This window comes from Sphaeramia orbicularis, chromosome 11 (assembly GCF_902148855.1).
Source record: "Sphaeramia orbicularis chromosome 11, fSphaOr1.1, whole genome shotgun sequence".
In the NCBI taxonomy this organism is placed as follows: domain Eukaryota; kingdom Metazoa; phylum Chordata; class Actinopteri; order Kurtiformes; family Apogonidae; genus Sphaeramia; species Sphaeramia orbicularis.
In genome coordinates, this window is record NC_043967.1 from 26,217,326 (window position 1) to 26,289,414 (window position 72,089).

Below are 72,089 nucleotides of genomic sequence, written 5' to 3' on the forward strand. Positions count from 1 at the left end.
CAGGTTGTCTCCATGATGAGACAAAGCGTAAACATCTCCTGGGTGTGAATTCAAGTCAATGCGTTCAAAAAGTCTTTAAAGACTGTGAAATACAAGACAAAATCGATGCCTGTCTCTCGCTCAGATGCCACACGGCTGAATCCCCCTCCCCCCTCCTCCCTACTTCAACACAACTCTTCAACTCAGAGGAATCACTCTCCTCGACGATGGGGCTGCATCGGATATGAGGACGCCTGAGGAGCATCGCGTTGTAATGGATTCACCTACGTCATGCTTTTGTCATCCAGACGTCAACACTACGCTGGCTGCCTGCTTGTCCCTGTACGTCCACCCACGCCTCAGGTTCATGTCACGACTGGCAGACACGTCCTGAATTTAACTTTTTAGTCTCTTACTCTGTTGTTTGAGGGTTTTTTTTTAATTACACTGATTTCTATATACCCCATTTCAGATTTATTCATTGACCTCAAAGAAATAAATAATAGTTCTTTATTATTTTTTATATAAAATAGCTACTCTTTATTTTGCTGTTATGCTTTTGCCCCTCAGCCTAAAAAGACTTAAAAACATTCAAAACTGTATCTTTTTTTTTATCAATAGTATAAAAAAGTGTCTAGTTTTGCTCAATTAAAACTGTTTTTTTTTTTTTTTTTTTTTTTTTACAACAGATAATTATGTGATGAGAAACCACATGACTGGAAAAAATAAGAATCGGTGCAAATAAGTCAAAATACACTGTTTCCCATTCCTCTTTTTAGTCCTATTTATACACATCAGTAATCAGCTAGTGCATTGATTACATGCTGATTCGCAGTTACACTTTATCTATCAAGAATAAATCACATTGTCACAATCACTTCATGAGAAGAGGAAAAAATGCCTTATTCTAACTTCATGGCTAACAGTGTATGACACATATTTGCATACCAAGCAAAATATAAACCAAGAATAACTTGAAAAATTCAACTTTATATTGCAAAGGTTGTTATTGTGTTATTATTTAATGTTGAACCTAAAACTGTCATAAGATAGGGTTTATATTGTGACAGTTTAGAAGAAATATTCAGTTTGTTAAAAGTGGAAAAACAGTCTGAGATAATGTGAAAAAGCATGTAAAGAAGCTTGGTTGGAAAGGTATTTCCTGACTTTTTTTGGGAGGGAATAAAGACTGTGAGATAATCCTTTGGAGTCTTTTTTTTTCCAGTTAAACTATAATGTAATGCAGCTCTTTGGTGACTGAAGGTGACTGATGCCCTCCGTGGATCCTGGCAGAGCAGCTGAGTTTTTGCTGCCGCCAAATCGAAACAATCTGGATCTCAGTGCTCTGTGGTGCCTTTTCAGTCTGCTACAGTTAATTGGCTCCTCTGAGAGTCACTCATACACATACAGTAGACCGATACACCCACACAAACACACACCAGCCAAGGACCACCCAGCCATCTGGTGGGGGCTCACACATACAGGTGCTCCTCTGCTCCAGCTCTCCCACCTCTGTGCTCAGGAGATCCCACCAGCCGGCTGTTGTGTTTGATCAGTCGTGTCTTGTCATTGTAATTTTTGCAAACCTGGAACTTCACAACTCATCTCAGTCCAAACACCCACAGCTCCCACGTCTTAATACCCACCCTGATACTTCTCCGTTCTCCTTTGAACCATTTCACAACAACACGTCTCATTCACGTCAAAGTCTCATAAGAAGCTTCCAGCAGCTCATACTTTTTACCATCCCTCCTCTTGACTGGATTAAGATCATGTTTAGCTGTGACAGGATATTGTAGCAGACATTTACAATAACATAATTAGCCCAAAGTGTTGCTCTGAAATGTGAAATGTGGCACTGCTGACATCAAGCTGTGGAAGAATAGAACTACAACCGATCCACTTCATGGTCCCTGCCAAAAAAAAAAAAAAAAAAAAAAGTTACCACTGGGATTTAATTCTGCTAATAGTTCAGATCCTTCCATTGGATAAATACTGCAGTGATTAATATGTTGTATCTGCAAGAAGTGATTTATTTATTAACCCTTTAACCCCTGATGTGTCTGTGGTGAGCATTCTGAATATATGATTGATTTTAAAATATTCATAAAATTTCAACCATTCGGTCAATGAGAAAGATTTCAAAACATGCTGATAGAATAGACCTTATTACTTCCATAGACATCTGAGCATGCTCAGTGCACCCCCCACCCCACCCCCCACCACCTGTGTAATGGGGGTCAAAACACAGAACGGTGAGTGAGACCGACTTTCTATAAAAATAGATGGTTTGGGCTTTTTTTTTTTTCCTGTTGTTTTCAGTGTTGTGGTGATTTTCCTTTATTTTTTTAACTGTGTTTTTACTGAGTTTTGACCGCATAACTTCTTTTTGGAGTTCAACCAGGTGTCAAAAAGCAACTGGACTGATTTAGAAAAAAAAAAAAAGTCCCCAAAACAAAAGCCACAGGGCCAAAATTCAAACACTTGTTGTTCAGTGTGTTCCAGTTCACAGTTCATGTTGAACATCCTAAATCTCTTATTGATGTACATTCTGAGTGCACAGGAAAAATTACTGAGCATTTTTTCCAGAGTAAAAAGTATTTTCCTCAAAAAGAATAAATGTAACTCTATATTGAGTAAATTTAGCTCTGTAGTGAGTTTGGAGAGCTCTACCCAAAGAGTAACTTTTACTCTTTTTAAAGAGGGACCAAATGTTATCTGAGCAGAGTAAAAAAAATTTCAGCTTGAGTAAATTTTACTCAGGCAAATTTCCTGTGTGCCTTATTTAGTAAAAACCTGTCAAACTTCTATTCCTCTCTGTCTTTTTGTGTTATTCCACCCTGTTTTGACCCTAAAACACACAGTAAAGCAAAACCACTAAAGAAAAGGAACACAAGTACATACCCACAGCAGCTTTTATTACACTGAAACAGATGAAAATTTACAGCAGCATGTTTACCTGGAATAATGTCTCAGGGGTTATGGGGTTAACCTTTATTTAACCAGGAAAAAACTAGTTGAGGTTAAAAATCTCTTTTGCAAGAGTGTCCTGAAGTTACAGACACAATCATCCACACTAAAAATGTACATAAAACACATAATAAAACTCAGTTCTAAAACCTTAGATAAAACAGTAAACTAAAAACATACATTTAAAACACCATCAATAATTTAAAAGGTACTAAAACTAAACTACAATGTACAATGTCATAGAAAAACACCCACATCCAGATTTATCTCCTTTTCCCTCTCATTTAAAATGGCTTTGAATGTATTTACAGAGAACATTTCTTTCAGTTTTATCGCATTCTGTCAGCTGTTCCAGGCAGTGGGAGCAGAAAATTTAAAAGCTGTCTTTTCCAGTTCTGTCCTGACTTTTGGAACACATCAGTTTTAACCCTAACTGATGCAGTGAGTAGCTTTTATATCATAATCAACCAAGACATAAGATAGAAAAAAAAAAAAAAAGAAAGAAAGAAAAAATGAAACTCTCTTTCAGAAGGGTCAAACTGACCTTCATCAAACAAAGAAAAGAACTAAGGAGATGCTGAAACTAATAAATCTGGGTTAAAAACTCTCCAGTGCAGTATACTGGTTTACAAGTAAAATACCTCCAGAATAAAACAAGTTTGATTCACTAATTTTAAGAAAAATTAAGTCACAATGCTGTTGATTGTAGTTTGTATAATACAGGTTAAGGTCAAAATGTGAAAATCGGAGAATTAATGAGAAAAGGATTTTAGTTTTTTAAAAAATGAATGTTTGTTTCAGAGCCACCGGATCTACTTCAAAACACTGCACATTACAAAACATTCACTTTACCGGTTCTTTCAAGTGAAAGATTTATAAATCTTTTGCATAAATGTAATAACACTTCATAATATATGCTGAAAACATCAAATTAGCCAGCACTTTTTTTCATTTGTTTTCCAATTCATCTTATTAAAGTATGTAAGATTTAGACCTTTTAATCTCCAAGGCAGATCATTTATTAAAAAAAAAAAAAAAAAAAAGCAAAACAAAAACAAATAAATAAAATTGTAGACAAGTGTTATTAAATCCTGGACAGACAGTGGTGACTGATTTTTTTTGTGGTGGGAAAAAAAAAAACATTAAACAATCATATTCAGAGATGTCTTAAATATTTGGTGGAATCAAATCATTAAAAAAAACAACACAAGAGCACAACTATGTTTAATGGTGAAAGACAGAGTATTTCTACACCTTCAACTGAAGGCATTGGGACTAAACCACTGTGTAGCTTTAAGAAAACCACTTAGAAATGAAGACAAGTTCAAAAAACAGGATTTGTTTTCTAAGGAGCGTAAAGATTGGACTGTGTTTCAGTGTGGACAGGTTTTCCACCAACACAAGAGATGTAACAATGAACAGAAAGTCCACCACTTGTGCAACGCTGATAAGAGGTTAAAACACAATACCCTCCTGTAGATCTCATTCCCCTCTGACTTTAGTAAAAGACAAACCATGTTTACTTTGAATCAATTATTTCCACTAGGGGGGGACATTCCTCTGTGTTTTCTGCACGTGTAGATTAAACTAAACTGAAATAGAGCTCAGATCTAAAGGTTTTGGGTCATTCCACACCAAGTCACCCAGACTTCTGAGCATCCGAACATGCATTTTTAACCCATAAAGACCCAGTGCTATGTTTGTGGAAGCTCCAAAATATTTTTTTTTTCTTTATATTTAACATTTCTTAAGTGATTTATCACCATTTATTATGACATTATCCTCTGTATTTTGCATCTTTTTCAGTTAACATCAGGTATTTTCCCATATTTAATTCACTGGTCATGTGGATGTTCATTAAAGGTTATTATATCAAAATATGCAAAACTGAAAAAACGTGACTTTCAGGAAAGCTATGAATAACTGAATGTAAAACTAAGTGTCTCCATCCACTCGGCCTGATCACTATCAAGGGTAACAGGAAGGGTGCAAAGATAGATAAAAAATAATACTGCTCTATTAAAAAATCAGACAGGCCATTTTAATTGTCTGATATTTCTCTTTTAAAGTCCAAAATATTTTGTATTATGGTGTCTACTAAAAATTTCACAGGTTTGCCCCTGTCAAATCAGAAATTATTGGGTGTACGGACACTACAGCCTAATAGCCTCCATATTTAATGTCTACAAAGATATACAGATGTTTCCGCACTCAGGATAATCATGCATTGTCTATTGCATAGAAGTCGTGTCCAAAGCATGCGTGCTGAAAATTTCCATATATTCACAGAAACTATAAAGTTAGACCCACATATTTTGAATATGGTGTACGGACACTACTTGGTGTACGGACTCTACAAGATTGGAATGGAAATCTGGCTTACCACATGGTCGCATCTCTGTTAGATCTGTAACTAGGTCTTCCTGGTACAGGAGGAAATAAACATTTGTGAACAAGTTATAACAGTATATCTATAAGGCATATACGCCATATCATTTCCAAAATTGTCGAAAAAATAGTCGCCGCTCAACTCCATACACACTTAATCACCAATAGTCTCTACGAGCCCTTCCAGTCCGGTTTCCGCCCACACCACAGTACAGAAACCGCCCTTCTAAAAATCACTAATGATCTCCTCCTTGCAGCTGACTCCGGTTCACTATCCATCCTGATTCTTCTCGATCTGAGTGCAGCCTTCGACACCATCTCACACCCCATCCTCCTCAGTAGACTCTCATCTATTGGCATCACCCATACCCCCCTCCGCTGGTTTCATTCTTATCTGTCAGGCCGCACTCAGTTCGTTCAGCTCAAATCTTTCAGGTCAGATCCCACCCCAGTTACCTCAGGTGTGCCCCAGGGCTCAGTCCTGGGGCCCCTTCTTTTCATCATTTACCTTCTCCCCCTTGGCAATATTTTCAGAAAATTTAATATCCATTTTCACTGTTTCGCGGATGACACCCAGCTCTACCTCACCACCAAACCTTGCTCCACACTCCCACCCTCCTCCCTCACCTCCTGCCTCTCTGAAATTAAACTCTGGTTCACCTCCAACTTCTTGAAACTCAATAGTGATAAAACAGAAATGCTCCTCATTGGCACAAAATCCACTCTCTCCAAAACCAACACCTTTTCCCTCATTATCGACAGCTCCTCAGTCTCCCCCTCACCTCAGGTTAAGAGTCTGGGTGTCATCCTCGATGGCCTACTGTCTTTCAAATCCCACATCAATAACGTCACCCGGTCTGCATATTTCCACCTGCGCAACATCAACCGTCTTCGCCCCTCCCTCACCCCCCATACCACCTCTATTCTTGTGCACAGTCTCGTAACCTCCCGCCTTGACTACTGTAACTCCCTCCTATTCGGTCTCCCCCAAAAGTCCCTCCATAAGCTCCAACTGGTCCACAACTCTGCCGCCCGCATTATCACCAAAACCCCCTCCTACCACCACATCACCCCCATCCTCCAGGAACTACACTGGCTCCCAATCAGAGAACTGAATTAAAACTCCTCCTGTACACATTTAAATCCATCCACAATCTCGCCCCTCAGTACCTGTCAGACCTCCTCCATGTCGCCACTCCAGTCCGTTCCCTCAGGTCCTCCTCCTCTATCCACCTCACCCTGCCCCCTGTCCGTCTCAGCACCATGGGACGCCGAGCCTTCAGCCACTCTGCTCCTCAGCTCTGGAACTCCCTGCCACCATCCAACCGTAACTGTGACTCTCTCCCCACATTCAAATCCAGACTCAAAACTCACCTTTTCAGAATAGCCTACCCCCCATAAGCTCTAATCTCCATTCTACTACTTCATTTCTATATATAGTAATTATTTGTTTTAATCTGTTTATTTCTTTGTATTTTATGGATTATTTGTTTTATCTTGTTGTACAGTGTCCTTGGGTGTCTTGAAAGGCACTTATAAATAAAATGTATTATTATTATTATTATTATTATTATTGATGGAAGTATATTGGTGTACGGACATCATGAATTTTGGCAAACAACGCACCATTGAAAACATGCGGTTCGACGTAAACATCCGTTTGACACATTGTTCCCAAATTTTCTGCAGCCAGGGAGCATACAAAAATCTGTCTAGTTGAGCATATTCAGTCCTAATAATACTTAAATAACAGGTTCCCATTCTATTATTCCAATTAAAGGGCTGGAAAAGAAGGGTATTGATAACAAAATGGTTGATTGTCTTAATACTGAAAATAAGAATCGATAATCAAACAGCTGTTCAACTAAAATGATCAATAAATGAAAAGCAATGTGATGTATTTTGTAATAAAAAAGACACAGGAGTTGAGTAGTAATTATTTATTGTGTTACAAAACATTATGTACAATAATTTTGCTCTCTTATAACAATAAAATTGTGCACGTTTTCACGCTCATTGGGTCGCCATTTTATCAGTTTTTATCTGATTTTCTTCAAATTTGGAGGATTGCAAGATCCTAGTAATAAGATGGCCAAAGAAACATTTGGGGAATGATTTTGGGGGTATCTTTTTCCAATACTGATTAATAACTGATGCAAATATACTTGTACACCTTGACTGTGATCAGGCTGACTGTCATTGATCAAATTCCATAGGATTCATTGAGTTTCCACATTAACTATGGAGCCTCTGAATGTCCAAATGGGTCCTATCTGATGACCATGAAAACACAACAAACTGCATTTTACACCAATTATTTACATGGATTGATAGGATCAGTGGATAAACTGGTTTAAAAACAATTTAGATCAGTGGATGGTTTTGGTTGACAGTGGCTTTTTGGGTGTTATTGGTTACTATGAAAACCTTTATTGAGCTCATGAGACCCTGCAAACTCCTACATCTCAACCCAGACACTATTTTTAATAGAAGTTTGTTCTTCCTAATAGTATGAGTAGTTAAGACTCACCAGCTGCTTTTTTTCTCACTAGTTTGGGATAAATTTGACTTAAATGTCCAAGAAACTTTAGGAACATTCTGCAACATGGATTCATATAAAGAGTTTTTACCAAAAATGATTAAACAGTAAGACAGGATGCTCAGGTAACTCAAAGACCTAAAGAGCAGCCGGTGACTCAAAGCATCTACTGATCTAAAATGTTTGATAACTATTGAATCATTAATGCAATCAATACATGTAAATAATTCAGGTAAAATGCAGTTTCTCTGCTTTTCATCATCATCGTCATCATCACATAGGACCGATTTGGACGTTCAGAGGCTCCGTAGTGAACATGGAAACACTGTCATCTTGTGTAACATAAATTCACCAGTAAAACCCATGGAGTTTGCTAAACAACTGTCAAATGCGTGTTTTTATGTTCAGTTAATGATATATTTAGCTAAAAAGAAAAAAGTAACTTTTTCTTCAGTTTTCCCTGTTTTGATGAAATAACCTTTGAATTTCCTCTGAGTTTTATGAACATCAACATGATCAGTGAATTAAATATAAGGAAATACCTGATTTTCACTGAAAAATGCAAAATGCAGAGGATAACATTATAATCAATGGTTTTGAATTGCATAAAAAGGTTCAATATAGAGAAAAGTTCATTTGGAAGCTGACACAAAACTAGTTCAGGGTCCTTAGGGTTAATGCCTCCGTTATTGTTCTCTCTTTCTCCTGAATTATTAAATATAAAGTACTAGAATAGTAGTAAAAGAACATGAACACTTTCCCATCTTGACTTTTTTCTCTTGGTTTTCTTAAGCTACAAAATTATATTTATCACCTTCTGGTTCTGGGAAACCAACCACATCACTGCTGCAGACAGAAATCCACAACACAGTACAACAAATTCTGGAAATCCTGCTGCTTTTCTGGTTTTTGCTACTTGATATCCTGTACTGCATACTGCATATTTTCAATATTTTAAGTTCAAATTTTATTTTTGTAGGTTTGCATTACTATTTTGTTTGCAAAATTTTTCATTCATAACAGACATGAGAGGTAAGATTTCATCTCATTTTCAGCTTCAGTTTTACTTGACTAACACTAATGACTTGAAGTAGACGTACGGTCTGTTCACCTGAATCAACTGGACTTGTACTGGTCATGTAACAGGTCATCCTGCTCAGAGAAGATGTTGGGGGGGGGGGGGCTGTTCTTTTTTCCATTTATATATATGTGTGTGTTCTTGAAGATGTACTGAGGCCTCTAGATGAAGTGTTCATTTGTACAATGTGTTTATTTCTTTCATTAAATCTTAGTTATCCGACCTTGTTTTGTGAACACCACAGCCAGGTGCAACATACGGAGGAGAAAAGAATGGAACAAAATATTGAACAGTGTGAAAACATAAAATTTAAGATGTATAAAAAAACTTATTTTCTAGAGATATAGAAACAATGAACAGTATAACAGTGATAGTTATTGATGTATGTTACAATTTGTTCTCTTTTTCTATAATTTAATAACTGACTTATTCTTTTTTTGATGGACTATATACATTAGCTAATTAGCCAAGTCATGTAAAATTGGGGTAGGATAATATATAAAGTGTTGTTGAAGAGCTGCAATGAAATAGTTGTACATTGTATGACTTTGTTTTTTGTTTACTGCCTTCAATATTTTGGAGTATTCCATTTGGGTTTGTAATACTTTTATATTTTACCTTTATATTTTATTCCTACTTATGTTCGAAATAAAGTTTATCATTATCATTAGAAAAGTGATGACAATTCTATGGGGCCCTAGAAAACAGTAATAGTTTTGTTTTGGCAAAAAAATAAAATAAAATCCAGCCATCCTCTGCTTCCCTCCTTATTTCTTCACATGGTTTGGTCCAGGTGCCAGAGCTCCTGGCTGATACCAGTAAATATACTTCCATCCAAAGAGTAAAACTATATTTGACACTGGCCAAAAAAAGACATGCACATGCAATATTTGACCGCACCACCTTTGGTTTTGACTACAGGAGACATTTACTGTGTGACATCTTTTTTTTTTCACATAATGCTTACGTGGTGTCACAATAAGGTTCTTAATATTTTTTCCATCCATAGTTGCATTAATTTTTGATTATTGATGATGGGGAATCGGATCACTGCTGCAAGTCTTCATCACATCCCAAATTAGAGTAATGATGTCTCATTCTCCCTGAACCATTCTGTCACAAGTCTGATGACCCTGATCAATCCTGGCATTGTCCAATCCTTTTGATGTTAAAGACATGAGAGGCTACTTACTGCATAAGTTAAGAGTTAAATAAACAGCCTGGACAAAAAAAAAGTCACTACCTGGACTTAACTAAGCAAATAGTTCAGATCCTTCCATGAATAAGTACTGCAGTGGCTAATAATGTTTCAGCTTTAACAGGTTATTTAACTAACTGATGCAGTAAGTAAACTCATGTCTCTATCGTCAAAAAGATTGGACAATGGAACAAAATAAAAACACGAGGCATACAGTGTGGAGTCAAAGAAATACAACTTTATTTAAGTGTAAACAAAAACAAACGAAAAACTGCATAGGAAATGTTTAAAGTCCAAAGAGTACAGTGAGAGCAGTCACTGGCCAATATATTATCGTCTCCAATGCCTTATTTAGACAGAAGACCTGACATCTGTGCTTTCCATTCAGCACCGTGTGTGCATGCACATCAAGGGAGGGAACATGTGCTTGCAAACACACTCTGTTTGACTGATAAACACACAAACACACACAAGGCAGCCTGGATGAAGAAGCACCAGCAGCACCCATCTAAACTCAGCCGGCCAGGCCGCTTCGCCACTGCCTCTTGGACTGTGAGGAGGATACATTCAGTGGATTTCTGCTTTCAACAACACAGATGCAGCACAAACGCGAACGCCTACTCGGCGCACAACCAGCTGCTGTTCAGACAGACACGACAGGAACAAGATGGACGCCAGGGGCCGACTTATCCTCCGAGGTTCCACTGTGATTCCACCTTTACTGCTGCTGTGGAACATTCAGGAAGGATGTTACACGGTTTCTGTCATGTTTTGGTCTTAGAGCAACAGCTGGTTGTGGAGAGTGTGCATCAACAAGACCCCATTCAACCCTTTTCTTCACAAAATACATTCTAAAAGGGCAAATGAGCGTCAAGTGGTGTTAAGTATTTGTACTTTTGTTAGAGAAAAAATTGGCAAAAAAAAAAAAAAAAGATTAATCAGGGGAAACTAATCAAAAGTATTTTTCAGATTGAGAAATAATTTTTTTATAATATGTAAATGGGCACACAAAGAATCAGACTAGTACTGAGACATGGGGGGAAAAAATACACTACATATATCACTATGGGACACGTTTCAATTCATGAGACACCTGCAGTGCAGGGCTGCTGAGATCTACCTGAGTTATATTTTTTTTCTTTCAAAATTTTCCAAACTTTTTTTTCTTTCTTTAGAGTATACAATCAACAGGAGGTCTACAACCTTGCACACATCACCTGGAGCGGCTTTTGCTTTTTCTCTTAAAAGCCGTGATAGGCCAGAAATAATGCGGTGGAAAAAAAGGAACAAAAGAAAACAAAAACACAGGGGCCTGATTTAAAAACAAAACAAAACAAAACAAAAAAAAAAAAACCCTGCCGAACAGGAGTGCAGTCAATCAATCACATGCTCAGCAGCTATCACCGCCATTGGAGAGCTGAAGTCAGGCTGAGTGATAGTTTGTGCTGGAGAAACCTAACTGCTTCTCACATGACAATGAGCTGGCTCCCATTATTAGACCTAAGACGTAAACGGTCATCATGTGGCTTCTTTAATGTTGGAAAAAGTAAATAATGCTCAGTAGGAAAACTTCCTAAAGTTCCAGCGAGTGAGTGTGACAGGTCAGTGATGTTAATAGATCTATCCATAGTATGTATATTAGAGAAACTTAGAGGAAATTAAGCACAAATGGTCGAGAGGCACACCAGCCTTCTGCGTCTATTTGAAAACTGTCTAAATAGTGTCCGGAGGAATCTAGGCGTGTGCTCTGCAAAGTCTCAAGAGAATAGGAAATACAATCGCAAAGGTCAAAAGTTAATTCCATCCAAATCTAACACACATACACATCTTTGGGTATATATTTTGGTAAAACAATCCCCCCCCCCCAAAAAAAAAAAAAAAAAAAAAAAAAAAATCAGCTTCCCACATCATCTGAGTTTTCAACACCTATCTGAGAGAGGTCTGTATAATAAAAGGACTTTTTAAAGCATGCAACAAAATGAAAAAACAAAAAAACTTTAAAAACACATTTTTTGCTCTTTAAGAGTGAAGACCTAAAGATCTTAAAGATAGAGTTCTGCAATCTTAATTTAAAAAAACTGATGCAAACATGAGCGTACATTTCACAGAGTAATACTGAAAAGCAAACGTAATCTTATGGATGAAAGTAGGTGTTGGGTTCAAAGCAGTAGGGTCTATAGACTCTAGGCTGGTTTATTGTGCTAAAAGCTCCACTTTAATTATAAACCAGCCTGTTGTCATGCATTAGGCATAATCCTCTTTTTTGAAACCACATAATGCTTGACTCATCTGGAGGTCTTCCTACATCAAGCATCCTAAAATCCACATGGAAATATCAGTAAAATTGTGCTGAAATCTGAGCTAAGTCTTGTGCCTTCGAAGGCAGACTGGTGAAGTTAACTCTTTATAAGAGGCAGTGTCCTCTTCTTCTAACCTCCTGTGTACAGTAACAAAGTACAAGTGGAATCTGTGAGGTTATCATGGTTATGAGGTAAAGTTAAAAAAGGGCCCAGCCCTTTTAAGTGCATCCAATCAGAGAGGAGGAACTCATCCCCACATACTCTGATTTCACATATGATATAATGGTCCAGTGACACAGTGTGGTCCAAATGCCAACCCTGTTTGGCACAGAACTCTCACAGATCATTTTGGCACAATGCTTTCATCTGCAATATTTGGTTTCTTAATGACAAAAAGCATAGTTTACCAGGCAATTGACAGTAGATCAAACAAACGAAAAGCTAATCACTGTTATAAGATGGAGGGATGACCATTAATACATCTTTTAATTCGACTTGAAACAGTACCATGATCTTTGGTCCTAGAGCTATGGGACATGTACTGTACTGTAAGAGTCAAAGAATGAGGCATATTTGTAAAGTATAAATATCTGATGAGGTATGCATAAATAAAAAAGTAAAAACTGAGGTATTCAGAAAGAGGTACATGAAAGTATTAAGTTTTGAATGCTTAAACAGCAGCTCTGTGTGACACACTTGAGGTATTCAGGAATAGAGGTACAAGAGAGAAGGGTGTAAATCGATGAGGTACAGGAAATCTGTGATATGAGGATGCAAAATCCTGATCATGTGCAGACGGACTCCCCTCTCAAAGGTGAGGGCCCGTCTGTGAATCTTTTCATAGGTCCCAAGATGCTTTGCTGGAGTTAAGGAAGTGGATATCTAATTGTCACATGCTTCTGGCGGGACACAGACTGCAACAAGAGCAAGGGGATTTAAAACTTCCCAGTCCTTTCACTATAAAACTGGACATGATGTTAACATCTGGTTATTTCACTGGAATACGAATGCTAATTGTAAATGCTACTCTGAGCCTGTGGGTCATCTAATAGAGTGCTGCCGAAATGAGTCGTAAAATCCTGCAATGAGTTAGCATTTTTATCTTGAACCCGATCGTTTTTTTTAGGATGCTGAAATACGGTTCACTATGTACGATCTGTTTGTGATTGCGTGAAATTTATGTTTACTACTTAGTTCTTGAGGTGAGCTAACTCCATTTATAAGCTAACAGTTGTCTCAGATTTTTTAAATTTAGTCTGTGTATGGATTCCAGTCTCAGGAATGGGGGTAAGGGTTTTAATGGAAAAGCCGGCATAAGTCCAAAGGTTTTCAATGCCCCTACTCTACTGTTCTACCTTAGGACTGGAGTTAGCGAAGAAACAACCAGCTCCATGCACAACACAGATCTTACCTACTGAACCTTTATGAGCTTAAGTGATTTTTTGACACAAATTTCTATCTTTATGCATCTTAACAAGCGGTTAAATGAAATTATAGAGGATATCATTATGCTGATCATGGAAATCCACTCAATATGTTTTTGTAGAAGAGGTAAGCACATGATATCAAATCACAAAAGCTCATTGGTGGTGATATTAAGTCATGTGAGCATTAGCACTAGCCTTCTACTTTAGGCAGTTACATTTAAGTGGCCATTTGTGAAGACTGTATTCCTGAACAAAATGTGTCAATTATAAGTAGCAAACATAAACCTCATTGGCCTTTTGTCAAGGGATTCAAGTCGATGTCATGTCATTCCTGCAACACTCTATATTGATAAGCACAGGGTCTTAGATAGGGGCATCAGCTGACTGGAGGGAACAAAAAGAAAAAAAGAAAAAAACAACAAGGGGGCTAAGGGGTTCTCTTTGGTGCAGGTATCCTCCGTTCTCTACACAAACATCTCTACAGATCGACAAAAACCTGCCTCAGACTGCTGGGGCCTCGGTCTTAGCAGGATGCACAATAAACTCCTATGAACTCAACTCCAAGAGTTTTGTGAACTTCAGACTTCCCAGCAACAATGATTAGTTAACAAAAAAATTTTAAAGGGAATTTTATTTCCATTAATTGCCAAATCATTAGTTGGCCATTGTGCAGTAATTCTAACTTTAGTTGACTCCTGCAGCTGGTCTAAAGACCTCCATCTTAGAGGATAGGTCTACTAGCACTCCATCTGGAAATGTCTCCTCCACTCTGAGCATCAATAAATAGGAATGGGCGTTGTGGTCACACCCTCTCATTGGACTGGACAAAGTCCTAGGCCACAGGAGCCAAAGTGAGCGGCATTCTTAGCACAATCTAAATCCAAAGGATTAAGTTAGGTCTTTATTTTGATGTCATTAATGTCCTCTGGACAGCCAAATTATAGGTGCCTACTTCTGAGGCGTTTGTCACACAGCGTGACTCATTAAAAAAGGTGTCATTCTATTTATTATATGATTAAATCTCTACGTTAAGATCACTAATAGATCAAGATCCTGGAGAGTTCATCTGCAGAATCCTTTGGTAGGTTCTCCCTTTGGAGGAAACACAGCTCTCCTTGCATAATAATCTTATGATCTTAGTTATTTAAGTGACTGACTGGACCATAATTACACAGGTTTCCTTATTTCACCAGTCTTATGAGACACAGTTGAGGGGTGTCGGGAAAATATATGATCAAACACTTTGGATAGCTTTAGTACAGGGCTTTTTTGTGGGTACGTTCAGGACTCATTAGGGGGATCATTTGGAGATGATTTCCTGAACAAAACATTTTTGCTCACGGATAAATTCATCAAATTTAGCATCCACTATCATCATTAGCCAGTAAAGCTAGAGGGAGAGCCTGTAAAGGACTGAGCATTTTAATCAGTCCTACCATGACCTGAGCTAATTTAGATTCTATCAAGTTTGGCATCGCTTCGTGCACTCTTCTGTCATGACACTAAACTCCATACAGCCACAAGGAGGCAAGAGTCGATGCACATATTGTCTGGCCTAAAAACTTGAAAGTACACTACTGTACCCTAGTTTCCTCTCCCAGCAGAGCCTTCTAATGAGAGCAAATCATGCAGCCTCTACAGCGGTCTGAGTATTGTCTCAGCAACAACATTCAGGAGGTTCACTTAACTCATTTCAATGCACAGCAAGAATTCCATTAATCCTGTGCAAATATCAACTGAAGAGTCTATTTTGTCTCTCTTAAATAGTATAGAGGTAGACTTTTCTTCTTTGTAAAACTTCACGGACTAAACCTCTGCTCAGTGACTATGAGTACATTCATAAAGAGCTAAATGAGGTAGGTATGGAGCAGAGGGTACAAGATTTCAAGAAAAGTGAGAAATTCCCTGAGATGAAAACCTAAGGAGAGTTTACAGAGAGGATTCAGAGCAGCTGAGTGCAGAGAAGGGAGAATGGCTCTTTTGAGACTGATTATCAATGTGTAGAGTTGTCTTTGTCATACACACCACTGATTTGGAGAATGTCAGTGTAAAAGTACAAATAATGACATTTATTTTTTAAATTCCCTTCACTGTGTTGTGCTCTGAAACCTCTGTGGGCTCTCCCCCTGTTGTGTCTGTTGATTCATTCTCTTTCCTCCATTTCCTTCATCAAAAAAATGCAAAAGGGCAAACGGAGGAAGAGAATGCAAAAATAAAACTTCTTAGAACTTGAGGATACGATTATTTCCAAAGTCCACGACCACAATGACCCCATCAGGCGTCACAGCCACACCAGAGGGGCGGTCCATCTGTCCAAAGCCACTCCCCTGTGTGCCAAATTTGCATAAGAAGTTTCCATTTGGTTCAAACACTTGGACTCTGTGGTTACGGGAGTCAGCCACTATGATGCGGTTCTCCTGGTCCACAGCGACACCCTGGGGCCTCAAAAACTGCCCGTTCCCTGTACCCTCAGAGCCTAGGAAGCGAGCTGACTGGCAGTCAGGCCGAATGACCAGGAGCCGGTGGTTGTTGAAGTCGGTCACCACCAGGTGGTCTTCGTGGTTAAAGGCCACTCCTCTGGGAGAGTCAAAGTGTTTCCACAAAGCCCCTTCAAAGCCGTACTTGTTAAGGAAAGAGCCGTCTGGGGCGAAGAGCTGCACGCGGTGGTTTCTGGTGTCGGAGACAAGGATCTTACCCTCAGAGTTGACAGCCACATCCCATGGATAGTTGAACTGCCCATTCTTGGTACCCTTTTCCCCAAACTTCAGCAGGAACTGGCCCTCAAAAGTAAACACCTGTCACACAAAGCAAATATCTTAAAGTCCAACATGTTTACATATGCAGTGCAGAGTGGAAACATGTGGAGCTACGTGTTTACCCATGTCTATATGAGTTTACATGTTCTCAGAAGCTAGTATGCTGTTAGAACTCATGCTCATTTCTCACACATTTTCATATCCTTTGAAGAAATTGTATACAGTGGCTGTTAAACTCAACCAAGGACCCACTTTTGTGAAACTTGTCTTACTACTGCACGGGCCAGTGGTGATGATTGCATTCTGGAGCAGACCCAGAAAAGGCAGATCCTCTAAACCAGATACATGATTTTTTTCATTTCTCCCAACACTGTGAGATTAAGCTTTAGCAGAGGTATGTTCTCTGTTGAGTCACTTTGTTTGTATGACTATACAAAACGGGTGACAAGTTACAGGTCAAATATCAACACAGATGTCTTCGTAAGGTGCTGGGCCACCACAGCTGCCAAAATCCTCCAGGCAGTATTCAGCCGGGTTTGACTTCTGGTGTTCATGAAGGTCGTAGGGTATGATTCACACTCAAACCATTCAGGGAGCCTCTATGCAATCTATCTTTATGCATGCACATTTTTTTGCACTTTATTCTGTTGCTGCCTTGACCAGTAAATTTTTGTTGTCAGATTACTGTACTGTGTGAAAGTCTTGGGCCACCTTTAGTTTTTTTTTTTTTTTGCAGGGTTGAAATAAGCACAAATATTTATTTCTCATTCTCTTTTCTTCAGATGCAATAAAAAAAAAAACTGAGCTAAATGGGTTCTAAAGGTTAGAGTCAATGAATGAATCTCATATTGTCTGAACAAAAAGGTCAGACATGTTAAGTGCAAAGGGAGGTCACACTAAATACTACCTCTTTGATTTATAGAAGCAATTTTTTTTTCTGAAACTTTTGTTTTTACTGTTGCACATATTTCACATATATTCAGATTTATGTTAATATAGAGACTGAAAGATGAATATCTGTGGACATTTGTAAATATGTGTGATGTTTTTAGTCATGTGACGCTCTAGTTTGGACTTGCTTTTCATTTAAAATAATATTATTTAATTTGATGAACTTGAAAACCAATGACCCATACATTAAGAGTAAGACCATGTCTTTAATTAAAGGGTGTTTTTTTTAATGTTATATCCTATACCTATACATTCAGTTTGCAAAGTTTACAAAGACCTGCAAAGACTTTATTTGTGCTACTTAAATTTGGTGGATCATAGTGTTTGTGTTTTCTTCTTTTATCGCCGATTCTATGCAGGCAGTTTCATGGCCATTCAAAACACATTTGTCATTGTTGTTCTATATGGTCATAGTATTAATGGCCATAAAATGGAGTAAACTTTGCTCGCCCCTATAGATGGATGTGTTGTCAGCCTGAGGAGACCACTCCCATCAGGTTTTCCATCTAATTTGTCACCCGTCTGTATCTACCAATGGGATCCCAGCATTTATTTATAAAAAGAGAAATAAAGAGGAACATTGTGATTGTATCTATGTGGGTTTTCGTACCTGTACACGGTGATTGTCCTTATCAGCCACAATGATTCGTCTTTGACTGTCACATGCAACCCCAGCTGGACGATCAAACTGACCAGGCCGAGAACCCAGAGAGCCAAACTTATGGTGGAAGGCACCGCAAGGCTTGAATATCTGAGGAGGTATTGAACCAGAAGAACACTGTTTATTGATCTCCCTTTAATGGCAGAGCCCTTACAGTAAAAGCTCTCGTAGAGCTTCAACACTGACCTGCTTGAAAAAAAAATGCAGCAAGATTCAACTTAAATTTTTAACAACTCCCTGAAATGGGGACTACACTTTCCTTTCAGCAAATGTTTTAAATACATACAGAACTTATATCTTCATTAAGCAAAGGAAAAAACATTTACAGCAGTTGTAACAATGTCCTGGCTTGTTTTTTTTCATGACAGATCAGCAGTCGCAAGTCTCTTTTAATGAGTGTTACTTAGAATTATTTATGTTAGGAGTTTATAGATAAAGACAACATGTGTGATTTAACCTTTTTATAATTTTTTTTAAAATTACATTCATAAACTTACATTTGCCATCTGTTTATGAAATAGTCTACCAAAAATAAAACTGAGGATCAGTAAGTAATTAACTTTTGTTCCTTGTTTTATTTCAAAAAAGTGAAATAAATTAGAAGTAATTAAAAAAAAATTGATGAAAAAAAATGAATGCGGCTCTATACTTAGCAGGAGATTTGTGTTAAATACAGAGCAAGTTTTGGTTTAATCTGGTTTAAAGCATTTTTGTTGGTTATTTGTCAGATTAAGTCTTCCCAGACTGAAACTGAAAGAAAATTAACATAAAACAAACTAATCTTGTTTACCCAATAGTTGCTATTCCTCAACTACACTGCCTGTTTCAGCCAACAGCACATTTGTAATGGATAATGAAGGTGATGCTCTACCTGTATGCGGTTGTTGCTGCGATCAGCTACCACCACGTATCCCTCCTTGTCCACGCTGATGCCCCAGGGACGACAAAGCTGACCATCTCCCTCACCCTCACACCCAAACGATGACACCTGGGAGCCCAGGGACCCATAGCTCCGCCTCGACTTCACCATCACCTTGAAGGGGCTGCCCTGGACGTGCTGGTTACAGACCAGCACCGACACGAGATGTTCCCCTTCATATTTAGGCAGGTAGCTAACGGTGTAGGAGCCATTTTGGTGGTCTGTCACCTCTGCTGCAGACAGGTTTCCATCGGCAACACACATGATTATCGCAGACACTGCGTCCCCGCCAGAGAGACGTGGCTCGCCATCGTGGTCATATCCAATCACAGTGAACGAGGCAGGCTTGCCACGAAGCGCACTTTTTAGACCCTCCCCGTGGGCTTTGGTGACAGGGGCAAAGGCTCCACTGCTGATCAGGCCCATGGACTGGATGGCTATGTACAGAGCCTGAGGTGGTGGCATAGAGAAGAGTCGATAGATTGTTTCTGATTTGTAAAACAAGTCTGGGTTGCACTGCCAAAGATGAATTTAAGTTCTAATCAGTTTTTAATTAAAACAAAAGTTGAAGTTCAATAAAGAAAAAAATCTCTTTTTGAAACAATGGCGTCTCCAAGTTTACTGAAGTAATCTGAAATTAAATGTTTTCATCAATATGTAGATGGTTGGTCAAGCAAATAAACTTAATTTTTTTTTTTTTTTAAATTACATACATTTATGTGTTGTCAGTACCTTGTTAGTACAAAAGAGGGGGGGGGAACCGCCACTTTGGGCATTTTATGTTCCTTAAATGGCTAAATTATTGGCTTAAAAATAATACTAGACTGTATAATGAATTGGAGTTTAAAGTTTTGGTCCAATAAAATTACACTCAATTTAGGTTCAAAATAAAAAAACTAAACCAGGAAGCCTAAATGAAATCTTTTTAACTTTGCAATATCATTTAAAGTAAAAACATGACTTAATCAATTTTCCACATTTTAAATCAACTTATAACACAATATCAGACTGTTAACAGTTTAATTCTTTAACTGAGTGAAAAAAACATTAAGTGGTGTAATGTACCTGGTCTGGAGGAGTGAACATAAAGCGGTCATCCTCCTGGGGCTGCAGGAGGCCTCTTAGGGCCTTCAGTTCATGGATCTGGGTAAGCATTCGCTCCCTGGCCAGCAGCACATCTAGGTGGCGTCCCTCATCCAGCACCTGGCTTACGGCAGCGATGGTGCTGTCCAGTTTGGTCAGACTCTGATGCAGTTTTTCCACCTGCAGGTACAAAGACTTGGCCTTCACCTGACGGATCTTCTCAACCTGAAGGGAGGCAGAAGGTAGAACACAAAAACATTTTGAGTAGGTAAACAAGAGTAGGAAGAATAAGAAAAAAACAAAAAAACAAAACACAAAACAAAACAGGGGTGCAAGTATTTCAGGTACCACTCTAGGGTTCCCTTAATACTTTATCAGGGGTCTGTGCAACCAAGAATGACTGTGCAACTTAACATGTTATAGTTACTGTTGAGTTTGTTTTTTTGCGACTTAATTTTAACAGACGGATCTGAATGTGAGAGGACAGATTTTAACCAACACTTCCATGGAGTCACACCAGGTCTGTCCAGAGGGTGGCAGTAATGTGCTCACAGTGCTGTGCAGACCTCTCAGCTGGGAGGAAAGATGAGAAGACTACTCTATGTGTTTGTGTGTAAATGCTCAATTATCAAGGTTATAGTAAAGGTTGTTTAGCGAAAGGCCAGTGGACTGTCATCCAAAAGCCTTCTTCATTTGCAAGTAACTGGTAGGGGTTTCAAGAGGCTTATATTATGAACTTCAACAGGTATCTTTTCATTAGCTGGTTTCACATTGTTTAACATCACATTAACAATATCTGTACTTATCAGCTCATTATACTGACCCACATTTCAGAATCTTGCTATAAGCATATTCACATAGAAAATTGACAGTGTTGGTAACAAAACACCAAATCACAAACCTAATCAGATCTAGACCGACATACCATAATCCTAAAATAACAGGAGGAACTTCAGAATATCATACAGACTGCTGCTGCAGTAAAAACCACAAAGGAAAGCTAGTGACACATTGTTGACTGTGTGAATATGTAAGTTAATAGGATTATCATTATCACTGCCTCATCGTTAAACTACAAGTCAATCTGACAACTATTTCAGTTGAGTATTACATTATATTAATTTGCTGCTTACATGATATTCTTATGACATAGAAGACAATTTGACCCATATTCTTTTAGCTGAAGCTCTGGCACTGTGAAACAGTCTGGGAGCAAGTGAAGAAGAAATGGAAAAATACAAACCAAATCCATAACTTCATGGAAGCTTAATTGCACAGCTTATAATAATAAGCTTAGCATAAGGCTTTAGAACTGTAATCAGTCTATGTCTAAGGCTTATATCACTTGACTAAGGACCACAGGACAATGAAATTGCTTGAGGCCAACAGGAGAAAATAATGTCCCCCACAGGACTACATTCCTACAGCCAGGTACATGGGCTCTTACAAATGGTGAACACCATTTTCTAAGGAGAATGGAACCATGAGTAGATGGTGCTTTTATGTGTGTTGATCTGTTCTTTACAACATAGCCTGCAAAACCTGTGCACCTTAAGAGTCCTCTGCTTTATTTTACTTCATTTCATCTATACTTTGTTTATTTCTATTTAATTATATTCCACTGAGCAAATTTTTTAATGTGTCTATTTGAAAATGTGCTTTTCTATATAAATTGATAAATTGTGTATTTTTTTTTTTTTAATCTGTAGGATTTTTTTTTTTGTTTTCAATTCTGTACTGTCGCAAGGAGCACCCACAATTTCATTGTGCTCTGCCATAATGACCATAAAGTCTATGAAATGCTACTCTATGCCCTTCTATTCAATGCTATTCTGTAGAGTAGTTTAGGTGTTACGCCAGTAGTTATCAGTGCAATGTAAAAAGTGCATAACTATCATGACTGGGCCACTAAACCGAAAACCCTTTCTGGTGCCTGGGTTTATTTCTATGTTACACAGCCCACTGCCTTCCATTTCAGTTCATTATGTAACACATGCAGACTCATGAAACAACCTTTAATATAACACAACAAATAAATATGACTAGTGTGAACTGAGACAGTCATCCTATTTACTGGTAAACCAACAGAGCCAACAGCAGCTGATTTACTGATGGTGCATCCCTGTTTTTGTGTTTTACATTCATGGCACAAAATGCCTCTCTCCACTTCCTCAAACACTGATATCCTGATGAGTCCCCAGACAGTACAATTATATATAATACATAATAATTATTATTTATTATAATTAGTAATTGTGTTGGGTGAAAACAGCATGATGCAAAAATATTCAGACAATTTAATTTATTTTTATGGAATGTCCTTTGCAGAGGTCAACATAAATAAAATAAATAAAGATGTAAAACTTGTGTGCCCTACAGAGGACGGAAAGTGCATTGCCAGGTCTCAGGAGGATATCAAAATGGGTAGCTTCATTGAAGGCTCACCAACAAAAGCATTATATACATATATATCAACAAGGAAAAATAGGTAATAAATTGACATGTGTTACCATGGGAAGACGGATAAAGTTACAGCCAATGAGAAAAAAAGACATTAAACAGTGTAATAGAACCTGAGAGGTAAGGACCGAGCCCTTACTTGCCATCACCAAACAAAAAAGTGCAGAACAATAGCCTGACTACTTCTGTTCTGGAAGGCGTTCTGATAGCAGGGAGGGACTCTGAAAGAAACAAAGGGTCTAAAAGAGAGGGCTCTTTTGTTAATCCTTGGCACAAGTGGAACTGCAATTTGCATCTGTGAGAACGGAGTTACACTTTGTAGTCAATGAGGACAAAGACTGGAGCTGGGCTTTCTGATGAACACACTGGTGGTTTGAGTTCCGTGGCTGAAAACACCCCGAGGAGGAGAATGGCACAGCTAGATGTATTTCACAGTGACGGAGTACAAACAAGAGAGGCCTTCATGTTCTCTGATGTAACAGCTATTTGGAAGTTACATTCTCACATGCCGGCACATCTCCTGCCCTACATTCACACAGTAATATACGTGAGATGCACCTACACACACATACACACACACACACACACACCCACACACAAACAGCGAGTTGTCTCATGTTTTACCTGTGAGTCACAGTTAGCACCTTTGCTGTCATCTCTCAGCTATGAGTCTCTTGACTTTAATAATGCAGTACTGAGTCACTGCAGAGCCTCCCGGGGTTCTGTTTCTGTTTTTCTGACACCGTTGTCAGTAAAGGCGACTGGTCATTTTGGCTTTATTAATAAGGCTGCAACCGACGATAATTTTCACTGCGGACAAATCTGTTGATCATTTTCTTGATTAACTGATTAGCTGTTTGATCTGTAAAACATCCAAAAAATGTTGAGAAGTGGTTCTAAAAGATGGCTTCCCTAAATGTATTTTGTTTGGTCCAAAAGGCAAAAAAATTCAGTGTAAAAAATTCAGAAAGAGTAAAGAACAAGCTCATTAGGCTTTTTTATTTAAGAAAAAAATCCATATTTTCTTAAATTCAACAAACCCACTGAACTTGTTCTTTACATTAAAATGGACAGCCTTGATCTCACTGTGCATTTCAGCCGGTAAAGTAGCATCTGTTGTGGCTAGGAGCATTAGCATTAGTTCCATCATCATATTCAATTGTTAACTTAACTTTCGAAATAAAACTCTTGAATTCGTTGAAAAAATCTGAATGGGCTCCATGATCATCTGTTAGTCTACCATCTTCTACAGCATACAAACCACAAGAACTGGGCCACACCCCTTTTTGACAGATCACAATTGTATCCAAACTGATTGTAGAAAGTCTACTGGGGCAAAAACAAAACAAAAAAAAACATGAAAAGAATTTTGAGGTTGAGGACTCGGCTCAGCTTCCAAACCACAGTATACCATTAAAAGAAGAGCAATGATTTTTTTTTTCTATTATTCCCCTTTTTCTTAATTTCAGAATGAACACAAGAAATCAGTAAGGAAGAGAACGATCAAGCAGAACTGGAGACAATAGAAATTCAGCACAAACTAACAGTGTGCTGGAGCATTGAGGATTGGTGACAGACCTTTCTCATGATTCTGAGCTCACAGTTACTACATAGGTCAAGTTGTTACCCAATCTCCCTTTTCTGCATTTTCTCTTTTTTGTGTGTTCCACAGTAAGTGGAGGAAATTCAGTGTCTGGTCAATTCATCAAGAATTATTGCAATTGGTGGTAAATAATCTTATGTATCAAGCAAGAAAAGCTGTTCATTTGCCCTGCTTTTCCACTGCACTTCCTGTGATGACAAGGCTGAGACGATAGCACACAAACAATACAATCATCTCTATAAGCTTCAAATGACAAATACAATCCATTGACACCTTACTCTCCTACTTCCTACTTTCGTCTGTCAACAATGCCCTACCTGAAAATCTCTACTGCCTTCATCTCTTACCAGAAAGTATATTTGCCAACAAAAAACAAAGACAGGTGGGACATGTTTCACACATACCACTAATGTGTAACTATGTGGTGTGGTGCAACAGTCAGTCGGTCAGAGGACTCTGTGAGTGACAGTTATGGCTGCCTGTGATGACTTTATCAGGTCAGAGACAAAAAAATGAGTCCTGCCGTGAGGGAGTGGGATTTAAGAAGGAACACGGATAAGTGAAGACCTTCTTTATGACCCTTTGACCTGAACAAACTGAAGATCTGTCAGATCAAAACGGGGTGGGGGAGGGGAATGTGCATTTTTTAACATGTCAGAGGCAGATGTAACTTTAAATACACACCATCATTAAAATTATCATTGCAAAATCTCCCACCAAAATATCGAATCAATATCAGTCTTACAGCTAGAGGTCAGACAAAACAAAATGCAAAAATGATGGCTGCCACTCACCTTCCACAGTAGTTCACACTCCCTCTCCTCCAACGCTTTCTTGTGTCTGAGGACAAGGGCTTTTACTTCAGTTTGCACCACCTTCGCCTTGATCTCCACCTGCTCTGCCATGGTCTGGACCTTCTCCATGCTTAGCTGAGAAAAACAAACAATGATTTTACTTATGAGGCACAACATACATGGACTGGACTGTCACAATATTCACCAACTGGTTGATTATTCATTCTCATAAATATAAGAGCCATTACCCACTGCATTTTGAGGCAAATAGTTTAATAATACACATACAAACGAGGTGTTCAGAGCTATTTTCTGGTGTTGATGTCCTGTCTACACACACACACCAAATATCTTATTACTCAATTTAAAAAAAAATCCATCCACATGACCTTTATTTTACAAAATATCTTCGACACAAAAACAATGACAAACTGGTACAAATACTCATACAAATACAAACTACTGTTTCTGTTGGACTCAAGTGTGGATAATATTGGATGTAGCATATGAATGAGAGGCTCAACTGTGAGAAACATGTCTGATCTAATATCCACATTAGTGTAGACAAGGCATGAATGCTCAAACTTAAAATAAATGGGTGGTATCACCAGTTGTCTGCTTCATTAAGACAAAAACCTTGACAAACAAGAAAACAAAAGCATTCACCTTCAACATATACAAGAGAAAAAGGGGGGAAGGTTTTCAAGAATTTCTAAGAACTATGACTGCATGCTTTAAGAAAAGAGAACTGAAAATTGCTTCTTATCTAGAAGCAGAAGCAGACATCAGAATTTCTTCAGAAAAGGTGCTTCCATCTCCCACTGACCATAGTAACATTCTCTGAAAGACAAAACCCACTACAAGTGTTAAATCCTTTGCTAAATTAAAGACATTGTTCTCAGATTTTGCCATTTCCAATTATCCTTTTCTGACCTGATAATAATATCTTGATTGAAACATAGTTAAAAGAGAGACATCAGATGTAAGGATGAAAATGTGTCCTTGGTGTTGCATCCTGACAAAGGCTTATTGAACACATCAACAAGAGGATGTCACAATGCCCCAATACACCCGTGCCAAGCTTGTTTTATTATTCAGATGGGATACAGATGACCCTCAGGAACAGGATGTAGAGGATCAGGAAACATTTAAAGAAAGGATGGTGCATGTGGCATCATCCTGGGAAATGAATGCACAAACACCTGCTCAGTTATTGTGACCGATTCCTTTTTTCAGTTGAGGAAAAGGAAACATGGGTCAGGAATAGCAAGTCACCTGACACCACAAAAGGCCCACTCCTCTTATTCACAGTCCCTTTAGAAATAGTGACAGAAAAGTTCTCTTCTTTTGTCTTTTTCCAAGTTCCTTTTTCTATGTCGAGATCAAGAATATCTACCTCTGTAAAACAGTAATATTTAAATATCTATGATGAGTGTATTTACAGTAATGAGAAATCTTTTTGTACCATCTGCCTATGCAGTAAAAATACAACATCTGTAAAAACACAGGCACTAAAAAGGTGACTATTAATTACCTAAAAATTTGTATGTCTGGAGGATTAAGGCTTTTACAGCCCACAATTAAAGCTAAATGCACATTTTTCCTCTTTGTCTCTGTCCCTTTCCCCTAGTGTTTTATTTGGCCTTTCCTCTGGCATTTTTGGGAGGTCACAGGCTGAATCAGACCTCACAGAAACAGAGGGGCGGTGGGATAAGGCTTCCTTTGTGATATCGGCTCCTGGGATCAAAGGTCACCTAAACTTCTATAGGTCATGATCTGTAACCCCTGTTTTAAGACACATTACTGCCCACCCCCCACAGCACCTCTGGAGAACAAAGCCTGGTAGCAGGAGCCTTTTCTCATTTGCATGGCCATTTGAGGTGGGCAGCAGAAATCATCTCAATTCTTTTATGCTGCCCAGATTTCTCTTTTGCTTTCCCACACTTTATTTTCTATGTTACCACTTTGTAAGTCTCATGATACAAGTCTGCATCTACACGTCCTGATTTCTATCTTTCTCTCCACATTCCCAGAAGACCAAAGCTCGAAGCACAAAGAGGGTCAAACTGGCCAATCATACTGCAGAACCACAGAGCTCCGGCCAACCAGAGGGTCACTAGTCCAGGGTCAGAGGTCAGAACAGATAATGGGTGCGGAGAGGGCGGAAATTTCCTACCTCAAGGGACAGGAGTGTGTATGTTTGCATATTATCTGGCGTCAGCATTTACTCCTGTTGTGACCGAGGGACAAACACACCAACCAGAGCAACATTTTGCCAGATGGCAGGCGTGGGTCCCTGTGACTCAGCTGCATCGAGCCGCTTTTCACTAAATAAAATATGGGGCTGTTGTTTTGATTCCAGCTGCTTAAGAACAGGTGAGCATGATGGGTTTGATCTATTTTACATGTGGCAGACAGTCTGCAATTTAACTGAGCAGATCTGTGCTGTGATAGAAGGTCTTGGAATTTGAGGAACACCCAGAGTGACATAAGCACCCATCCATTACATTACAAAGTGTGACCCAGTCACACAAAGGTCAAACTGAGAAAGGGATAGAGGAGACACAAGTCCTGACGAGGAGATCTGGGCATGTCACATGACCTTAGTGGACAGCCGTTAATGTTTCATGTTTCTTTACCAAGGTCAGGACATGGCCACACCTTCCAGGCAAATTAGACACCATTACCGTTTGTGACTCATTCCTGTTACTTGTGGATCTACCAAGTAAAGAAGGTAAAAAATAGACAATCTGCTACTCTGCAACAAACCACTGTTTTCAGTTTGTCGTTCAGGTGCAATAAAGGCCTCGATGTTTCTGTGCATCACGCCTAAAGTCTAAAATTTCCAAATATATAAAATATACAGTCATGTAACATACAAAGGATGGTATGACAAATAGGGCTGCCTATCAGTCAAAATGCTTTGATGCCAGTGTCATGGTTTTGATACCAGTGCTTAAGGCTGCCATGAGGATTAATTGTCGATCTACAAGTTTTTGTTCACTTTAAACCATTGTACTGGCTGAATAATAGTTTTACTCACATAAGTTATGTAATCCAACAAAAAAGGAGAACTGACATTTTTTAATGAGCACATCAAAAACCACTGATTGGGTGGAAGCACAATAGATCATAATTACAGAAGGAGAACACATGACAATAATACCTATTGTGAAATAATGGTAAAAAAGAGCACCAGTAAAATCTTAAACAGTGGAAAGTGAAGTGTAACAGTTATGGAAGCATTTGCTTGTATCCAGGTGTTTTCATGCAGGTAAATTTAAGCAATTATGCAAAATAAATCTTGTCAGCTCAAATAAAATATAATTGTGATAACACAATGATGGTAAAGTGACAGACCTACACACTAAAAGGAATTTAACAACACATAAACATAATAAAAACCTATTTTTTACAATATGGTTTAGCTTCTAATTAGTCTGTTTTAATTCTTATGTTCAAGCATCCAGGCATTTTTACAGTCAAATCAATTTTACAATATGAAAAACTTAAACTACTTACAAAAATTAGTAGTTTCCTATATAATATCAATAAGGAAAAAGGTATAAAACCAAAGTTCATTGTAATATTCTTGCTTCAGGCTCTGAATTATAGCATTATCCAAACTTTCCAGCTTCACCAATATTAATTTCAAAACGTGTTGCAGCATGGGTAGTGTTTAGCATTAATGTTGCTAAGATAGCAACTATATTAAAAATCGTTGTGTTTTGGGGCCAATGAAGAAAATATAAAAACCATGCAGTGATCCTGACTTTACCTACATAGATGCTTTGTTGAGGAAATGGCTCAAAACTCAACACTGGGATTCTGTTATCTCACAATGACAAATGTAAAAATGCCAGCAGCACCTAGGTGAGGAACAGCAAGCGGTGTTGGTATTGCATTATTTATGCTGGACAGCCATGAAGCAGCCTTACCATCTTGTTACAAGCAGATTTATTTCTTGGATACTGACATTTCGCAGTGAATGACAAGACGAGCAATTCACTCTGTTCCCCAGCCCTTAACACAAATAAAAGCAAAAATCCCACGTCTGAAAAGCTGAGACCAGTCAATGTATGGCATTTCACCCTAGTAAATAAATAAAATTGAAAGTACTTTGACCACTGGCAGTGATATGCAGCAATGCTTTTACAAGTGGATGTCCTGCTGGAGTACACAGATGCACCTTCCTCCTTCGTGTGTTAACCATTTCCTTAACTGAAACAATGGTGTGAATGCACAGCCTCAAAATGTTGCAGGTCAGCATAGCTCAGTGGACACTGCATTTACTGTTCTGTCAGTTAAGGAATCAATTAATCAAAGGGACAATTTCAGGACAAATGAAAAGCCTTTCTTTCAGTTCAGTAACATCTGGTGCTTCTGGATGTCAGCAAATGCAAATGTAGTCTTTAAGCTCATCTTTCACTCATTGGTTGTTTCACTGTATAAGCTAAAATCTAAGGGGGGGTTCTAAAATCATGAAATGAGCAGAGGCAGTGTGTGGGACAGAGAGTAAAAGGCAGCGATGAGTGAATAGTTGTAGGGAAAAGTGTTTCAGTTCTTTAAAAGAGGAGGGAGTTTTCCTTTCTCTGCAATCCTTTAAATATCTCATTCACCCTCCCCCCATCCTCCTCTCTACTCCTCCCCTTTGACCTTCAGCCCTGCCCCCGGCCAGACCTCACCCCATGTGACCCACCCCCTCTCAGGACCAGCTGGACACCTCTAACCCCAGGCTTCTCTGCAGCACAGGCCTGGTCACTCTCAAACATATTCAGGCTGATCTCACGTAATAGCGGTGTAGCCTGTGGAGGGATGCTGGGAAGACACAGCTGCAGCAACGTTTCCTTTTTCAGGCAATTATCTGGCCTTCCTGTTCAGTTAAAATGATTGTGCTTTCAATGGTGCACAGAACTAAAGTAACTGTTTTAACTGGAGGTCTTCTGTGTCTTCCAAATGTAAGACTAACTGCTCTTTTAATGGTTCTGTGAGGGTTCTTATCTCACCTGCACAGCCTGACGTCCTTGCTGAGCGTCGGCCAGCAGCTGGATGGTGATGGCCCTACAGTCCTGCACAGCATCTTGCAGGTACACAAAAGTATGGCCCATGTGACGACCGACGCTGCACTCCCTGCAGATTGGCACAGAGCAGGATTCACAGAAGAACAGAAACACCTGGAAAGGCATGAGAAGAATATTCAGTTACATTCATTCATTAATCTTTGTCTTATTACAGCTGAACATGTGTCAAGGAGAATTCAGAAATTGTGCAGTTTTGTCATTGTACAACATCTACTGTCATTCAATACAACTGTAACTGTTTACGTAAACTGAGTGCCATCAGAGCTGTAAAAGATACAGTGAGTACTGTACAGGTCAATGCATGTAGAATGCAACATAAATAGCTTAACCTGACAACAAAGGAAATTTATGGCTTCTGTCCATTGGAAGTTATTTTACATAGCTAGATGCAATATCCTAATATGGACAGAAATATGTTCACAGATCTCCTGTAAAAACCTTGTTCTCTGGCTATTTGGAGTGACACATGACTAACACCTCTGCATACAAGTCTGTGTCCTCCTATTGTAATTACAATGCTTTGTGCTTCCACCCAAATAGTGGTTTTTGGTGCTTGCAGATAGAATCTTTACAACTACGCATTGCAAAAACAACAATTGGGGACAATACATCTGTGATACAGAAAGTGTTAATGAGGGCTGATGGTATCTATCATGTGACAATGGGAAAATGTCTGATTGCTTATCACACTCAACACAGACACACATGGGCTAATTCTGAACAGGAGGATGACTCTGACCAGTCAAGGCAAACCAAAGTACGTGCACCTCTAAGCACCATTTCCATTGTCTACAAAAAATCTGGAATGGACCAGACAACTGTATTTAACAGTTATACCCCAGACTTCTGTTTACTTTTAATATTTTTAACTGTATTTGCATTATATTTAGTCTAGTATGCCTACTATTACTAAGATTTTTAAATTTCTTATATTTCACAGATTCATATATTTTGTTTGATTTTATTTATTTATTTAGACAGGAACAATGCACAATATATATTAACCTTAAACAAGAGAGCTGTATTGTACCAGGTTGTAGCACTAATGCTAATTTCCACCTGTAGTCCCTGGGCAGGCTGATGTTATTAATTAAAAAGCAGACATTGATGAAACTAAAACATACAAAGAGCAGTATAAGATGCATTTTCATAACTCCATCCATACAAAAAAAAAAAAAAAATCATTCACATCTAACAATTTGCTCTTATTCGTTCCACTGCAGTCTGTCATACACACACTCTAGGCATGTTTACATCACATTACATTATGGCTATAGGTTTGGTTAGAGAGAAGCTGTTTTTTCACCATGTGGGAAAATGTGTGATAGTTTGTAACTGTTAGTAGCTCAACTGGTAATGTGTTCCACTGTCGCATGGCCATACATGAAAACGCTGAATTTGCAAATGCTGTTTTGTGCTGAGGAATCCTGCACTCACTGCATGCTGTTGATCGGGTAGTTTGAGATGTTTTTCCCGAACTCAAAGAAATAAACTTTTTTGTTATTTGTTGAGTATATAATTCCCCACACTCCGAGAAATATGCATTTCATTCTAATTTTCTACAGACTACTTCTTGAAATTACAGACAAAGTGATCCATGTCATCATCCGAATGTAAGATTTTAGTCATATGTACTCTAAACTCTACTTGTTCTCCATGGGAGCCGCACCCCCACTGACAAAGACAAGAAATGCAGATTACCAAGATTAAGAGAGAACCCAAAAAGTTAGGTTTCTTTTCTTCAACACTTACACATTCTCTCACACAAAAAGCACAGCCAATTAATAAGAAAAGCCAATGAATAAAGAAAATTGCATGCATATGAATGAGTGTCTAGGGAGGCTGCTATAACACCCCAGAGAGCTCCCTCTTTGAAAGCAGCAGCTAAAGCCCAGCAGCCTCCAAAACTACACCTCTAAAGCCATTTATTTCCCTTTTCACATTTTTAAACTTATTCTATCTCTTGATTTCTGAGATGAAAAGAAAAGCCTTGCATTGTGAAGAAAACTGATATTTTATGTGATAGTAGTGGACTTATGTGAACCTTCCTGTTGACCATACTCCCTAGCTCTACAAATAAATTGATATCAGTCTGTATTGTGAACAGGAATGTTCATTATATACACCAAAACCAAACTTGGTCCCCTGAGGTTTAAGGAGAAAGTGTCATTTAACCTTTGTTGCTCAAACATAAGCTTTGCCTTAAACCTCCTGATGAATGCTGAGTGGTTGTAATGAAAGGCAAATTAAATATGCACAAGCTATCATATCCCAAAGAGACACCAGATCAATTGCCACCAATAGCAGGAGACCTGAGGAGATGGGGAGGGGCCTGCAATCAATCAATCAATAATAGCAGTTCCCCTGGGAAACAGCATAATCTAATGAGACACACACAAACCTCCCCCTTTATCGGACTCCCTCCTGCTTTCAGCCTTCTTCCTTAAGCTCCTGTTGGATCCTTTTCTTCTTGCCCTTTTCTTGCTGCCTGTCCTTCTGCCGAGTCCGTCCTCGCCTACAGTCTCTGTGCCGCTCTGTCACTCAGTGCCCTCCATTTCCCTCCCCTCTTGTCCTCTCCCACCCCCATCGACATCGTCTGAATTCCAAGGGGACAGGATTCACAAAGGCAAAGAATGCAGCTGGGCAGGAATGGAGGACGGTGGAGAAGGTGGAGAAAGACATTGATGGACGCTGGGGGTGAGGAACAGGCAGGAGGAGGATTGATGGTGGATTCTGAGAGGCAGACCCACAGGACTGAGATCATCAAATGAAGCGAGTCCAGTATTGACTATTATATGACGAGTAGTTTACCTAACTAGAAATATTTACAGCAGTGGGGAAAATACTTCAAAATGCTGACTTGCTTGCTTGCCATTTAGGAAATTTGTGAGCCTTGTAGTTATTGTCCAGAAATGGAGCTTCAGCTAATGCTAATGAAAAATGCTAATCAGTTTTATTACACACCACCTGTCACAAAGAAAGCCGTGTGGCGGGCTGAGTGTAATAAAATTTGCCAATTAACTCAGAGCGCGGCAATAACAGTTGCCCTGAGAAACCAGTTTGGACAAACGCGAACTATATTATGCAATCTCATTATCCCCGTTTTAAAACATTCAATATAGAGGATTTGTGGGTGCTCGTGTGCTTGGAGCTAGTTATTAAAAATGTCAGCCAACTCCATTTCTAAGTTAATTGTAGCTAATGTTGCATTACAGGAACAGAAGCACTCTTAAAACTCTACTTATCGAATACATTGTGTTTAGTTTCTGATTAAAACGTGATTTTCCCTCTAGACACATTTCATACTTCAGACTGCATATACATTTTTAGTGCTTTTTTTATTGTGACCATAGCTCCATGTATATAGCATATATACATACAAGTGTTTTGTAGTTATATTTTTGCCCTATGTTGTGTTTTACCCCATTTTCAATGCTAGCCTCTGTATTATTCAGCTGCTGTAACAAACCAACTGGGGATCATTTAAGTTTTATCTTATATAAAGTTAATTATTTTTTTCAGTCTCATTCAGCATGTGGACCCTCTAATAATACAGGTGGTTGATTTTGTAAATAACTGCTCCATAAATAAGACTTTGCAGCTTCTGCTTATTTAATAAAGCACATTTCTCCTGACAGCTACAGTTTAATAAATATTTTCAGTTAGAGCTTGGCGATAGGGTGAGAAAAAAAAAAAGGACAGTGTATGATTTTAATCTATTTGTTTTCTCGCTACATGAACTGAAGGCGAAGCTCGATTTACAAGTATTTTTTCTTTAGTAAAACTATGTCATTTCAACTGTATGTGTTAACTTCTAACAAGAAGCAGAAATGATTTGGAATGAATGGGTTGAAATTGCAGCTTAATCATATGCTTCTACATAAATCACACAGTAAGCCATAATATATGGAAACAAAAAACAACGAAATGAAAAACAACATGACCAGCTGCCAGTTACTGAAAACATCGGAGTCTTATTTCACAGCACTAGATCCAATAACAAATAGCTGTATGGTGCATAGATAGGTTTAATGCTATCTGCTGCTTTTGCATCAGCAGCCGCTCAGCTGTGCTCCAGGTGAAACACTCTCACTCATGCACACATAGTTGTAGATTACATAATAAACCGGCCTCTTGGAACACTAGTCAATATCATTGACTAACACAGGATACCGGCTCTTCCCAGAGGTCTACATGAAAGGATCTGGTTCCCTCTCTGCTTGCCTCTGTCTTTACCCGTCTATCGCTCTCAAACCCATTATTGACATGCCTTAAATAAATAACAGGTTTTTTTATTCATCCTGTGAAATGGAAAACGTACAACACATGAAAACGAACCCTTTGCAAACCAGGGGTAGGGTCGCTCCAGTGCATATGTTCACTTCCAAACCATGTCATGCTCTGGATACCCTCACACATGCAGAAGCAGAGCAGTGTGGCACAAAAATGTGAAAAACAACATAAAATGGTGTAAAACAAGGCGTGGTGTCATGCTTGGAAAGTTGTAAATTTCTCAAAGTGCACCCTGGAAAGAGGGGGTGGGGGTCTCAGGCAGGGCATGCTCACCTACAGAATGCATTTGCACATTACAAGCAGCAAGCTTAAGCAAAACAGAAAAGCACAGGATGTTTTAAAACCATAAAACAAAACGTGCTAGCGTCCTGTATGCTGAGCGTCTTTGTTTGTTGGTGGGTGCCTGGAACCGACATGCCATCAGCGACCATAAAACCCTGAGCAGTAGGGCTCGGCTACGTTGGGGAAAGTGAGTTATTGTATTTCATTAGCACACCGGATGTTACCCTTTCTCCCTCGCAGCCCATTACGCTCCTCCATTACAGATTTGTACTATGACACACCCACCTATGTTAGGTTGAGAGTTTGAAACAAATTCATCAAACAGACTTGAGGCATTACAATCATAATTTGTTAAATTATAGCTTATTTTCCAAATACCTTCTTTTCATTAGATTTTATTTTAATAATGCTGACATGAAATGCAGAATCCAAAAAAATGCCAATTTTGATAAGAAGTTCATTTAGTAGGCAGCTCAAAACAAAAACATCATCATTACTATGGTCTGAAAATGAACAAATTGAGGACTTTACATATATTGCACTTTAAATGACATTCAAGTTACTTTTAATAATACTTCTAAAAGCACTTTAAGTATCTAGCCTCTAAGTATTAGACAAGGACGAATACATTAAGCAAACCTACACTGCAAAAAAAGGGGGGATTTCATGAGGCATTCTGGGAAGGAAAATATTTTTTCTACATGATGTCAATCAGGTATTTCATTACAAAAATAATCACATTTTTGAGAATATATGCATTTTTGTCTTAATGACATATTCCAGCTAATAGTGTACTAGATTTAGGCAGTAAGAAGCTAAAAACAATATATAAAGATCAGTTACACTTCTCAAAGAATATCATGTCTTTATTAAATAAGTATTTTTGTTACTTGTGACATGCGCAACTTGCTTAACTTATACTATTTTTTCTATCTTATTTAGTAGAAATTCTTAATAGCTTGTCTTGTATTCTAATAAGAAATATAAACAAGTAAAATTTGTTTACTGTTTCATAACTTTTTTTTTTGTTTAAAACAAAGTCAATATAGTTACATGTGAGAACATTTTCAACGTTTCGACTTAACACTACTATAAACAGCAGTATAAACAGTGCAGCATTTAAGGTTAAAAAAAGAATTGGAAAACAAAGAAATACTATTAGACAACGAATCAGTTATATCTGCATGAGTTAAATGAATTCCCAAAACAGAAAAAGATCTATGTATGAATAGGAGCTAAATTGCTATAACATCAAGGACCTTGGCAGAACCACAGCATATTCCTGAAGTAGATTCACAAGCTGCCTGGCCTTGTGCACACACAGTGAGCAGGCTGCAGGAGGATCAGCCTACTTTCCTCCCTCCCTCCCTCCCCTTGGAGGTACTGGGAACTGGGGGAGAGGGCACGAGCCCAACTAGCCAGTAAAATTGCTCCGTGCAGCATTCGCTGCCTGCGTGTTCACAGGAGTGGGGGGAAGGGACAAGGGCCATGTCATGTCACAATGTGGTGTCAGAAAAGCCTGGGCTGCTCTGGGAACTGTGAAAGCATGCTGGCTCAAAGAAACCAAGCCCTTTTCACCGACAGTCAGACGCTTGGATATGTGCAAAGGACATGTCCCAGTGCCATTTCAAAACCATTCCCATTTATTCTATACACTGCAGTGTCAAGAAAACTGCATTTCATATGTACTTCAGAGTAGGTTTCACAAAGCATTTCAAACAAGATGCAAAATACAAGAGATTAATTGGTTGGTCAACAGTCTATCTAGTTGTTCTTGTTCTTTCTATGATTTCTCAAGAAAAAAAATGACAAACATTTGCTTGTCGCATGATGAATAACCTACAATACTGCCTATGTTTGTGAAAGGCTTTTAGTGCATCAATTGCTGGTTGATGAAAAACACTCTTGAAACATCACCTTAGGCAGGTGGGAATTTAGAGGGTCTTTTTTGATTTTTGAACTGGAGTTGGGTTTATTTAAGTGGATATAAAATTTACACACACACACGCTGCCTAGGATTTGTCCAGTACAGAATATCCTCTTAAATAAACCCAACTCCGTTCAGCAGCCTTTATACCTTATAGTTTAGAAGGCTAATATTGATCTAAACTCAAGAACACAGACCTTCATTTTTCAAGCAGTTATGTACAAGGGCTCTTGTTTCACAACCCATATGCAAACAAGTTTTTAATCCCTAAAATATATAGTTTTAGTTGGAGTTAGACTCAGGGATTAACAACAAAATGTCACAGCTGTTTTTTGGGCAGTGCCTCAAGTCAAATGTATGGTTTCTTTAACTATCTGTCAACAGACAGAAACAACAAAAGGTCACAAAGGTGTGGAGGCACAGACACACAAACCAGAAACATACTTTAGGGACATTCCTACAAACAGATGTCAGATGAATTTGATGTCTATACTACCATTAGTAGGCTAGAGGGGTAAAGGGTTAAGGACTTTGTCCATGGGCCTGTCAAAAGTCAGCAATGAATCGGAGATGAAGCCATCAACAATCCATCCTTCTTTTTCTCTGAATTCAAAATATATGAAAACCTAAAGATGACCTGTAACCTGTTTTAACGCCCTCCATCAGACATGGTACACCATCAAGGACCATTTCACCTTCAGACTGAAAAGGATTTGACAAGATGCACTGAAAGTAAAACGAACACATTCCAACAAAAAATATGTCCAAGGTTCAGAGAATTAGGGCAGACAAAGTTGTTTATTTATTTGTTGAAATACAGTAACCATATTGGATCAAGATCTATGATGATCAGTTGACTAGGGCTGCAACAGTATACAGTTAGCTCTTGTTACTGTACACTGTCCTGTTACTATATGAAATCACTGGTTAATGCAGGATAATACAAGTACTTTAGATTATGAGAGAGAGAGAGAGAATCTCACCTAGATCTGCATGCACTACCATTATTATTTATTCACTAGAAATAAGAGAGGTTAAATATCCTGCTTTTTGCTCATTTCTTTTGTTTAAAAAGGTATTGTATTGTTCTATTGTTCCCTTATCCATTCAGTATTTCTATAGCTGAGCAATATGGGCAAAAAAAAAACATTAAGCCTACACATCTTTTTTTGATTGTTGTGGATAATTCGCAATTTTAGATCAATCCCATCTACATGAACTTTAAACAAAACATGATTTCCAAGTTCATCAAATCTATGCATCCTATGTGTGTAATCAATAATAGCAAAAAGGAGCGCTTGTAAATGTTACTCATTTAAAAAAAAAAAAAAAAAAGTGTATTTTTAATAAAATGTTCTTGACTTTTAGGCATTTGTCAAGAAAATTGAAAAGCAAAAACAGGACAAACTCAACTGATCTGATACATTTCCCAGCCCTTAGTGGTTCCTTTGTATTTATTTAACAGAAAAATAATTATTACCTCTGAAAACACATCTATAAACACTGTTATTGACATTAGTTAAATGAAAATGTGCTCCAGATGCTTCAGGAGAATAAAAAAGATTTCATAATCTGAAAAATAAAGTTACCAGAGACCCAGCATGACAATGGCCAAAAACACCACTTCTTTATTAAAAGAAGGAAATGCAGACTTTTACTTCCATTTAAAAATAATTCCAAGTCTCAGAGTTTATTCATTCATTCAACCGGAAAAGGCCCTCTGTTTTAATTTATTTAAGGGTCACTGTAACTAATAATAAGATCATGGCTCTATGGTATATTATTAGACCAATCACATGCCGTTGTAATCCTACAACTGATCAACTTTTCTGTCATGACAAAGGCAAACAGGATTAACCCAAGTACAGTAAATAGACAGCATTAGTTCTCTCCTCCTTTTCTCATTGTTTTTTTCCTGTTCTCCATCTCCTCACTTCTCTTGTGGTTATTTTTCCTTCCTCCTCTGCCGCCCCGCCTCTCCAGTGGCAAACCCTGTTGGCGTGTTGCCACGGACACAACACACACATACGGACATGCCTGCCGATGTTTTGAAACTCAGCCAGATACAACATGGGGGGGCGGTGGCCGTGAGCCAGCAGTCTGATTGGACGGGCTTTGCAGCGGAGAAGGAAAACAAACCACAGTCAGCTGGCCTCCTTACCCTACAAGCATGTGACTGAGTGTTGTGTGCTTAATACTAAGGTGGTAAAAAAAAAAAAAAAAAAAAAACGGGGAGGAAAGGAAGTGAAAAGGGAGGGAGCTGTGGGGGCAGATGCATATCAAGGTAAAGAGGGAAAAAAAGAGTTCAACAACAATGAGAAGGTGAAAAAGATAGAGGGAGAAACGTGAGATGGAGTTCAGGCTTAACAGCAAACAAGGGGTGAAATGGAGAAGCTGTGTGAATGAAATGTGGAGCAGCTGGGATGTAACAAATACACACAACCATGTACAGTGAGCACCTATTATTAGTTAATGTGACTTAAGAGGGCATAATAATCAACACACATACTTAATGGCCATCATTCATTACTGCTCCTTCTCCTTGAAGCACAACCTATGGAAAACACTCCGTTTATTCCATGTCTTCATCTGGCATCAAAAAGACCATGACAAACAAATGTTCCCCCAATGTCAATGGTTTGGTAACAGCAGGAAAATATAAAAAAGTAAAAACTGAACTAAAGGCAGTGAATTCCTGAAAGTGAAAACCAAACTGAAAGACAAAACACTAACCAAAATTCTTAAAACCTTTTATAACTATCATAAGACTAATTTAACTACTACTTTATATTTAAGGTTTTGTGAATACAATAATATGAGCAAACATCTGCTTTGTGTTTTTCTTCATGAATTTCAAACAGATGTGTATTTTGTTACTTTATGCAGTTTGTGAAATAAATAAATAACTTCTGACCCAAATAAAAGACTCAAATGAATGTAAATTTGAAAATTATAATAACCCTGCTGCAATCTAGCGTAGTCTTTGTTTAATATTGTAGAAACACTTAGAAAGGACAAATCACAGCTGGAAGCTGTGGAGCGTCTCCCAAAAAAGCTTTAAGCTTTCATGCAAAATGTGTTAACAGCACAATCCAGTTGAGCGAGGTCAAATAATGGCCAATTAAAAGCCCATTTGTGCCCAGCCACTGGGTAGTAAGTGGCAGCGTGCAGCTTTTGAATGTGCTTTAAATCCTGTTGTCAAAGAAAATGTGATAAATGCCTTCCTCTCTATCCATTAAATTTATATGGCCCAAAGTCCTCAAAATGCACATCAAAGCTAGGACACACACACTCACACACACTCCCCCTTAGTCTACATGAAACACATTCACAACACACAGGAAACAGGGAATGCTCTCTAATTATTGGGCACATGTTGTGCATTAAAACCCTGGAAGTCCAACTTCATATAATCCAACTCTGCTGGCTGTGTGGAAACACACACGCACTAAAATCCTCTTCAGAGGATAACTACCTGCAGATGGGAGATGCTCTTGCAAGGGAAAATGCTGCTGCCTCACACTCACACCGATACTTCCAGGGGTCATGAAATGTAATCACTTGCCCCTCAACAGCAACAGCTGCTAAATCATGTTGAGGTGACTTTTCTGCTTCCATAATGTCCATTGTCTCTGACACAGAGCAGACAGAGAGAGCTGATGAGAAAGGCAGGAGCCAACAGAGGAAATACCCAGAGTGTGTGTGAGAGAGGGAGAAGGGGAAAAGAGAACCCAGGAGGTATAAACTCAAGTTACAGGAATTCCTTTGGCCTTGTATCAGCGTCAGTGTTGGGTTAGGTTTCCTTACAAACATTCCCTGCTTGAGCTCCAGAGAGGGGGAGACACAAAGCCAGGCCAGCATATGTTTTTACTGATAGCTTCCCCCCTTACAACTAGATAATGGAATGGTGAAATTACACAAAAAAGTTAAAAGGACAGAAATAAATAAGACCCAAGAGCAGAATTTAGTACTTGAGTTGAAGCGGTAAGTTAATAAGGGATGCAAAGGTTTCATTGATCCAGTTAGAGGTTTCTCTTCTTTTGTTTGTGCAAACAAATGACATAAAATTATAAAGGTGAATATGAACGCATTTATAGAGTAAATGTGGAGATGGGAGATTAACATTTCTTTTGGATATTTGAGTATTATTCTGTATTTTGTCATGGTTTAGTTTTGTCCTGTCTCTTAATTTTTCTTCCTTTTTATGCTGATATTTCCCTTCATCTGAATACATATAATTTTAAAGGATCCACACGATCCCTCTGTGCACTTCTGATATTTGCTTCAGTGCTATGTATTCTACACAAAGTCTGTGTCAGAGATGTCAACTTAGTTAATACACATATTTAAACAAAAGGTGTGGAAAAGAACAATAATATCCCATGACCATTTACCCATTTCCAAACACATACATATAATGAAATATACTTAATAATTCACCCTGATTGCAAGTATAACTTACAGTGCACTGTTTAAAAGTAAATACTCCTTTAGATCATGGATAGTGTAAATTACAGTTATTTATTTAAATAACTGAAGTTCTATTAAATAAATATTACTGCTCCAACGGGGCTGTTATTCTTTTTGCTCAGGTGCATGTACACCTTTGATTTTGAGTAACAGAGAAAATATAATGCAATGTGTGACAAACTAGATTTCCTAGACCTCCCACTGCAAAGAAAACCCATTGTCTTCCTTATTTTATTTAAACCAAAATGCGTTTTTGCGAGACGTCAAACTGATTAGTTCAACTTCACCTCGTCCTCATAGCATGATGCATTTTAGTTGTTCATTGCCCAGCAACCGCTCGCTATTCCACTGCCCCAGTAACCCCCACCTCTAACATTTAAAGGCGACTATCTGTGTCTGTGTGTGTGTGTTTTGCCGAGGCATGAGCGTGCTCGTCGAGCCTCATTGTCATGGTGACAACAATTTAATCTGAGGCATAGAGTGACATTTTGTGGGATTATCATATCATTAGCAGTCCCTCGGCCATGGCGGTGGATGTATTTGGATGTTGGAGGGTGACATCACAGCGAGACGAGGGCACTCCTTTGGTGTAATCCAATTTTCCATTTCCACTCCACACACAGCGTGGGACCCTCACTGACTGCCAGCGCTTCACATGAGTAACAGATGATATTTATGCTGTTTAAGTAGGCCAGCACATTCATTCATGTGTGTCACATGTGCATAACCTACATATTCTTATCATTGTGTTGTCGACTCCCTTTGCAGCCCAAAGTCTTATCTTACAACTGAAAGCATCAACAGTAACATGGATGCTTTGTTTCTGGTTCTTTCTCATTTCTGATCCTTTGAGGCCTTCAGGTGAAATGCAGACACCAAATATGGGTCACTTTTAATTCACTGATGGTGAAAGACTGGCCTAAAAGAAATTAATATTCACTTTACAAGCTGCTTTAAGACAAAAAAATTGTTTCTTCTTCATTACTTCTTCATTCTGTTCAGTTTATATTAAAGGATTCTTCATGCATTTTTATGATGATTTTATGATGACGGAATTGGTGCTCATTCAAAGATATGAGGGCCAAAAAGACATTAAACAGTTAATTTTTATAACCATATAAATTATATAGATATAAAAACATTCCACTGGCACAAGAGGTGGAATGAATAAGAACAGAAATCAAATATACAAAATGTATGGCATTTGTTAAATTGATTTTAAAAATATTTTTACTGGCACAGAATTTTGCACTCTGTGCACCCCTAACTGAATCCAAATCAAATCAAAAAAGGAAACCAAAACTGATTTAAATGCAATTGTATTTCATTTTAATTCATGTTGTGTTGGTCACTGTAGCTTTTATTTAGTTGTCTTTTTGACAACACATTTTTATTTCAACAAACTAAAAGATTTTTTCCACTGCTGGCTTCTCATTTTAGCAATCACCAATTATTCCAGGAGACATGACAAAAGTCATTGTAACATGTAATTCCATACGGACTCTTGCTTTTACTAGGAAAAATGTAAATCTTAAAATTAGAGCAGCAACAAATGGTCATTTAGTCCATTAGTGACCAATTAAATTAATGTGAGCAGCTATTTCAGTTTCTGTTCACTGGTAATATAAAGGAAAAAGAATGTGAAGTGTTTACTATAGCTGGCTTGGTTCACTGATATTTCAAAACAGAAATGATTAAATATGTCCCATTAAATGTGAAATAATCAGCAGATAGATGGACAATTATCATTGCGGTGACAGAAAAGCTGTGAAACAGTTTTTACAGTGCCTAAGGCTGGTGTTGGCTCACGATGCTTCGATGTGAACTCTGTGATTCAGAGGTCATCACTCAGACCTCATTAGAATCAACACTGCCAGACTTGAATATCATGAAGAGGGCATTTCAACCTACCAGACTTAGCTTCATCTGCGATTAAAAATCCTGTTTTCAAAGTAAACGCTATGGCTCGTCACAACAGAAAATAAACAAATGGAGCTAAAATATTCTCTTTTTGCTCACCGGTATTTAATTCATAACCCCCTTTCATCAGAAAAAGAAAATATTCATTACCTTGATAACACACAATAAATACTGTGTAGGTGTTTACGCAATGAACAGTTGCCATCATCACCACCAGTCTCTTGCAGTAGGAGAAAGTCCTCCACAGGCTTGCGTAACACAGCAGAGGGGACCGATCCCAGCCCCACCAAACAATTCACACTGCACTGACTTATCTTCTCTGGATGACAGAACAGACATGACAAACCTACTCCAAGAACCAGCAAAAACAGAAAATCGCAGCAGTTACTTATAGCTTATGGCTGAGTGAGGGCCCTTTAAACCTAGAATTCATCTTGTCTGAATAAGTTGCAGTGTTTTCCTCTTTAGTACACAAAGAAAAACTGAAACATATTCCTGCAAATGACATTTACTCTGCTTATTGGCTAACTGTCTTTGTAACAAAGAGTAAGATAGGAAGGTCCTGACTTCAACTGCCATTTAGCAGTTGGGTCAAATTGAGGTCGGATCACATTCCCCCGACAAATGAGACACTCCAGAGTTTGTTTGGGATTGGATCAAGATCTGAGTCCTCTCAAAAGAGTTAGGGTGTGGACATTTTGGTCCACACCTGAGGGCAATTACTGCATTCACACCTGCCTGAATGAACTGCACCATGGGAGAAAAGTGAGCCTGAATCTGATTTCGCCACACTAAAAAACTACAGGTGTGAGGACAGCTAGCATTCTGCAGCTGTATAAGCCATGTTACCAAAAAAAAGAACTACACTGCAAAAACTTTAAGACACAGATGAAGATGTATAGAAATGCATGGTATGAACATTGCAGTGAATAAGCCCTGAGCCATCTAGTTATCAGCTACCCTCTGATTAGTTTGCTGTCAGTTTGGTGGCAACCGCTAAGTTAGTTTATCACAAGTAGGGATGTGCACAAATAATTGAGTACTGAAAACAGTGAGCAGCTGACATTAGGGCTGCACAATATTGGCAAAACTTGCAATATGGGTGTGCAGCACTGCAATAACCATAATATTGCAATATTTCTCATTCATCTAAAGAAATATCAATTTCATCTACTAAGAAAAATGTTCCTTAACAATGTTAAAATGAACCAATTGTTTTGTAGGCTGACTCAATTGTTTATAATTTAAGACAAAATACTGTATTACTACAATCAATTACACAATTCTGTCCAAGAACCTGGTGATGCTGCTACCATAGACCTTCAGACACAAACATAGTCAAATATTTTGTCATTTTATTCACATATAACTGTGTAAATGACATGGATGTATTTCATAATAACAAAAGTGCCAGAGTACGAGCTTTAACAAAACAATATTCTATTGCTTTCCTGGTTTGGTAAATACTGCACATAAAAAGAAAATCTTTTAATGTATGCAATTGTTCAGGCCTTGCCCGAAGTTGTGCTCTGAAAATATTCATATCTTTTCAACATTAATAACACATAAACTTGCATTCAACCAGCAGCTGTAGCATTACTTCAGTTTTTTTGCCAGAAAAATTTGCACGTTAGAGTGATAGAGAAAACCACTCTGGTACCCAATGGCATGTGTAAAATAGAAAGTTAATGAAGAAAAAAAAAAAAAATTAATTATTGCACGTCCTTGCAATATGAACATTGGACACTCTGTTATCACAATAATATGACTTCGATATATTGTTCAGCCCTAGTTGACAAATTTTTCATAAAGCGTTGGAGTGAGATCTTACAGAGACATTAAACTAAAATTTATGTCCAAATGCTGCACATATTCTTAAAGTGTTGTAAGAATTAAATAGTATAATTGTAGTTCAATCACTCCTTGGTTGGTCAGGTTTTTTTTACAATTTCCATTTTGCTGTAGGTGTACAGCATGTGTTACAGATGATGCTCCAACTAATCAACTTAAAGTGGCTTGCTCATTTGACCTCAACAAACAACATTGTACTACTGAACAATGCTACTACAGATTTTCCTCATAATGTTAGGCCTAATTTTTACGTCCCCTTATAGAAGCTCTATTTGCAGGAAAACCCTCTGTTGTGTTTTCCATTAACTAGGTCAGATAACTAGATGACAAAAATATCTGGTTGGAGTCTCAGCCTTTTCCCATTGTTTACAAAACTAAGACAATATGAACTTTGGGAGGTTAAAACAACAGCGCCCACACCCATGGTGCATTGAAATTCAAGGAAATGCCAAGTTTCTGAATCAACCAGAAGGTTCAGAGATGAGCTCAAAGTCTCTCTAAATCTCTAACTAAGCAGGTTATGTATTTAGTAAATATAATTAGGATACCTTAACTAGGGTTTAACACAACCAAAAAGGGTAAATAAAGATTTCGACCTGACAAAAAGACCAGAACTGGACTTTTTAATTAGTGTAACTCAGTAGGTGAAGACCCTCCGCATCTCATCATATGGAGCTAGTTGACGGACAATGACTTGGCTGGCTCGGTGCTCACAGGTAAAGAAAGACAAGCCTTCTCCTGTGTCATTCCCTCCCCCAGGGCTGGGGCACACCGACTGAGTGAGTGAGGGAGGCATTACTGGAAGATGAATCTCTTACTGGAAAACTGAACCCTCTATTTACTGGCAACGGAGGGGGTTGTGTGGAAGGGTGTGGGCCACTAAAAAACTAAATTGGAAATCTGAACTGGGCTTTGATGACTGCGAACTTAATTAATGTTTCACAAAATGTGAACAGAGTTACTTATTTATTGCAATTCACATTCACATTCACACTCCTTGGGTGCCAACAAAGGGGGCTGATTTTTTTTTGCAGATTACTCCAGGAATATTATTGAACCTGAGTCAACCTTTGCCAAAATGCAACACAACACCATACAGTGGGGGACAAGTGCACACTGTGATAAATTACTTGGCAATATAAAAGTGCACGCTGTGATATTTCCCAGAATTCCAAGATGTTGCCTTGTGGTTTTTTCACATCTGTCTTTTATGGTACTACTACACTGCTGCTTAATGTGATTGAAACATAATCTCAGTGTTGTAAAAGCACTGTGGCCATTTTGTAATCAATGCACATTTACTGGCTTTTCTTACCACTTCAGTATTAATTTAATCCCTGGTATTGATTGTCGACTAGTCATTGTGGGTAATTCTAAGAAATAAAAAGTCAAAACTCTCAAACTCCAGCCTCTTACATTTGAGAACTTTGGTTTCTTACCACATCTTTAAGTGGAGACTATATATTTACATTGTAGACCATAGAAGACATATGAGGAGGTCATCTTGGGCTTAGGGAAACAATGTTCTAAGCCAAGTTATGATGAATAATGAATCAAGTAATCAAGAAAAAAAACAAATGTATAATTGACAATGAAAATAAACTTAGTTGCAGCCATAGATTTCTGCTTGAAACAAAAGGTAAAGAAGACTTTCTTCATACTCTAGTGGCCAGGCAGTGTATTCTCCAGCAGCATGGGAAATACTGAAAGTCCTCAACAAAAACCAGAAGTGGTAAAGAAAAATGACATTCCAAGACCCCCTACTAAATGCTATTTGTTATTCTTCCTGACTGCATGACTAAACCAAGAAAAAAGTTGGTTTCCTGTTTTACAGGCCTTTGTAGTTTTCCCAACCCAGATCCCATGGTCAAAAAAAGAGGATGAAAAAAAAAAAAAAAAAAACAGAAAGAACTTTGGGCCCCGAGTTCCAACTTGTCTTTCCCATTATCAGTGAAAAGCTAGATCTCCACAATCCCTCCATGGATAGGACCTCTAACAGTCATAGAAACATGTGTGGAGTTACTACTGGGGCCTCTCTCTGGCCTGAATGAATGGTGTGGTACAGATTAACCAGACTCTGCATGCGTCTATGCATATAAGTGTGTGTGCTGGATTGGTGTGTGTAAATCCAGCTCAGCACGCGTGCCTGTTTGTCTCCAGGGAACTAGGTGAAGAGCCACTCAGCTCCCTTTGAACTTTAGGCCATATGGCCACCAGTATGGTTCCATACAGCATGCCTAATGCTCTTATACTATAAGATTGTGTTGGTCTGCATTTGTGTTGTTTTTAGAGCCCCTGGATGCAAAGACTTCTCAAACAGCCTCAAAAGTACACCAATAATTTGTGTGGCATGCATGCATTTTCATCTGCACATTTGTAACTGACTTGAATGGCCATTTACAGCCGTTAGTTGTGTTTTTGTTGCTCACCTCATTGTCATGGTGCTGGCAAAAGCTCATGCGATCCTGGAACAGGGACAGCAGGGCGAAGTTGTTCTGCAGCGACTGGGCGAGAGATACAGCCACCCCTGGCTGGCCTGGGTTAGTGTTAGCGTTGATCCGTCCCAGGTGGAGGTTCTCCCCCAGGCGCTCAATGAAGTGGTCCTTGGTCAACCGCACTCTATGGTGTGCCCGCACACAGTTGTCACACAGATACTCCTGGCAGTCAAGGCAGTGGGATGTGGCTGGGTTCTCCTCATCACAAGAGCTGCACTGAGGCTCTCCTAGGTGGTGCGGGTGCAGTAGGCCCCCATGGGGGTGTTGGAAGCCTGAGGAGCCTCCTCCTCCTCCTCCTCCACCACCACCACCACCACCACCACCACCTAAGCCTCCCCTGTGATGGTGGTGTCCGTTCTTGTTCTGGATCTGCTCTTCGGAGCTCACCACCACATCCAGCAAGTTGCTGAAGAGGAAGTTGGAGGAAGGCAGGGAGTCCACGCCGGCCTCAGAGATGGACACTTTCTGATCGCAGGTGGGGCACCGCAGCTTCAGCGGGTCCCCCGGGCTCCGCTGACCCTCTAGGCACTGCCTGCAGAAGGCATGGAGGCAGGGGAGGACGTGGAGCCTTCTGGTGGTCTGGCTGGAGGAGGACGAGGTATGTGAAGAAGACGAAGAGGTAGAAGAACTAGAAGAAATAGGTGCAGAGGAGCCACACAGCTCCTTGCAGAGTGGGCACGTCTGCAGGTCCGAGTCTGGAAAAGAAGCCATTATCGGCGGTTCTGAAACACAGGCTCAGTTTATAACATCAATGTGTCTGAGGTAATAATGTGAGGACACATCGATCCGTTGTGTCGTTTAGAAAATAATCTGGTGTTTGAGGTAGATTCATGAGGTATTTAAGTAAGTTCAACAGTGAAAACGGCGCTCATTCATATACAAAGATTTTCTGTTTTCTATAACTGACCAGTTCATCTGTTATTTAAAGATACTTTCTGACATTAATCTTAAAAATAGTCAGGCTGAGACCATAAGGCGTTAGAGGAAAAAGCATCCGTGTCATTCTTTCTAATAACTCGGTGACTACAGGCGGTGTTGGCGGTTTAGTGGAGCTCATAAAACCAAGCAGGATTTGGAGTGACACTGGCTCGGCGTGGAAGTACAGGAGGCTTCGACTCTCCTCCCCCACCGACTCGTCAACATGACTCCGGGGCTCCGCGCTTCGGGAAGGTTCCGACGAGTGCCGCTAATTCATCCTCCAGCTCCGGGCTCTGCTCTTCGATCCCGCGTCGCGTCGTCGTGCGTTTGGTGTCTAGTCCACCATCGGGGCCCGTGCAGGCGGCGTCAGGCGCAGCCAAAGGTCGACGGTTGGTGGTGGTGGCGGTGGTGGTGGTGCTTGCAGCGCGAGCCTCGGACCGCGAGCTCGTAAATTATTCATCAAAGCAGAGATCTCATCGTGGGCAGCGGGTCACGGAGGCGTCCCAGACTAACACGGAGAGACTCGGGTGAAGCTTGAACACCAGACAGGACGTCTACACGGAGTCTGTAGGTAAATTCATCAGAGCAGCTCGTGAAGAGGCCGCCTCCAGCTCTCCTTCCCCCCGTCGGTGTGTCGGCTGCTCCCCCTCTCTGGCTCTCTACGTGGAGGAATGCGCAGGGTTTTTTTCGTCTGGGAGCGTGGACGAACCTGAGCATGCGAAGGTGAGGAAAACGTCCAGCGTCCAGATCTCCGGCTCTTAGTGTTTAGTTGTGGCCGTGTTTACTCCGAACAAATTAAACCTAGACGGGAGACGTACTCTCACGGGCCCGCGGTGCTCCGGTTGCAGCCCCTCGAGCAGCTCCTGTCCGACTGAGTAAAAATGGACCCACTTCCGCCGAGGGGAGGAGCGGTGGGTGTGCACTAAATGCGCGTTCACGATGTGAATGGGGAGCGTGGACTGGTGCGCGAGGTGCAGAGATTTTTTTTTCTTAATATTATAACATTTGTTCGTATGTGCCAAGTGGATCAAATTAACCACCAGAAACTAAAATCATCTACTGATCTACAGTGAATACAAATAAAATAATTCAGGTTAAATATATTAACTCGGCATTTCATGACCATCAGATATGACCCATTTGGACATTCAGACTCCCCATAGTGAACCTGGAAACATCTTTATCAATTCATTTAATTCAGTTCAATAATTGTCATTGTCATAACAACACAGTTATGAGACATCTTTTGAACATCTTTATATCAAACCAAAACTATTTACGAGTGCAAAAAGTGCCATCCTAAATATTAAAAATGTCGAAAATATGTACTGAGTGCTATTTAGCACAACAAAACAACAATAATACCCGTTGCAGGCATAGTTGTTTAAGTGATGAGTGCTCCGTATCTGTTGTATACTACTCTCTTAGTATACAAAAAAAAAAAAAATAAAAAAAAAAAAAATCAAAGCAGTGTAATATTCAAGTCCCATCCTCTGTGTGCAGTAAAGAATGAATTAATTAATAACTAATTTTCAACTTTGCACACTTGCTATTATCAGCTCTTAAAAAATTACATGCATTAATACCAAAATTTAAATATTCCACAAGTAACAGTTCTACCAAATAGATATTGCAATACTGGCCTTTAAGATATAGTGGAGTAGAAGAATAAAACACTCTCTGAATTAGCTTTTGTCAATTTAGATAGATACTTTGTCATTGTACTGATAAACAAAACAACAAATCTTAGCTCAGCAGCATCCTAATATTGTATACTACTACTACTACTACTACTACTAATAATAATAATAATAATAATAATAATAATAATAATAGTAAAAGTGTTAAAAAAAAAAAAAAAGGTTTCCTAAAATCAATGATTGCCTTTAAAATTCTTAATAAAAAGCAGTCATAAAAATAGTTTCAAGAAGAGAGAACATTACAGTGATAGAGTCTACGGTTTGCTTTGTCAAGCTTGTAGATGTAACAAACAGGTTTCACAACACAAGAGTTCATTGTAAGCACTCTAGATCTGCTACCTGTCTATTCCCAATCCCACTCTCAAGCTTTTAATTATATTTGATCTCTTTTTTTTCCTTTTTTGTCACTGTCAATTCTTGTTTGTAAAAATTAGCCTCCAGTCAAAATCCAATGTAATTGTTTAACCAGACTGTAGGAAATTAAATGAAACTGGATAAAACCCTAAGTGATTAATTTAATTCAATTTTCCCTCATGGTATCACCTTACATAGAGTTATGTATGATTGATGTTCATGTGATATACTGAGCCCCAGCTGTCCACATAGTGTACTAAGACTCACTTTGTCTTGTAAATATTACTTCTATTAAATCATATTTTGTTGGACCCCAGCAAAATTAGCATTAAATATGGGTATTGTACAGTGTTACATTAGTTGTTTGACCCATACTATCAGCATTAACTATTAGCATCAGCAGTTTAGAAGGAAAAAAACCCTAATCACAAATTCAGCTTGGTTAAAGTAATGAAGAATCAAAAAAGCAATAAGTTAGCTGTAGAAAATATGTATATTAGGCAACAAAAATGCAATTTGTGAGTTTAGGAGTATTTTTGCAGTCCAGAAATGTGGAGGGGTTTTTTTTTTTTTTTTTCTGTCTGAAAAGGAGCAGATAGATCTCAGGAATTAGCCATCATCTATAATATCTAAACATTAGTGTACTGTGTTATCCACAGTGTAAATGCCCTCTAACATCTTCACACTCAAGTTGACATTTGGAAGCTAGTGAAGCTGAGGTATTAAAAGACAGGTCAAAATCATGAGTTTAGGTTATAGTGCGACCACATGAATCAGCTTAATTATGACATATAGGCCACAAATGTTACTCCATGCATCTTAGGGTTAAAGGAAAGAACAACACTAGCTTGGACAAAGTGGAGACCGTATGTTGATTTACAGCAACCTCGCAAAGTGATCAAAGTGACTGGAAGCAGATAAAGGGATGAATGGCTTGCAAACATGCTAAAGGTTATGCTGATATGTCAAAGTGGGACAACATTTCTCCCAGTGGAATAGCTGAGGCTTTCATAAATACTGTGCAGACAACACAGCTGACAGTTCAGTGTGACTGTGACTACAGAAGCATGAGAAAGAGTTTTCTCATTTACTGTAGAACAGCAAAGAGAAGCGGTATCAGCCCCCTGAGCTGAAGGAAGGTTACTGACAGCCTCAAGAGATTTTGGGCATATTAGAGGTTTGGGGTCTGGTGGAAGGAGGAACAGCGCCCTGAGGGGAAAGACATCACACAAACACTTCTGTGTTTGGACTGTCTATGTCCTGGGTTGACACACACACTTGGGTGCCTGTTGGCCCAATGTGGCAATTTTCCATGTTTACAGCAGATCATCTGACTGGATAGTATGGGCCTCCTTCAGTTATCTCAAAACCATCTGATGCATCCAGACCATGTGAAACAGAGTGCACTTATTTGTCAGAATATTTGACAGGTTACTTTCTTTAAACATCTGAGAAGAACTATAATGAAAAAGTGTGAGGTTATAAGTAAACATGTAGTTAAACTGTTGTACTTTCATTGCTTTAGCCTCCAGACAGAACTGTTCTAGTTCAGCTGTTTAGACCCGCAACTATGTCCATTTTCAACATAAAACTTCCATCATATTTCTTAACATGTAGAGACATAATTAGGCTATAAAATCTTCCTTTTTAAATATTCATACATTCAAATAGTCCTATTTACACCATAGAGCAATACTGTCCCCTGGTGGTTGAACTGCACCACTGTAGGCCCGAGTACATTGGTCTACAAGTAAAACATCTCCAGAGTAAAACCAGTGGAACTTTACCAAGTTTGACTTACTAATAAAGAAAAATTAAGTCAAAATGCTGGTTGGTTATAGTTTGTATGATACAGGTTTAGGTCAAAGTGTGAAATTCTGATAACTGAGAAAATGAATTTTGTTAATGTTTTAGAGCTACTGGATCTACTTCAATTCACATTACTATACATTCACTTTTCAGGTTCTTTCTCATGGGAGATTTATAAACCTACTGTATAAATGTACATAATCCAATTTTATTAAATTATGTAAGATTTAGTATATTAAATCTGAGGCAGATTTCTAAAAATAAAGAAATTGGATCAACAGAAAATACTTCTAATCTGCCTATCAACCCAATCTAAAATCATAATCCCTTGATTTTTATCTCAAACCTTTAGTTCATGTTGTTCAAAACATTTGGTATGCCGATAAAGTACACAAAATGTAATTGAAATTATTATAACCGATCAAATACAAAATTTTGCAAGTTTTGGAAATAGCCATCATGAAGTACTGAAAAAGCAACATTTGTCATAATTGTGACTTGTAAAAGTTTTGGGGTCTATGGCAAAAAAAAAAAAACCCAAAAAAACCACATGAAGTCTTTTAATATGGAAATAAGCTTTATTTAAATTAACAAAAACCCAATTTTCTGAGTAACATAAATTCATAACAATGAACGGTTACTATTCCAAGAACAGAGTAACAGAAGGTCAAGGATTGTTGGATCTAATGTCTACATAATCACAGGTTGAATCATTTCCAAAACTGCTCAATATCAAGCAGAATCTTATAGTTATTAACAGAAACTAATCAGTTCTACCCAACTCAAGTGTCAAAAAGCTGTGCTCTTCATGTGGTAGTAACTGCTCATTTCATCTACCATTTTACTCTTATGAAAACAAACTCAAAATGTCCACCTGTTTCTGATTAACGTATATTATTCTGTTTGTGTTTCTGTTATGTTATGGTCAAATGAAGGTGTGATTTTGTGGCCTGCTTTGGATTTCTGGTGATCCAAGTTTCTATGTCGGTCTTGTTGATCTAATCCAGTTTTACCTTGGGGGGAAAAAAGGGGCACAATAGACCCTAATACTGGTCAGTAAACAGATTCTTCAATGTATATATCCAGACTCTTAACTTTTGTTTGACCCCTTAATGACAAATACTGTGGTATCAGTGATTGCATTTATGACATATTCATACTGTTTTATGGTGTTGAATTAAAAAAGGCACATGTACATTTGAACTGGGATACAAAACAATATTTCTTCAATCAGCACACCACCATTAATCCAAGGAGCCTGAAAGCAAAGACTGGATCAGTATGTGGCTTAATGTCATCACCATGGACCAGAGTTTGTGTCCAGAACCTTTATTGTAAGTCTCCCAGTCAGAGGTCACTTAGAATCAATCCCCCCTTGTACAGTTAGTAAAGCCCTATTGATGGACAGAGTCCCAGTAATGAGATGGAAACAAATATCTTGAAGTACCTGCTGGTTTGCAAAAAGAATCACAGCAGGGGTTTGAAGAGATTTTCTGACTGGTAATGAAACGGCACAGAGGAAACCTTTTTGGGGCAAAACTACTGATTTATAAAGCCTTCATACAAAAATAAATGTAAGTCACATTGAGCCAGAAACTACTGAGGTTACATCAGTAACATAATGTTATCAAATACTAAACACTATTAAATATATACATATTCATCCACAGGTGTTACTTACAAATGAAGTAAAACAAACTGCAATATTTGTAATAACCCCACAAAAATAGGCGTAACTCAGAAAATACGAGTTAACTAAAAGAACTTCTGAAATCAAAGGACTAACAAAACAATATTTTAACATATTATAGAAGTGATTTTAACAAAAACAAGTCATTAGTTTTGACAGAGACAAATAGTGTAGAGCACTGGTGTTGGTCTTTGGAGGTGATTTTCTGCTTAATGGAGAAGATTCAACTGAAACAGTTTTTACAAACAAATGCACTCACTAGTTCTGATCCTGAATCCTGATACTGTTTTTTTTGTGTTTTTCTTTTTTTTTTTTTTTTTACCTGAGTCTGATGTTTGTGGGACAAAAACTGTATCAGGGCAAAGGAAGGCAAGGGTTTCCAGAAACTGTTGGGGGAAATAAAAACTTTGTCCACACCTCATTGGCCCATAGACTATTGTGGTGAAGCCACCGTCGGGCCGAGGACATGTCCAGTGTAAACACTTGCTCCTGTGAAGAGTTAACTGCTGTGTAGTGAATGATTAGTTTAGGTTGAGGGATACAAGCTGCAGAGAGGACTCGGCTGCCGGCAGAGAGATACTCACTCTCACAGCTTTTAGTCCTGGAGAAGAAAAAAGCAAGACCATTAGTAAACTGCATCCGATTTCAAATACAAATATGTCAGGGCTGATAGGTGGAAATTAATTTTTTACCACGGTGCACAAAGGCTTACTGATGTTCACTCCCACTTTGGACAAGAGGGGACAACTTAAAATGTATGATTCTTTACATTTTTCAAGGCACCACTTCAGTGTTGCTCATGACAATAGTCAATAATTTTCAGCATTTTAAACCTTTAAATGCCAGTTTGAATAAGTGATGCTGCTTGTTTTATTTTTTTTCAAATGTAATTAAAATTTTGTTTAAGAAAGATGTTTTCCATATAATAGTTGGTTGAGGGATGTGGCGTTGTTTTATATCAGAGGTTTGGGCATAAAGATTGTCACTAACACCGATTTCATTGCATTAGTATTTTTTATGTGAGATTTAAAAATATGATTTCAGTGCATGTCAATGAGGCTATTTTGCCATGTGGGTCCTGCACTGAACAAAGAGCAAGAGGATTTCACCACAGCGGCTGTAAATTCACAAGCAGAGCCAAACTTGTGTCTGTGGGCTGATATTCTGTACGTCGACACAACACAAGTCCTTACATTTTATTGTTTGATGAAACGCTGCCTGCTGTTTTAGTGTTTTTTGGCTGAATTTAAACACTTCATTACTGTTCATCTTCCTCAAGGGGGAACGGTCCTAAGCCTGAAAGTATCTTTAAATGTAATACAACCGCCGGCTGCCAGATGCTAGCTCCAACTTCTCTTTAGAAATACTAAGGAGGGATATGTTGTCCAGGAGGTCCTGTGGTCTCATGGACTTCATTTGAACCCTCTTGTAAGTGAAATGGTGGTCCTTTAGTGAATTATTTCTCTGTTAATCGCATTTAAGGGTTAATATGAGGCTTTAACGTTGTCCGTGTTGGACTATGATTGACAGATGTGAATGACAGCTCACTTGGCTGCTGAGTCAGACTTCTGAACATCCGTTTATTGAATAAAAGCACAGACCTTTTGGCAAAATATGGTCATTTCTGGTATCAAAAAGCCAAGATTTCAAATGTTTGTCTTAAAAAAAAGCAATGGGTGATGTCACAGTGGTTCCAACCACTTCTTTATAATCCAGTTTTGCAATATTGCTACTGTTTGTGGGTCTAAATACTTTGAAGTGACTCATTCTTGTGTCAATCTAAGGCCACATCATTAGAACATATGCATTTCTCCTATGGGCCTGATAAATTTAATCTGAATCTCAATTATGTTTGAACTTGTGTCGGTGCTGGTGTGGGCCTTTTTGTGTTTTCATGTTCTCCCCATCTCTAAGTGGTCACCATAAATTGCCCGTAGGTGTGAATGTGAGATTGAGTGGTTGCTCATCTCTATACATCAGCCCTGTCATGTACACCTTTGCCTTATGTTAGCTGGGATAGATGGACTCTAGCCCCCCACAATGCTCCAGAGGATTAAGTAGTTACGGAAAATGAATCAATGACTGAACGAACCGACAGCTACTGAAACATGACCGCTAAGTTTATAAAAAAAAGTGTCCAGTAAAACCAGGAAGAAAATAATTCCTAACACCTTTTGAGAGTGATGCTGAGGGTGGCAGTGGTGGTCCCAGAGAGGGGGAGAATGGCCGCTGCGTTGGCAGTGATGAACATCTCAAAGGTAAGAGCCAGCTCGACTTCCCCCAGTCGACAGGGAACGATGAGCGTCATGAGACCAGGGGGAGCCAAGACACCTGGGTAGTAGCCCTCACTCAGACAGTCTGACACATTGAACACACCAGTGTTACCATTCATTTCAAAAGGTCAGAGGTTTACATGGCATTTCAGTTCCACAAATGATGTGTATTAAGTTGAGTTTGATCATCTGTTCAGATATCACAGTAACTTCACAAAAAGGAAGTGTCTATGTTGTTAAGTTTTGTTCATTTAAACACAGTTGTGATTTATAATCCCCAAAGGTATTACATAGCACTATTTTTTTCATTTGTATGCTGATGTACTGTGAAGCTGTATGGTTTCAAACATGCTGGGGTGTTATTTTTGTTCTGTTTACATTTTTATTGTTAGTTTCCCAGCTGTTTGTTTTGTCAAGCTAGAGGAAAACCTATAATTGTACTCTATTATTCTCAGGCTGGTAGAAATAGTTAAAGACAGTAGGAGGATTCTCAGAGACAGACCTGATTGTATTTATTGCAGGCAAGGTATAATATATTTTTGCATGCATTTATGTGTTCACTAATATTGATTTTTACTTGTATACTTTCAAATGGGGAAGGAAATCTTGCAATTTATTTTGAAATTTTTTGATCAAACCGTGTTTTAATAAAAATGGGACGTGCCATTTCATATTTGACTTACGTCAGAATATTGAGAAAAGATTAACAATACCTGCATTGTATGTTGCCATTTTGCCTACAAATGCAGAGATCTGAATTTCCATCTGCATTGCTGCATTTTATTTACGAGCCATAATAATCCATGAGGAGCAACTGAGAGACAAACTTACGTCTGAAGATTTCCCGTGCCCGAAGCCAATGGTTTTGCTTGCCCAGTTTGTGTAAAAGCGCCTGCAGCATCACATGGTCTACTGCCAGATTTTTAGAGAGCATGAAGTCCACTGTGTCTGAAGCTACAGGAAGTATCTGTCTGTCCACGCAAGCTTGAAGATGATAGTTAAAGACAGGAGCGTACCTTGACGTATCTATATTTCCTGAGGGGGAAAGAGAGACCAAAACAGTAATGTAAAACACCGTTCCGATATTTAACAAAGAACAATGTATTTAACTCCCAAAACACATGTTTTCTCACCAAGTGGCTCTTGGAGTCCAGGGAGATTACAGAGGACCTTGAGGGTGTCTCTGTGAGAGGTTTTTTTTGGCCAGACACAGCAGTACACGAGTCCTGCTCTCCAGATCAGCAGGTTCACACGGCCATAAACACGAAGTCAAGAACCACTGGTTTTCTAAATTATCAAATGAACAGATGAAGACAGACTGTTCCAAAAAGCATCAGATCATATCTCCTCTAACGTACTGCCTGGAGCTGGACTACTGAGTTACTGAACTCTTCTGCCATCTGTTTTTTATATCATTGTCTGAACAGAAAAGAGCTTTACTGTCCACAGTAGCTGTAACTCACCTTGTAAAGCCACCTAAAACTAAAAAGTGAACTTTGATCTCCAACTGTATTTATTCAGGGCTTCTGCCAGTTTCAATCAGTTACATGGAAGAGTTTTTCAGACCATTGGGAATGAAATTTAGGACCAGTGTGAGTTGCACTGGGGTGATGCTCTGGATGTGAATACAGACTTCCTTTTCCTAAGGCCTAAATTTCTTGTATAGTGCCAACATGATAAATCAATTGTTGTTTTAACCATCTATTTTTGTAGAGAACTATTTACTTCATGCTTGGAAAATAAGCATCACTAGATAAGTATTTTCCATTCGTTTACAGACATTATAGTGCTCTGTGGGTTTTGTTTTTTTCCCCCAAGTTTATGGAAGACTTCGACATATGGGTGATGGGTTTAGAGGAACCCCTTTTAACTTGCTAAATAAGTCTACCAGGACCAACTACTAATAGCAGATCTGGGAAAACTCATCTTTGTTTCTTTCCGCATTTTTTCTTTATGTTTTACCCAAAATGTCTTGGGTCTAATGCCTCCTAACAGGTTGAGCTGTTTCACTTCAAACAAAAAATCATTATGGTTCCCACAAGTCAAATGAGCAGTGTCCCAGGTCTCTGAATGCAGTGTTCTTGTGCCAAGACTTCACTGAACTTGCACTTACCTGGATTAGATGAAAATAATGTTACAGTCTTCTTACAGCCTGATTAATGTTCATTTTTTACTGAAATTAACACATCACTAAGGGAGCTTTCACATCAGAATCTAATAAATTTTGAAGACACAACTCAAATTTTATCAAGACATCGAGGCCTAAAATTCAGATACGATTTCAGACCAGACTCTGCCTAAATTTAAACATAATGTGCCCACGCTTGAAAACCCTCAGCCTTCAGTCCATGCACATACGGACAGACAGACAGATGACAGAGTGATGACAATACCCTGTGGCAAAGGCCGAGGGTAAAAAAACAAAACAAAACAAAAAAAACAACAACGCATTTTTCCATGGAATTACACAAAAACTGTGCATGTCACTGTAATGGACAGGTAAAACTGCTGTTACCTCGTAATATGTTGAGAGCCCCTTCCACGCAGCCACTCAGGAGGTAGAGCTCTGTGGCCACAGTGATCAGGTGGCAGCGTGATGTACAATCCTCATTTCCAAACAAGCCCTTCAGTGTCGAGAAGCTGATCTTAGAAATAGTCAGCATTTCCACAACTTTCTGACCCTACACACCAACAGACCATACCCACAGTAAGAGCGCTTTCATAAGGGCCTTTGTTACACATTTCAGTGCATTTATTTAGTTGATGTCCACTTGTGGAGCTGGCAAGTTTAAACCAAAATCTTTTCAACCTTCTTTAAATGTGTAACTGGTCATTTTGTCAAATTTTCTGTAAGAACTGAGAAATTTTTTTTTAGATTCGTATACAGACAAAGGCCAATCTGAAAATAAGCACAGCAGTAACTTAATGACCCTAACTGAATGAGCTATGTTGTTTTCCATCTGAGGCTGACAAAAATCATTCAGATTACCTTTGCCCAGTGATGAGTTTTATGGTATCTTAACATGAGCGAAACTCCAATTCTGCCTAAAAAACTCCTGCTGAGGCCGTCCCCTCCATCAGTCTTCTGACAGACTGTAAAATGAGTTGAAGTATCAGCCATCATTTCCTATGTAACACAAACTCAGGGACAACTTTTTTTTTTTTTTTTAAACTGAAGTAAAACTTTTACCCATCTCAGCGAAGGCGGCAAAGGGCAGTGACAGCTTGTCTTTACTCTCAGACAGGAGCGCTATGGCGATGCGACCACTGATGCGCTCTACTTGGTTGGGGTGTTGGTTGAATTGACAGATGGAACTGAAAACCTCCCCCATCCGCCTCCAGTCCTCTTGTTTGGTACAAAGCTTATGGACAGAAAGCAGAGTCACGCCTTAGCACAAAAGCAGATGGAACATAACACCTTCATGTCCTTGTGGAGAAGCTGAGCAAAGTCAATGAATAGAAGAACTAACCTCAATCTCCATGACAGCGTTGACCAAGATCAGGTACTCACTGGTGGACACAGACAACATGTCAGAGGATAGACTTAATGAGCTTCATTAACCAATCAGCAAAAATCAGACAATTAGAAAACAGAAGGGCAAGAAAAACACTGTTCATTAATTAGTGTTTCTGCTGGTTTTGATAAGTTAGAATAAATACTTTAAATAAATGACAACTGTGATTTCAGTGCCATGTGCTACTGTTCTGGTCTGCAACTGAGCACAACTACTATATTCACACCTGCTCAAAAGAAATGCACCAAAGGAGCAAACAAACTAGAATTCCAAGTAAACAGACTGAAGGCTGCAGGTGGCATTCTTTAAGGCCTAAAAGACTTTTAAACAAGCCTGTTTTAATGGTCAAGTTCAACTTACTTGTTCCCAGAAACTGAGAGAGATGAGTTTGTATGGACAGCCTGCTGGAACTCAGGAGTGTTTTTTACACAGTCAAGGCAGTCCAAACTCAGAACAAGGCCCGCATTGGCCATCTGCCACAACATATGGGCAAGGAAAACTTTTACACACAAAAAAATACAGAAGCCTTCTGCAGTGCATAAGGAGGCTGTGGAGAAACTGAGATACCTTGAATGTGAGTTGCATGAGTTCAGATACAAAACCTGTGAGACCCTTCTCTCTGACAACTTGAAAGAGAGCAAGCAGGAATTCATGATCAGGCTAGAAAGAAAATAGAGTCTAGTCAATAAAAACTTTAGACGCACAGCTGAAGACGCCCTGCCCTCTAGAGGACTACGGTGGGTAGTGCAGCAGATGAAAAAACCTTACTGACCACTATCTTATGAGCCAAACTGACGCTGAGGACTGAGAAGAGCTCTGACATCAGGCCAGCTTTGAGCAGAGCCCAGAGGAGCGAGAGAAGCACCGCCATAGAGAAATACACTCCTGGTGGGCTGTTCTGATAGTAACCTGTAAACACAGCTCCTGGAGACAAAAGCAGATTCACACAAAGGTAGATAATGCAGTAAAAGAACAAACAGTGTAAAGCCCATTTCCATCAAATGGAAAAAAGAACAGTCAAAGAGAAAACAATAAGAGAGGCTATTTTTTACTGCATGTATTTCAACACTAGAATGTGACATGTGACATTTAGGTGAGGAGGAACATTGCTGGCTTAACTTCCGTTGAAAAGGTTTCAGTCTCAAAGGTTACTTTTTCATTCCACTGAGTGACATGTTCCACTTCTGAACAAGGCTTTGTGAGAAATGTGACAAGTTCAGAAGGAATTGCGCAAACACCTGAACATATAAATAGTAACATGGCTGACAGGGCTTCTGCAAGTTTCAACACGTCAATTTAGGACTTTTATGACCATTAGGAATGCAACTCAAGACCTATTTCACAGCCACGTAAACATCAACAAAAGTCTGGTGATGCTTGATTACCAATATGGGAATACACTGGGTTATGGCATTTACTGGCATCATTTCTTAATTATTTTTTTCTTGATCCAGATTTTGTTGAGCTTATGTTAAGATAAAAGTAGAAGTAGCCCTTCGACAACATGTTCATCAGGTGCAGCTTTACATAAATAACATTTCTAAAATGTTCAGTCTTTTTAAGGACCAAAAGAAACACTGGATGATTTTATAAAAGCAGGGTAAGGAGGAGAAAATAATTCTAGTCATGCATAAACACATTTAATGGTTAAATAATGGGATATCTGACATACCTGCTTTGGTGAGACACATTTGGTTTTTGGCAAATCGTTTCACGATATCAACACAAAACTGGAACAAGAAGAAGTAAAGTCGATGACCTGAGGAACATGACGTGTGGCATTACAGAAAACACACAGCAGAGGGGGATGTTGCCTCTGTGACTAGCAACCTTATACTTTACCCTGCAGTACAATGACAGACTTTCAGCCACTACAAAGGATTGGTACGTTATATTTATCTTAGGCCCAAGGTGACTCCCCACATATTTATCATGTGTCATTTTCTCTAATGAAAGACCAAAAACAGGGTCTGTGCAGCTCCCCAACCATATCCCAAAGTTGCTTGGTCACTTAGAAGAAAATATCAAGGGAAGCATACCTTCTCATCCCCTGCCACGGGCACATGCTGGAAGCGACAGTTCTTGAACCCACAGGACAGTGATTCACTGAAATACTGCCAGCAGTACTGAGGGTGGAGAGGACATCGTTTCTACAATACTTATGTGAACAGACTCTGGTCCTAGTCTTTATAACACACATCTATGTTGTGGCAGATAATGAGTTTCTACTCAGCTGGTACTTACAGCATTAGGCTTCTGACATCTAAAATCAGTCACGTTTGTTGGGTTGGTGGTCCATAGCCCTAATGAAAAAGCAGCCACATAACTGTCAAATGACATTTACCTTAGAGAAACAAAACATCGTGTTATCTATGCAAACAACATGAACAAAGTTCAAAAATTATTTTTTCTCACCAGTTTTCATGATCATAAGTGGAGGGATGTGATTATTCACTGTCTGGATGGGCTGGGTCCTGTTTAACAGCAAAATCTATAATTAATCAAAAAGCTGAACTGGCTAAAAACTGTATTATTTGGTTTGCAGTATGTACAAACAGATACCTTCCCAAGCCAGGATTTACAAGACTGTTTTTTGCATCAGATTGACCCTGTTCAAAAACACAAATACACAAACTCATCAACTCATTCAAGTACCCGAGGTAAAGTCAACTGGATATATATATACAGCCCCATGCAGTGATAGACTTTATGTCTGGTGTACATGCATTTCTTGTGAAGCCCTGAGCATGCCTGATCCCACATGGCATTAGAATGCATTCCCACATGTATCTCAAGCTTTCATATCAGGTTTAATAGGCTCGTTCCAAAATGTTTCTATGCAAATACAATTGGGATGATGCCAGTTGTCCATCATTGCATTCTAACCATCAGCATCCTGATCACTAAGCCACATACGTTTTGCAGCACCTGTGACATCGTCAGTTATTTGTTCAGTTATTAGTCAGTTTAGGCTGTGAAGTGTGTGGATCCACTGCTAAAACACTGTCATTAAGTTGTAAACAACCAACTGACCATAATCATTACTATAGTCAATATCATCATTTTCTACTTGAACAAACATTTGCTTTTGTGAAACATAACGTGCTGCGCACTTTTAATACCCCACGGCCAAATATAGTGTAAGATTTTGTTGAAAGTTACTGCCCTATAATTTAGATTAGATTGTCTGTGTAAAATGTATTACATACATATTTATATTTGAAAGATACTATAACTGCACAAGGTCATTTTACCTTGAAAAAGTAGGTCAAGGTCACTGATTTTCAATAGGCTTCTGCTCCATGCCAAGATGCATCCACAGTATAAATTTGGTGCAGATATGTCAATGAATTCTTCAGATAATGCAATTACGTTGTTGAATAGACAGACGACAAAACGATTACAATACCGATCAGCTGAGGGATAATAAAAACCAACAGGACAGAAATAGAACAAATCAAGTATTCATTGTTTACCTGATGTGTTAAACAAATGGGGAGTAGTGCTTAGTAGTTTTTCATGTTGCTTAGTATACTTTAAGGTCAAATATGATAAATTTGACGATTTAATTTGCTTTTCCTATTTCTCTTTCATGAAATTGACTTTAGTGATAACTGAATCTTCAAGCACTTAAAACATGTAGATGAATTTCTAACAGGTTGGATAAACTGTGGATATTCTAGGTTCTCACCAAGGGACAAAAAAAAAAAGCGGAGCATTGCTCTGGTGTACTCAAGCAGCACTCACATATAAAGCACTCAAAATATGTCTCTGTGAGTTTATCTAATTTCTGATGCATCCTCATCTTCAAAACACTTGACACTGTTGTCACGCCAAGTTTCCCTCGACAGAGGATGTCAGCTGTCAGTAGATGGTCGTTCAGTCCAGCCCAGGATACATTTGTGCTCACACTGCTCAGACTGCCCTTATATGGACACCTGACCACCTTTAACTGTGATAGTCCTAGTGATCAAATGTCCTTCTGCATTCTAAGTGCAGTCACACCTTGCATTAGAGGTGACCACCTGTGGTTAGATCACGCAGGACGCATTAATGCAAGGCCTGTACAGGGGCTATGTAGGAATATGTTTATTAGAGTGAGTTAGGTTCATCTGCAGCAGAGATAGATCCATTTATCTGCAGTAGATTGTGGCACAGAGGCTAAGTGACTGAGGAACAAAAATAGCTTTAAAAAAAAAAAAAATAAAGGAAAAACTGAATTTCACACATTTAAGACTTGACTAGACCCAATCTATTAGGTGAAGATTATGTTTCCAACATTTCCACTGTCCATGAGACCTCAGTTATAAGCTGCAAGTTACCGTGGTTTTGGTTTGCTTGTCTGTTGTAGACCATGCGCTGCTTTGCACTGTGGTTCTGCTGCATTGAGGTCTCCAGGGCCTGCTGGTGTTCTCTGGACAAGACAAACAGATAAAATTAATTAGGTCACTGGCTGAAACACAAAACACTGATCAGATCATAGGAAAACAAAAGCATGTAAAATGTTACACATCAGTTTCTCATGTACCTGTCATATCTGGACTGTCACAATGAAAATCAGTATTAACAGGAGTCATTCTGCAACACAAATAACATTGTAAATGACATTTATATTGGACAAGATGTGATAAATACTTATAGACAAAATCTTACGCCTTCCAGTGGAACCCCATGGAACCTTAACTCAAAAAATTAGAGTATGTATGCCAGCCTGAGGTGAGAGAAAATGTTTTAATTCAAAGAACAAATGTGCAGTTTACCAAAATCACAGCTGGTTTGCCATTCATATTTTTGCTGAAGTAAGCTCCTAATGGGCATACTGGAAGGGGCAGGACTTAAATATAAACTAATAAAGATGTAACTGTACCTTTGTGCGATCTCAGGTGCTGGTGCAGTGATCCTAACCCGCCGGGTTTTTGAACCTTCAGCGGGTCTGGTTTTAGGGGTCTCACTAACCCTTACAGGCCCCAGTTTGAGTAAACTTTTCTTAGGCATGTTGTCAAACAACTCTGGGTCATCCTGCACTACATCGATGAGCAAGATGTCCTGTTTGTATGCTAAAAACTCATCCAAAATGCTGGAATGAGGATCCTCAGCTGCCTCTGCTTTACTCTCTATTTCATATGGACTTGATCTCTCTTTACCTGAGCGCACTTGTCGCTCATTACTAAATGCTCCACCTTCATCTTCACCACTGCTGGGAGAAGAGCAGGATTCTGTCTGAACACCTGAGGTACGGGAAACCCTTACTTTAGGGTCTGAGGGAACTTGTTTTGAGTAATTGTTAACAACCAGTTTACTGCTCTTTTCAGAGTCAGTTTCATCTCCTTTACTGAGATCTTCATGATTACTAGAAGAAGTCTGACCTTGTTTGCCACAAAGATAATATCTTGAGTTTTCACCTATTACTTTACCAACTTCACACATATTATATTCACTTCTGCTATCGTCATCCTCTTCTTCACCTGAGCAGTTTGACTCTGACTGACCACGTGGTGAAACAACAGGAGAGAGCAGTGGTGGAAGCAAAAACATGTCAAAGTTGGTGTCCACATTCCATATTTCTGTAGGAATGCTGTGGAACGAATTCTCTTTTCTGATAGCGGCTGGGAGATGATGGCTAATAGGGCTGGTTTTATAATATGGCTCAAGTTTTGGTGGGCTGCTGTTTGTTGAAATTTTCTCAGACTCATCTTGAGGGAGAAGAAGGGAGGATCCACACGAATTAAATGAGTCCAAGCTGTGTGAATACACAGAAGATGAAGAATCACATGTCATTTGGGTTTCTTCACTGTGGAACATCTGTCTCTCTGGTGCTGATGTTGCTAAGGCTAAGAGGGTGCTCAAATGACAATTAACGAAAGGAGGTGATAGGGCTGATGAAGTGGCAGTCATGTCCCCATCACTCAGGCCTAGTTGTGAGGGGGAAGGGGTGACACTGGATGCACTGGACTGTGGTTCATGAACTGGTGAACATAAGACTGCATGAGTAGTGGCTGTTGCTTGCTGTGCAGCAGTACAATACATAGATAAATCTGAAGCAACTCCAGCTGGGGATTCTGCTGCTCCCATGAGGTGAGGCAAATAGTCTCCACTTTTGCTCTTTAAAGAGTCTGAAGTCATGTTAACATGTCTTTCCACATTTCTCTCTTCCAACATGCTTTCTCTCACCATTTTTGGAACCTCTTTTGTACCATTTTGCTCCTTATTTTGATGGGATGTCTGGTCAAAGGGGACTCTTGATGGTTTAGAAGTTGCATCTGTGATTGAATCTTGCAGACTATACTTAAAAGGTGTGTTACTGCGATCTGTGGCTAATGTACCAAGATGCTTTGCAGGACAGCCTACAATATCACTATGTCCTGCCGGGGTCTTTCTACTGTTAGAGAAGAGCCAAGGCATGTATGTGCGTGCGCAAGAAACAATGGTCTTTTTAGAATAGATCCTTACTCTCTGGCAAGAGAATGATTCCGGATCATCTGGATCACTGACGTCACTCTCAGTTTCGGATCCTGAAAACTCACGTGAGGCATCAGTTTCTCCGATACTGCTGATCTGACCACAAGAATTCCTGTGGAAATTTTCCATAGTTCTGTCAAGTTCCAAAGATGACTGAGAGTTAAAAGACATCCCAGAATCTGTTTTCTCTTTGTATCTAGAGTCAGTTTTTGATTGGTTTTTGCTACAAATGCTATCTAAATCAGTAGTCGATGGCAAAATGCCAAACTTAAAGCTAGGTCCAGGGTTCTCCTCAATGTCTTTGTCAGTCAAACACTGCTCTTTCTTCTTACATTCACCTTGTAGTAAAGAAGAGCTAGTAGCAGATAATTCATTTGTTGAATACTTGACAAAATGATATGGATGAGAGGACAAAGTCCTGGCACCTGTATGTTTTTTCACATTTTTCTGGTGTTTATTCACATTTTGGGGCTGACAGGCCTTCTGCTCTGACTGTGCCCTTTGCCACAATTCATTGTTTTCTGCCGGAGTACTTTCCTCACATCTGTGTTTCTTATACCTGAAACAAGTGGGCTCAAATTGAAATCCAGCTCTCATGTCCTGTTTAAAGCAATTCACAGCCTTGTTGTTGATCACATCTGGTAACACAAAGCCACAGTTGTGACTACACCTGCCACACTTTTGGCCAATGTCACAAAGCATCACCTTGAGGTTCTGACGAGTCCATAAAACAGTCTTCTTATGTTCTGTGACTGTGGTCTTGCTCTTGATTTCGTCTGTAACCACAGGGTGCTCTGGCCCTGGGCTACTGTTTCCTTGCCCTTGCTTACCCACCAACTTCTGCTGAGGAGAAACATGTTTACAGATGCCACAGACAACACAGTTGGAAATTCTGACGGTGCTTCTCACAGACTCCTCTGAATCAGCTAATCCAGCAGGGCGCAGGTGCACAATTCGACCATTTTCTGCAAATAGAAAGACATTTAGGGTTAATTACCATAAATCAGAAAAAGACAACTTTAAAAATTGTCTTCTGCTGTTGTTTTATTTATTAAAATTTATTATCACCCATTACTACCTCCACAATAACATGCAAATAAATATATAACTCCTGCAACTCCTGTTTACATTACACTATCTGCACTAGATATACTGTGTATATATTGTTTATTTTGCTAATTACATCTTTTTTAATAAGTGCTCTGTTTTTATACGCACTGTCCTGTTGTCAAGTCATGCTGCTCATATGTGCTTTAAATTGCCCCCTGGGGACAAATAAAGTTTTCTGAATCAATAAATTTCCTCCAAAAGATTGGAGATGGTCCACATCAGGGCCATTTTAATGTACAGACAGGTAAAAAGATCAAAGAAAAAACATAATGGGGGAAGAAATGGGTAAGACATTTTTTAACAACCAAAATATTCACCAAAAATCCAAAGCAATGAGGAGACTGTCTGTTGTTTAATCAGCTGTAACTCTGCTGATCCTGACTCAAAAATTATTGTGGCAGTGGCAAAAACTGAGAAAAACAGTGATCATAATTTATGGTTCAATAATATTACATAACAAGAAGAGAAAACAAATTTAGGTTGTGCAGTAACTTGCTGGGAATACAAAGTTATTAGCATAATATCATGATAATTACTCTAAGCCTGATTTGAGTGTCACCACACCACTTTATGTTCTAATACTAAAACTGGATTTTGCAAATAAAATATCTTTTATCCGATAAACATTTTCTGCCGTACTAAACTGTGTGGAAAGGTTTGAAGTTAACATGATGAGACATTTAGTTTTGAAATAACTCTTAATTTACTCAAAATTCAAACTAAATCTCTGTGCCTGTTGCACAGCTTTGTCCAACGGTTACATCTAGATATATCTACAGTACTGTGCGAAAGTTTTAGGCCAACATTAGGTTTATTAGTTTAAAGTTCTAATGATCACACATGCATTTCTCAGTCTCTGTATACAATTTGGATATAAGGAGTATGCACAGCAGCAAAGATAAGTTTCTAGGAAAAAAACAGCTTCTATAAACCAAAGAGATAGTATTTAGTGTGGCCTCCATTTGCTGTCAACATGTTTTTCACCCTTTTCTTTATACAAGATTTATTTCATTAATTTTCTGATGTTTTATGCCAGGTTTCATTCAACACATGTCAGATGTTTCTGTTTGTGCTGCTTTTTGTCATAGGGTCAGAGGTCACACTATATAGTGACTTGAACCTTTAACATCCATTTAGTTTAGTTTTTGTGTCTTTAAAGACTGTGCACACACTTCTTGTATGTTCTTGTATCTGACTAGAGGTGCCTTAAGACTTCTGCACAGTACTGTAAATATAGCAATGTATAAATCAGACTATTGGCTCAGTCTAAGCATTATGAAAGTACCCCGACCATGCTTTTTACTTTACAGATCCACCAAGAATCTGTTCAAAGATCTATGACTTGGCCCTAAGGTTAGGGGTGAACAGTTGGTCAAATTATAATCACAATATCAATCTGTGCAATTATTAATCCGAAAGACTACAGTTTAAAGGGTCAGATTTAGGGTTACCCAAGTACAGAAATGAAAAAAATAATCTGCTGAATGATGAAATTTGGGATTTATAAACAGTTTGTATAATCTTTATTGCTATCTTACATTTTAACATTTAGGTAAACTAAAAAAAAAAAAAAATACAATGAGCAATCATTGTGTTTTCCTTAATACTATACTTAGCAAACTCCAGACAAATCCAAAATAATAACACAATTCTGCCCACAATATTTGCAAAATTGCTTTTTCCCCAAATCCAGCAGCTATATGAGTATATAATGTGTTTTAATCCATTGTTTCACTGTATTATGTCAAATCTTTAAGACAAAGAACTAGAAAGCAGGAAGAAACTGCAATAAAGGATTATTTTCCGCCAAACTATTGAGTATAATACCACCAAATTGTTAGACTAAAGAATTCTCCCTAGTGGTTTACAGGTCATAAAAGGACATGTTTGCAGGAAAAGACAGATGTATGCCATGATGTTAGCTTAGCATTTAGCATTACCTTTAACTCACTAGAGAACAAATTAATGCTCACAAAATACTTAACTCAGCGAAACATAAGCTTCATTTGGACCTTTACCAAAAATTACCAAATAAAAACGTAGGTTGTATCCAAATATTATGACTTTTACATGCTTTACTGAAGTAGAAACAGCTAGCCAACCTTACACAGAGGACACAGCTAAGTGGCCCTTACTTGAAAGTCCGGTTGGCATTGACCGCGTTCCCGTTAGCACTTGTCCTGGTTCTGCCACAGACCGCCGAACACACGGAGTGGACCCGACTACCACCCTGTCCTGTCCCTCTCTGCCTCCACATGCCCTTTTGCTATGAGCTATGTGGACCTTACGGGATTCAAGACTAGCTGATGGTTTCAAACACACGCGCGCCTTAATGCGTGTTGTAGCGGTCTTGTTTGCAGCCAACGTTTTTTTGACAATTAGCATAGCACGTTTTCGCTTCACTGCCATATTAGCTAAATCGGTATTACAACACAAAATGCAAATCAATCTGGACTCATGCTGTTTTTTGAGCGTGTCCAGCCTACTCTTTCTCCTAGTATTTGGTTTGCTTTGCTGATACTTCCCTCTAGTTAACATACCCTCTTGTATAGGCGCCATTTTATTTTGCATGACACGAACAGCTGAATCACTTCCCTTCTTAGTCTGTTTCCTACCCGTATAATTCTTCTCCAAGTCTTCGTCGGGGGTCTTATCGTTCATATTTTCTGGGGCCACTTCCTCCGTTAACAACCTTTCTGAAAGCTCCCGTGAAGCGGTAACATTATTCTGTATGTTCCGTCTCCGCCGCGGTACCAGTTGCAGCCCTTTTAGTGCAGCTCGGTTCAGTTTTACTTTCCCAGAAGGTAAGGGCATGCTGTAACGGAACTGTGTATAAACTACTAACTATAAAATGCAAACTCGTAATAGTCAAACCAGCAGTACGACCTTAAACCTTGTAGACGCTCATCTTTCCCTAACTAACCTCTGGTAGACATGAGAGCCCACGGTGTGTAGAGAACCACTGCGCATGCGCAACGAACCATGTACCTCTCATCTTAATTGTTTTTAATTTTTCGTTTTTAACCATTAAAAACTTAGGAACTTTTTTTTCTACATCTGCCCATTCCTAAATGATGTATCAACAATTATATTATTTTATAATATACATTATAATATTTACTCATCGTGTATGTGTCTGTTAACAGTTGAGTAAATTCAAAGGTAAAAGATATTTTACCTTTGTAGTAAATATCAAAACTGAGAAAACTGAAGAAAAAGTGACTTCTTCAGTAAAATATCCATAACTGATCACGCAAACAAGCATCTACAACTACTGTCATTTGTAAAACTACATGAGTTTTACTGGAGAATCAATGCTGCAGAAGAGAGTATGGAGCTTCCATACATCCACATGGGTCATATCTATTGCTAGTAATTAGCTGAGAAACTCCATTTTTCCTGAATTATTTACAAGAATTAATAGGGTTAGTGTTTCAATAGTTATTAAACATTATCAGTTGATGCTTTTGGTCATCAGTGACTTGTTTCTGAGGGATAAATGTCACATTTACCATCAAAAACTAACAAAATAACAGCTCTAATGGTATTTATCAAGTAATTTGAAATGCACTTTAAGGTAGTGTCTTGCTTATACTGGGTGATAATTTATTTAATTTGCTATTGAATAAAACTGATTCAGAGGAATACATCATATGGCAATGTAAAAATCTCAGTCAAATACAAATCAAACCATAAAGCACCATTTATTTTGCAATTAACCCTCATACATTAAAGTCTGCTTGCAGAGTTGGGTTTGTTTTAATCTAAAATAACAAGATACGCAAAATCTGGAACAATCATGCTTAGAATCAGTCACAAAATGACCTGACTTGAGCTGATCTCAGTGAACACTCAGGATTTTAATTGCCATGGAGGCAAAAACATTTGCTTGTAGGTGGTTTTTCTAATTAATTTAATACTTATTGAAATTGTAGTCAAATCACTGGGTCAGAGCATCTCTATGTCTTGTTGTTCATTCCCTGTGTAAAGTGTTTAGTACCTACCAAACGTATCTGAAGAACAACCAATTGATCATTTATGGGAGCAGAACATTATTCCCACCTATCTAATATTGTGTAGGTTCCCCTTTTTCTACAAAAACTGCTCTGACCTGAGGCCTAGACTCCACCAGACCTCTGAAGGTGTGCTGTGGTATCTGGACTAAGACATTAGGAGCAGATCCCTGAAGTCCTGGAAGTAGAGAGGTGGACCTACATGGGTCAGAATTATTTGTCCAACACCTCCCACAGATGCTTTTTTGTCCTGATTGGGATGTTCTTCCTTAGTCTATTTTTGGTTGGTACTACCACTGCAGACCAGGAACACCCAACAAGACTGGACCCAGTCATCACCGTTTCAATATAGACCAGGTCAAAGTGTCCCTTACATTGTCATCTTGTTGCTTCCAACACATCAGCTTCAAGGAGTAAATGTTCACTAACTGCCTAATATATCCAACCAGTGAAAGATAATTTTGTAATAAAATAAAACATCTCCTGTCAGTGGTGATGTTATGGCTGATCAGTGTATACAGTAGTTTCAACTTTATTGATTCTTCTAAAACTAATAATCGGTGTTAGTGCTGTTTTATGTAGGGTATATTCAAATATCTGATATTAACAGAAGACAGAAATAAAAGGAGTCCTGCAGGAAGAAAGAGTGTGTGTAGAATGAGTGACTGAAGTGGTCATTTGTTTGGACAGATTGGTGAAATGCAAATTAAACAAAACACATCCAGTGCAAAATAACAAATGTCCTGTGTACATGTCATTTTTAGAATAATTTCTGAGATATTATTATGGGAAGGCCACTCATCATATGGTCCCTATGGTCTCT

At 38.7% G+C, this 72,089-nt stretch overlaps 1 protein-coding gene across 1 annotated transcript; it reads right to left on the reverse strand.

Annotated features, from left to right (window-relative positions):
- Window positions 1-10,366: 10,366 nt before the first annotated feature.
- On the reverse strand, window positions 10,367-49,199 carry trim71 (tripartite motif containing 71, E3 ubiquitin protein ligase). The gene is made up of 8 exons (XM_030147835.1): window positions 47,743-49,199; window positions 47,360-47,709; window positions 30,113-30,280; window positions 25,107-25,241; window positions 20,232-20,474; window positions 19,119-19,616; window positions 18,197-18,337; window positions 10,367-16,674 (listed from the first exon to the last, which is right to left on the reverse strand). Exons 1-8 carry the CDS (start codon window positions 48,134-48,136, stop codon window positions 16,102-16,104), a joined length of 2,502 nt encoding a protein of 833 aa, XP_030003695.1. The 5' UTR covers window positions 48,137-49,199; the 3' UTR covers window positions 10,367-16,101.
- Window positions 49,200-72,089: the final 22,890 nt, after the last annotated feature.

What these genes read in the sequence shown, in the direction of transcription:
- trim71 (XM_030147835.1), bottom strand. Translation starts at nt 48,136, where the DNA reads ATGGCTTCTTTTCCAGACTCGGACCTGCAGACGTGCCCACTCTGCAAG. An exon ending in GCCAGCACCATGACAATGAG is followed by an intron (nt 30,281 to 47,359) that starts GTGAGCAACAAA and finishes ATGCCTTTCCAG; the next exon opens with GTGTTTCTGTTCTTCTGTGA. An exon ending in AAGGACGTCAGGCTGTGCAG is followed by an intron (nt 25,242 to 30,112) that starts GTGAGATAAGAA and finishes TGTTTTTCTCAG; the next exon opens with CTAAGCATGGAGAAGGTCCA.